This window comes from Pteropus medius, unplaced genomic scaffold (assembly GCF_902729225.1).
Source record: "Pteropus medius unplaced genomic scaffold, Ma_sr-lr_union100, whole genome shotgun sequence".
In the NCBI taxonomy this organism is placed as follows: domain Eukaryota; kingdom Metazoa; phylum Chordata; class Mammalia; order Chiroptera; family Pteropodidae; genus Pteropus; species Pteropus medius.
In genome coordinates this window covers 29,213,405-29,285,493 of record NW_024344378.1, presented here as the reverse complement: position 1 = coordinate 29,285,493, position 72,089 = coordinate 29,213,405, and the positions used below count along the sequence as shown (strand labels likewise).

The following is a 72,089-nucleotide window of genomic DNA, read 5'->3' as shown; positions in this document are numbered from 1 at the left end:
TCAGAGTACTGCTGTTTATGGCCCATCTGTCTCTCAGAATGACCCACTTTCCCCAGAGGAGCCTTGCAGAGATCCAAACTGGGCGCCACTAGACTAAAACAGTGTCTATCCACCTATTACTCCACTTATCCATTCAACAAATATTTATGAAGCACATTTCCATGCCCAGCCATGCTAAGCTCCAGGGACTGCTGCAGCCGTGAGAAAGGACGGCAGGGTCACTGCCTTCAAGAAACTTAATGTCTAGAAGTGGTAGACCTTAAATGGGATCACACAAATAATGAGTTAATAACAATATGCTATCTATGGAAAAAAGCAGAGGTCTCCATGAGATTAGGGAACCTAATCCAATTTGGAGATTCAGTAAATTTTCCTTAAGAAAATGACATTTCCTTTGGGACCAGAAGGGGTTAGGCAGGAAAGAGCTGGGACAGTGGCCTACTCTTGGCAGAGGAGATAGTGTGCTCAAGAAATTGGCAGAAGGTCAGGGTGGCTGGAGTGTGGCGAGCCAGGAACGATGGAGAGATGAGTAAGGGCCAGATCTGAAGGGCTTGGAAGGCCTCAGGAAGCAACTTAGTCTTTGCCCTAAGAACAACGGGAAGGTCACCAAGGGGTTTTAAGAACGACGTGATCAGATTCAGGTCCCCCTTTTGGGCTTTACAAGCTGGCAAGTCGCTGCAGATCTGCCTTGGGATTGTCACCTTAAATTCAGTCTCAGATGAAAATGGCTGTGGAAGCGAAATGACACCCTTGTTTAGTTGTCCTGTTCACTGGCAATGGGTCCCAGAATTCTCTGAGGAAGAAAGAGCCAATAAACACAGTAAAGAGAAAGGCAGTCTGAGTTCTGAAGGAATGAAATAACAAAACAAAATGAAACAAACAAACAAAAAAACCCCACAACAAACAAAATCCTGGGTATTCCAAGTCAAATTTAAATTGAATCTGCAAAGACTAAGAGTCATTATTATTCTATTATCAATACCGGTACTGATTATGATGACTACTGCTCTTTATTAAGGGCTCATTGTCAGTTGCATATAAATAAACAAACAAACAAATAACAAATAAAATATTATAAACATATATATGTACATATAATATATGTTAGTTCTAATCTACAAAAAACCTGCCTGCAAGATAGATATTATTATTCTCATTTCATCTGATATACAGGGAAAGGAAGTTTCGCAAAGTTTAAGCAGTTTGTCCAGAGTGAAGTTGCTAGTAAGGTAGAGGCAAGATTGGAACACATGTCTGTCTCACCTCAAAGCCCTAATGTGTCCACATCATCACACTGCCTCTGGTAACTAGTGGCCAGGAGAGTTCTGACTTGAGCATCTGAGAAACAATATGCAAGGGGCTTAGATAGAAATGACACTACTTACTTCTTTAACCAGCCAAATATTAGGAGTTAGTTTTTGGATATTGATACTTACTGAGAATTTGGATGGATTCACCCTCAAAATATTCTTTGCAGCATGTGTCTTTTCCAAATGCTGTGTGCATAGTTCTGTTTCTCTCTCTTCCCCTCGAAGTTTTTAACCTTTTCTTTTCCCTTCTTACTGCTCTACAGGTGAATCTGCTTTTGTTGACTTGAGCTGGGCTCCCTTTCTGTAGTATATGCAATAGCTCCGCCGTCTCTGTATGTGGGCACAGTCTCCTTCCTCCCCTAGGATGGTCTGTGTGGGCAGCGTCTCCTGACACAGGGTAGATGTTCTAGGCTCTAAGGCACAGCAGACAGAGCTGACAGAGCGCACAAAGGAATGGTGCCCAAGCACAGGGGTTACTATGTGTTTTTGTGCAACACCCCACTGCCAAGGATGCAGAAAGCTTGGACTTTTCAATCCATTAATCTTTTAACATTGTTCTCAAAGCTGCTGCTGGTGGCAGCGGTGGTGGCCGCGGTGGGGGGATGTGTCCACCATATCAACACAAAAGGAAACTAGCTAGCTTGATCCTACAGTTAAAGGTGTTTATCAAAAGGCTTGTTCAAACCTCATTTATTCCACAAAATATTATTGCACATCTAATACAGGCCAGGAATGGATCTAGGTGCTGGGTTACAGCAATAGATTAAACTAATTAAAAACAAACAAGCCGTAAGAGAGTAGATTTTGTGTTTTTACCATAATAAAGAAACGGTAATAATGTGACGTGATGAAGGTGTTAGGTAACACTGTGGTGGTAGTCATTTTACAATAAGTAAGTGTATCAAATCAACACGTATATCTTAAACTTACACAATGTTCTATGTTAATTATATCTCAGTTAAGCTAAGAAAAAAACCCCAACAGGCAAGCAAATAAACCACCACTACCACCACCACCACCAACAACAATAACAAAACTCTATCCAAATGGAGCTCTTATTCTCGTAGGGGGAGACAGATAGTAAACAAAATAAGATGTAAAATACATAATATGTTTGATGGTGGCAAAAAATAGATGAGATGAGAGAAAAGAAAGCGAGATGGGAGTGTTTAGGGCAGTCAGAGAAGGCTTTGTCAAGAGGATGGCTTCTGAGCAGAGACTTGAAGGAAGTAGGAGACAAATGATGGGGAAATCTGGAAAGAGAGCATTTCAGGCAGAGAAAATAGTGAGGCAGCCGTGTGTCTAGAGTGTTCAAGGAACAGCAAAAAGGCCAGTATAGCTGCAGCTTTGTGTAGTAGGAGATGGGATTGGAGAGATAACTAGAGGCTCACAGGGTCTTGCAGTCACTGAAGACTTTTGGCTTTTCCCCTGAATGACGTAAAAAATCACTGGAAGTTTCTTAGCAGAGGAAGGCCACTTTTTTCCAGGACCAGCAGTATGGAAAACAGACTGTGCAAGTGCAAGGACAAAAGTAGGAAGAACGGTTAAGAGGCCATTGGTGAGTGATGGTGAAGCTCAGACAGGTGAGCAAGGGAGGTGGTGAGAAGTGGTTGAATTCTACATATATTCCGAGGAAGAGTCAGATGGATTTGCTGATGGATATGTCCAATGATAAATAAAATAAATTATTTGAGGTCATTTTTTCTCGCTACTTAAAATGACTTTAGCTATTTTCAGGCCTCGATGGGAAGCTACGTAGGTAATTTATTACCCTTGGTTAGATATTTCTTATAATAATGTTTTAATTTTGCAAAATATACAAGTAAACCATTGTTCTATCTTTTTATAAAATATCATATAGTACAAATTGAACACTCCATTTACTCCTCCACAGTTCTCCTTTTCCAAGAGATAATCTCTATTATGCATTTACATGTAAAAAATTTACAGTTTTATTCTTTGATGAAAGTGAGATCGGATTGTTCACATTAATTTCTGCTTAAAATGCCTTGAAGTTCATTGCACATTAGTGCAGAGACGTCCACTTCATTCTTTTAAATAGCTTAGGAAGTCCTCTAGAAGTATATCTGACTCATTTCACTCCTTTCTCCTAATCACTTCCTAAATTAGAGGACCAAAGACCAGCATCCACACACATGCCCCAGGCAGAGTCTCTACTTCAACAGAACATCTGCGGGACGACATTTTAAGGTTGGGAGAGTGAGCCCAGCATGCACAGCCAATTTACTTGAAATGTCTTTCCTGCTCTTGGAGGTGATCAGAGTTGCCTTGAGTCATTTTAGTTTGAAAGTACTTTCGCTGCAGAAAACTCTTGGGGCATTTTGTGCCCCTGGTTTTCCAACACCTCACTTCCTGGCATGCACGGCTAGTGAAAGTTAAAGAGCCCAGGGCAGCAGGTTAGCCTGGCATTATATGGTAAGCAACTTTCCCACACTAAAATGAAAGTGCATGACAACAAGAATAAATGATGTTAATGGCTGAAAAGAATTCTCTGTATGTATATGCTTTCCCTCCAATTAGTACAATGCTGTATTTTGTTATTTATTGTAATTGCATAGGACATTGGAGGGAAAATTAGAAAAAATACAGAAAAAGATTAAATAATGACCAGAAAGCTCCCACCTCAAAACACTGTTTTGCTGTTTACAGGAGGATTGGAAATTGCATTGCCTGTAACATATCTGGCTTACATAGCCGCCATGGTACAAACCATGGCTTGGTCCTTCTGCCCATGTGCAGGAATATGTCATGAGGAGGTAGGAGGGAGCACAAACACATCCTGTTGGAAAAGCAGCCCCAGGAGTCTGCTTTTCTATACTGGAGTCTCTTCATACAGAAAGCAACTTTTAATGCTAGAGGTCGTTGAACTATTTGACCATGGTTTCCAGCAGTTGAGACAATGCTCAAAATTCAGCATATGCCTGTCACTCTGCTCTTCTGACTCTGTATAGAGGCAACTGGAACAAATCATGCCATCTTCTGGTGTTTGTTCATCAGTTTTAAATTAATGGCAGGAACCCAGTCCCTCAGCTCTCAATTGCCTACACCAATGGAGGGCAGTGGAGAATAGAAATGGGAAGAAAGGTCTGCTCAGTTGGATGGGTACCTACAGGACAGGAAACAGAGCCAGGTCAGTAGAAAGAGTTAGACCACAAGATATGTTGGGAATCAGTGCTTCCCAGCACAGCTGGGTTGGGTGTTTGTCTTGACACCATGTGCCACTCTATCGAGCTCTGACATAATGACTGGAAATACTGGCCTGGAATAAAGGGAGAAGCACTCATGCACGTCATGCCAACAGGGTGATGAATGTGTGATCTATTCTAACCGATGAAGAGAATTTGGTCCTTTAGTCTTTTACCATTAGTGCAAATAACTAGGCTTATTATTGCTTTTAATGTGCAAAAGCCTTTAGTTTCTATTATTATGATCAATAATATTTATTAAACATAGACATAGTACTATGAGATAGGGTTTTAAAGAGATACTGGGCGGAGCATTTGACCTCAAAAAACCCTCATAATCCAGTGGTAGAGACAGAATGTGAGAGAAAAATAGCAAGTGGTGAATACTGCATGAATAGAACAGAAGATAAATGTTAATGGTGGTTGAAGGAAGGAGACACCGCCATGGCTAAAGTGGACACGAGATAAAAGCATCATGAAAGAGGTAGATGGGTCTGGGACTTAAAAGAAAACCAGGGTTTAGAGAAACAGAAGTGAAAATTGGGAGGGATAGCTCAGGTAAAGGCTCTGGGGTGGAGGGGAGATGTGCTTGAAGTAATGTGGGTGAATATTGCAAAGGAAGAATCAAAAAGCACGCAGGTGGGGAGAAAAGGGGAGGAAAGGCAAGAGACATTTCAAGGTTGTGAAGGGAGAGAATTGGAGAAATAATGTCACTGATTGAAGCAAGGATTTCTGGAAGGGTGATTATAGTTTTGGGGGAAATGAAGACTTTAGGACTTGCTAGATTAAAGACCGAGAAGACATATGAAGGGGGTTATCTAGTTCAAGAGGGCAAGAAGAGCTGGAGAAATGGTTTTGGAAGCCACTTTCAAGGCTCATTAAAATGATGTGACTAAACGAGATCTCCAGAGATGGACCAGGTGAGAACCATTGTCTCAGTATTACTGATGTTCTCATGTTAGGAGGGGGGAAGCAGACATAGCAAAAGACATGGGGTACTGGCCCACATAATTATAGTGTCACTAGATGGCTCACAACAGAAAAGAGAGAAGAGAATGTCAAGAAAGTAGATCACTGTTCCCTTCTTGACTGTCACAGAGAAACCAAGAAAGATCCCTGGCTGTTAGAAGTCATGGGTGACTCTTGAAAAAGTAGTGTGAGCAAGTCGATTTGTCATGTGTTTGGAGTCAGTGGTGATGAAATATAAGGAAGATGACCAGTGGATTTTAAATCTGGCTAAACATTCTAATCACCTGGAAGGAACCTGAAAAATACAAATTCCTAGGCCCCACATCGGATCTTCTGATGTTGGACCTTCTGAGTCAAATTTTAGTGGTTGGTTGACCTAGGAAACTGAGTTTTCATGGGTGGCTCAGATGAAGCCAGTCCACAGATCACCATTCGTGAACCCCATGTAGGTGACGAATGGATGAATGGTATGTAGGGCTGAGAGAGTTTGCTAGGTGGCATTTTTTTTTTCTTTAATTTTACTTTAAGAATACAGGAGACTTGAGCTTTTTTTCCAGGCCATGGGGGAAATAATCTGATTGAAGATACAAGAGAAATGGGGACTAGGAGGTGGTCAAATGCACCCCCAGAGCAATCAACTATAGAAAATAGGAGAGGGAACTTCAAGGCGGGTGGGTGAAGAGCAGCTGGGAGGAGATGGCAAAATGGTAGAAGGTAGAGATTTAAGTGAAAATTCAAGGAAGTGAAAGGCAACGCCTGCATCCTTACACTTATCCCAAATCCAGGTAGGTCTATTCTTCTTCAACGATGGGTTTAGTTCATCTAAGAATCTTGTTGATTCCTTCGTAAGACTGTGTTGAGCAAATTACATGGCATTTTTCGTCATGCCAGTTGCACCCGGGAAATGCAGGTTATGAAAGTTTAGAATTATGAAATGACACAAGTTGCGTGGTTAAAGATGAGCTTATCTTTTGACAGTTTCTATTTCACAGCTTCCGAGGAGATGCACTCAGCATGACACTTAATACCTGAGTTTTCAGGACACTGTAGCTAAGAGGAGGAAGTCACCAAGGACTAGTTTTAGCCTCAGGCAGCAATGTCCAAGAGTCTAGCTCAGTGGGGGAGGAGGTCGAAGAGCACCCTGAGTGCAGTTCCCATGGAGCATGTTGAAAATGGGTTCTCAGCTTTGTGGCAGGAAGTATTGGGTCACAAATCACACCTCACACCTTTTTCTCGCTGGCTGGCTGGGCTCTGTGTGAAATCTGGGTCTGTAATCTCTATCTTTTTCTCTCCTCTACTCATTATCTGAATAGTCCAACTGTCATTTGCGGATTATCTTCGCATCCTGTAAGCACATATTTAGTGTGTTCTTATAATAGTAATGAACTTAGAGGTCCAGGTAGTGAGTGACAACCACTATACTCTTTTGAACTTATTATGTGCATTTTATCTAGCACATCTCTTAAAAATGTGCCCTGGTCTAATTTCTATTTTAATATTCTGTTACCATTAAATAAATGTTTCTTATTATAAAATACAATACAAATATTATTACTAATAATGGTGCTCACTGTAAACCAACACCGTTCTAAGTATTTTAGGCATTTTGATGCACTTAAATTTCACGATGACCCTATGATGTAGTTATTCTGAACCCCATTTTACAAATGAGAGAACTGAGGCTCAGAGAGGCAAGTTATGTTGCTCCAAGATCACATAGCTAATGAGTGGTGGGGCAGGGATACCAACCCACATCCATCTGGTACCAAAGCTAGAACTCTTAACCTGTCAATGATGAAACAGATTGAAATGTAGTTAACTAGAAGGGGAGGGCATCTTTGCGAGTTAAAACTACATGTTCTGGTTACTCCCTGATTTTTCAGCACAATCTTGGCCAAACATTCTTCAAATAATTTCAGCCTAAATATCTCCTTACGGGACTCAGGTGTTCTATATTCATCTTACATGTGCAGCTCAGATTTAGAAAAACCAGTTGGATAAGCCCCTGAAAGCCTGTAGTACCTTCTATGAGCTCATAGATCTTGAGAGTGAGACAGAGGCTCACTCTGATGCATATATCTCAGAGAGTTGATGGACATGGAGACCATTCATTCAAGAAACAGTGCACCTATTGCACATCTGTGCATGTCATGCCCTGTGTTTGTATTGCAGAAACAGAGGTGTGGGTGTATATAGCCTCAGGAGCAGACACTCACAAAGAGAGAAATAGAAACAGTGGGGGTGATCACCTGTGAAAGATGGCTGTATGGAGAAAGGCCCTAACCCAGACACTGTGAGGTGAGTGGGAGGTGTTAGTTCTTGTGAACTTACGTTTACCCCATAAGTGACATAGGGCAAAACCCACTGACGACAGACACTCAGGATTCGGTGTAGGAGGATGGTACATTCCCATGATACTAGGCCGCAAGTGTGCTGCTAGTGACTACAATTTCTGTCTCACATTGGAGAATAGTGTGAAGTGGTTAGTATCCCAAGCAGCTGCCTTGTGAGAGTCTGAGCATCTGGCGGCTCAGAAAGGGTTGGAGACTGATAGTTGGACTGACCTTGATTGAAGATCCTCCCCATAATTTGCTGGCTGAGTCACTTTAGGTAAAGTATTTATCACTCTGAAACTCTATTTCTTTATTTATAAAGCTGGAGATAATATTTACCTCATTGGGTTGTTGGGAATTTAAGGCGCCACTGAATGTCATGTTCAGCATTACTTCTAGCCAATGCTCAGTAAACAGCACTGTTCTATGTTGGTGGTTCGCAACTGGGGGTAATTTTCCCCTCCCTTTGGAGACATTTCTGATTGTCACTATTGGGAGAAGAGTCTACTGGCATCTTGTGGGTAGAGGCCAAGAATGCTGCTAAATGACCTACATGCACAGGATGTCCCACAACAAAGAATTATTTTTTGCACTGTCCATAGTGCCATAGCTGAAAAACTTAATTCTACATTTATATATTAATGCACATAATCCTCATAGGAACTTCGTGAGGTAGTATTATTATTATTCCCTTATTTTCGATCTGAGAATATTGGACAGATTAAGTGACTTGGATGTTAACTGAGTTACCCAAGTGCAAACAGCTAGTTAGAGCTGGGATTTGAACCCTGGTGTTCCAGCTCTCAGAGTTCTTACACTTAACCACTTAACCTAGGTTGCCTTCTGCAGGAGTGAATCGAAAGGCAGCATAAGTAGGGCATTGAGAAGCTTCCTTTCTCCTGTGCCAGTGATTCTGATTGGATAAAGAAGCTGTGGTACATATATACAATGGAATATTACTCAGCCATAAGAAGAGATGAAATATTACAATTTGTGACAACCTGGATGGACCTTGAGATAATCACGCTAAGCAAAATAAGCCAGACAGAAAAAGTTGAAAATCACGTGATATCACTTATATGTGGGATATAAACCTAAAAGCAACAAAGGTACAGGATAAACAAACAGAGACTCATGGACATGGACTATAGATTAGTGGTTACCATAGAGTAGAGGGTGGGGGAAGAGGGAGCAGGTAGACAGGGTAAAGGGGGTCAAATATAGGGGGATAGGGGGAGAATGAAGCAAGTAAAAGAGATCAAATATATGGTAGCTGAAGGAAACTGGACTTTGGGTGGTAAACACAATAGAATATATAGATGTCAAATTATAATGTACACATGAAAATTATATGATTGTATTAACCAATGTTATCCCAATAAACTTAATTTAAAAAAAAAGAAAGACATGCAGACCCCAGGGATGCACACCCAAGTCATCCCGATGCAGCTGCATTTGGGGCACAGGCTCTACACCAGGCCTGGGGAAAACATTCACATAGAATTGCAGCATGATACTGGACTTGATATTTTTCAGGTTGTTTTATGAATCTCAGTTTTCCAGGAAATACTGTGAGAAGAGCTTAACATAATTTTAGAATGTTGTCTAAGGAAAAAGGTGTTTAACAGAAAAAACTTTTGAACTTGGAGATGACAACGGCTCCTTAAGGAGGGCTCTGGCTCTGTTAATTCATTCCTAGACTCTTACTTCTAAACGAGGACAGGGCAATTACAATAGGCTGTTCTCTCATCACCTTAAATGCTCAAAACTGGACTTGTGCTTTTCCCTCCCTACTCTCACACTTGCTTCTTACGATATCGTTTTTACTGCTGTCCAACCAATTACCTAGGCTCCAAAACTCAAGTACTTTGGAATTCATCTTCCTTCCACTAATGCAGCCAATCACAAATTTTAAAATTCTTTTTCATCACATTTCTCTTCTTGATCACTAATTTTTCATGGCCATCACAGCGCTCTTCCTTTAGTTTTTTATCATCTCAGGCACAGACCTGCAGTAACTTCTTGCCTGATCTGTCAGCCTCAACTCTTTTTCCTCCACCGCATTCAGCCAGATAAATCTGAAAATGCTATTTTATTTTTTTTTATGAACCCACCGATTCACTCATAGCAATTTATTGAGCACTGCTCTGTGCCAGGTGCTGTCCTGTAGACATAAAGGTTATATGACCTAATCAGGTTCCCTTTTTACTTAGTGGTCTCCAGCTCCTTACATCACCACAACCTGTGCTCCTACCCGACCCCCATATTTCCCTATACGGCCTCTCAGCTATATTCATTGCCCATTGTTCCCACTTCGCTCGTTACTACCTCCGTAGTTTTGTCATGCTCTATTGTACTCAAGACATCTTCTCTCTCTAATCCACATGTCTAACTTCTATTCATCCTTCAAAACACAGATTAAATCTTGTTTCCTTAGAGAATGCTTTCCTAACCATCCTACTTCCGGACCATTCCAACTGTCCTATAGTCTCACAGTATCTAAAGTCGCTGTTATTTTTGGAACTGTTACTTAACGTACACATATGGAATCATTTTTATGCATGTCTGGTGGGGGAGAAAAGGTTGCAATCTGGAACAGTTTATTGTAAAGGATTTAGTCACTCTGGGCGGCATGGTAGATATAGACACAAAATAGGCATCAGTCTGCCAAACTGTAGTTTTAAATTCCTGTGGATGGATCTTAGAGCCCAGATCTGCGGGCTGTGTGCCTGGCTTACCCACTTGGACCAAGTGCTGCTGCTCAGAATGGCCAAAACCCACAGAGGCCCTAGTTAGTATCTGTGTCTGGCAATAATTCCAAGAATTTCTGGATTAGTTCTTCAGAGATTCTTCCCAGAGTTCGTTCAGCTAAAGAGAAAAAGGAATGCTTTAGCAATGGCTAATTTTTATTGAGTGCTTACTACGTGCAGAGCATTGTGTTAAGTGCTTTACATGCATTGTCTTGTTCAGTCCCCACAGTAACCACAGAAGATAAGGACTATCACCCCCATTTTACATGTAAAGAAACAGAGGCTAAAGGAGATTCAGTAACTTGCCCAAGTTCGCACAGCTGGTAGCAGCTGTGATCAGGGGAATTCAGGCCTGTTTTTTTTTCTTCTTAACTTTTAACCTTCCTATGCAGTCCAGGGTTGGGTATAAAAAATATTAAGGCCACGCCAAGGCTTTCCAATTTTTAAATGAACCCTGGGACTTATAGCCTTCATCATCTGAAAAGCTTTGTATTGAAATGAGGATTATTTTAGAAACAACATGATTCCAGCTGAAAAGATGTTTTGTCATAGTCAGTAAAAGAAGATTTAAAATAACTACTGCTTGGTCATAAGCCCATTGTATCCTGAAAGCCCAGTTCTGGACAACTGAGAAGATAGTGTGTAAAAGGACACAGGGGTTACAATATTTTCTAGGAAAACTGATGGGTGAAAGGCTTCCTGAGAAATTTCGCACTGGAAATGAATACTCCTGTTGGTTATATTTTAAGGCAGATAATGAAATCTCTTCTTTTGGAGATATGTTCACTGCCCTATGTTCACAATTTTCACTAGTTCAGGTGGCCTGAAATGCCTGATTGGAAATACTTCCCCATTGGTCATGAAGGATGAGGAATGCCTCCTAGTCTTATAAGGAGAAGAGTCATATAACTTAGAAAGATGGAATTTGTATCCATTACCAGAGATACAGGTCATTATGGTTTTTAAGTGTCCTTTTGAAGAGGCAAACTCGATAGAGATAGTAGATGCATAATTTTAAAATTTGCTTTTTTGTTTTATAATAATCTGGATTTTGAGAGGTATGTAGCTGAGATGAAGTGGGCTAACATTTTGTCCAGAAAGAAATGCAGAAAAGAAAGAAATTCTTGATGATTCTGAATATTGTCTTTACTTTGGAGTCAGTTGTAATTTTTGTGTCAGTTCTCATTAAAGTAATAGCAGACACATTCATATTGAAACTTTATTAAACGTAGACAAATCCCCGAGAGAATCACTAGCAGTAAGAATAATAATTAAAAAGCTTCACTGAAACTGCTTTTAAAATCTCCAATGTTTAAATTCTCCTAGTCTCTCAAAATGCAGCTTCTCCCAGAAGAATGCTTCACATTTTAAATTTTTCTTAATAATGTGAAATATCAAATCATTTTTATTCTTAATTTTTTTTGACTTTGCTTTCTCACATTTTCACAGTTAAGGTACTTATGATTGTGAGGGAAAATGTAATTTTAGTTATGTTTCTTTCAGAATTTGCTAATGTGAAAAAAGAATTAAAAAAAGATATTAGATGTAAAGAGAGGGCAAATTTTTCTCCTTTTCTTTAGAAGATCAAAGCAGAATGAAATAGAATACTATTCTTCCTCAATTTGAGCTAGGAGTCAAATAGTGCTCCTTTGCTACTATTAGTACAAGGACATTATTTTGGAGTATGTGACATAAGGTGTGCACTGACTAAGAACTACATTTGTTTGCTAGTAACAGAGATCTAGCTATAGAGCTTGTACACACAGGGGTTTAATTCTTGTAAATAAAAGCACAAAGTTAGGGCAGACTCTGCTTAGTACAGCGACTACACAGCGTCATCAGGAAACCAGGCTTGTTCTATCTTTCTGCCCACCAACCTTTGTTTTTGACTTTTATTGTCAAGGACTCCTCATGGTCTAAGAGGGTTGTTGAAGCTCCAGTCATTATATTTGAGTTCTCATCAGGAAATAGGAGGAAGGACATCTTGAAAAACTCATTAATAAATTCTACTGATATTGCATTGGCCACCCCTACCTGATATGTAATGTAATGTAACGTAATGTAATTTTTCAGCCAAGCATATTGCCAAAGATTCTGTTAGTGAGGAATAAAGAAAGAATGGATTACAATAAGCAGTCTCTGCCACAAGAGTTTTAGTTGGGCTATTATCTAGTTAGGCTAGATTATGCTGCAGCAACAAAGTAACCCCCAAATCAAGACATCTTCCTTGCTCACACAAAGGCTGATTTAAGTCCAGCAGCTCTGAATCGTAGCTCCCCTCCATGTGATGACTGCTTCCTTTAATGGCCCCTCCTTCTCAGCACATGGCTTCTGGGTTGCTGAGGTAAGGGAAGAAATAACCGGAGGGTCTCACAAGGGCTTTTCACTGCCCCAGCATGGAAGTTACACACATCACTTCTGCTTATAGTCCCTTGGCCAAAACTAGTCATGTAGTCTCTTCCAGTTGTAATGGGGCTAGGAAGTACCATCTTCCTTATGCCCAGGAAGAATCATAGGATGATGACTTCTCTGTCTATGCAATTCAGTTTTGTTCTCTAACTAAGCCAATTGGATTCAGTAGGTCCTAAAGCCATATTATAGCCTGTTTTTCAGCAACCATTTATCAGGTAGTTACTATGTACCAAAGCATGGTGTTAGATGCTTGGGGTATAGCCATAAAAAAAGACTCATATCCCTTTTTAAGGAACTTATTGACTAATAAAGAAGACTTAAGCACGCCTGGAGTATAATACTGGCAAAAACAAAAGTAAAAATCAGGTTCTCTGGGAATTAAAAGTTGGAAGGATTTCTTCTAGTTATTGCCTAAGGAAAGTTTTTTTGCAGAAGTGATATTTAAACAGGTCCTTGAAAGATTAGTAGAATTAACCTAGGTAATATGGTCCAATCAATAGTGCTTTTCTCAAGGATTTTTTTTCTGGATTAGTGGGAATGTTAGGCCATAATTTCAGTGCTGCTAGGGTCTAATTATTTGATGTTGGACAAGTTTTTCCCTTCTGTAAGATGAGAGAATTGGATGAAATGGTCTCTGTTGCCTCATTCGTCTCTAATAGTCTGGGATTCTCCAATTCCTAAACTAACATTCTAAAGCTTCATGATGTGGTTGTGGAACTTACAGACAAAAAAACCTTTCAAAAGAGAAGTACAGCCAATGCTCATTGAAATACACTTGGAAAATAGAGAAAAATAGAAAGAAGAGAAATCTAAATATCAGGCAATATTCAGTCACTCTCTCATTGTACTGCAGTTTCAGGATTTTTCATGTAGAGATTTCAAGATTTTGTTTTGATTTTTTCTTATAAATGTTATTATCAAATAGAGTATAGGCTGTAGTATAGCATTCTTTATTTTCTTAGTATACTACTACAGACATTTTTCCATGTTCTTTCAAATTCTTCAGAAACATGTGAAAATGTGATATTCGGGTCCATTTCTATGCCTCCTTCAGATGAATTATTTAAAGGCTATGTAAACTATATAAAGATTCCTTCATATACTAGTGAAGCTTAATAAAAGTAGAATAACATTGTAGTAACTTTAATCTTGAGATAGCAGGCATTGAGTTGCTTTTATTATAGTTGGTTCATTAAAAAAATATAGCTCAGATTTGTTGGACATTAACTACATGGCAGCAACTTTAACAAGTGATTTGGCTAGATTACTGACTCATTGCTCCCAGCAGCAGATATTATTGGCTCTCCAGTTTTGCAGATGAGAAAAGTGAAACTTAGATTATGTAACTAGCTTAAAGTTTCATACCTAGAAAGTAGCTGAATCGGGATCCACACTTCATTCTTGTGTGTTGAGATTCTGCATGACTACTGCATGGTACTATCTGTCTCCATTGCAAATGACAGAAACCGAACTTAAGCTGGTGTGAGCAAAAAAGTCTGATATAACTAATTCCCAGAGACAGTTCTTGCTTCAGGAAGGGTAGGATCCCACTGGGTCTCCCTCTTGCCTGTACTGTTCTTGCTGACCATCTCTTGGCTCAGCTCTGTGCTGCCTTCATTTACAGTTAGGCTTTCCATGTGGTAGCCTCTGGTGGCTTCTCACAGTTGGTAATGTAGGTGGCAAGAGAACTTTCTTTCCCAAAATGCTCAGTTAAAGTCTGGCAGTAGAGTCTCATTGACCTGTCTTTTCCAACGTGGGCATCCTTGTGGAGGATAGAATATTCTGACTGCTGAAATCTCAGTCACGTGACCACCTTGGAGTTGGTAGGGGAAGGGGGAGTTCATTTGAATTCTGCCCACATTTCATGGACTGAGAGGGAGTGCGTGTTCTCCACAGTAAAACTAGATTATTTTGATCAGAAGAAGGCAAAATGGGTGCTGAGCAGGCGAAACTAACCACTGCCCTCCACGTTGGCCTCTGCAACTTCTCCTCATGCAGTAGTTTCCCTCCCCATCCTGCCCCGCCTCCAAAAGAACTTACACTTTGCCATGTGGTATTACCTCCCAAGAACATTTCACTTATGTCTTAGAAAAATAAATACACAGCCAATTTGCAGATTATACGTTCCTTAGTTCTGCTATAAATTATATGACTTGTTCTTGGCAGAGCCTAAAGTCGAGGCTGGCATCCCCCCATCTCCCCCTCCCATCCACTCAAAGAATGAGTGGCATTCACTGAAGTCGTGTGTCCAAGGATGAATTAGCCCACCTGAAGGGGACAGCTAAATTTATGGGAAGAATTGCAGCTTTCCAAATATTTCCGAGCATCAATGCCAGAGTGAGGAGCCTATGCGCAAATAGGAAATATTTTTTTTCTATTGAATGTGGGCCAAACCGTCACTTATGGTATTTATAAAATTTGTGAATCTGGAGGAAACCCATTACAGTCACCTTAACACTGTTAAAATTTCAAAATTTTCTTAGCACGTCTTATGTCATTGGAGGACATGTATAGAATTTCAGCAGTGAGAAAACACAAAACCAGAAATCAAGAAGTCTGGGTTCTAGGCTCAATTTGGACCCTAACCAACAGGGTGGTCTCAGACTGGTCCCTCTGTGTCCCTGGTTCATGGTTTCCTCCTCTATAAATGAAGGATTCAGTTTACTTGAGTTACTAAGTGCTGGTAAACCCGAGCCATCCCAGCGTGGGTATCCATTAGAAATACAATTCACTGGGCTGTTGGAACTGTTCATGAGAGTTGAGCAAGTCTCAGTCGAGTCTTTTCAATATTGTTATTCCAAATTTTTTTGGAGTCTCTATTCCTGGTTATGATTAGCCTGCTTAGTGCTGTGCCCTTCTCGACTTAAATGTGCTGTAGAGTCTAGATATATTTTAACCATTTAAGGAAGTCCAGTTAATTTTAGTTTGAAAATTTTTAGATTTCAAGATTTCACTTGATGTAACTAAAGACATCGCAAAGTTTGGGAATTCTATTTCAAATGATTCATTGAGTAAAACTCTCATAGTTTCAGAGTATTCTTAACACACAAGAACCCCCTAATCAATAATGCTGGTGCTTATTTAGTTTTTAGCTGGGCCACTATGCTGGGATTTGTTGATTCTTTATGGTTTTTGGAACAAAGTCAAGTTTTCCTGCTGTGTCCTAAAATGTATTAAAAAAAAAATCCTCTCTATTAGGAAATCAAATGTGAGGCCCTCATATTTATTCATCTGTTCATCATTTATTGAGGGTATATTATCTACCAGGTGCTGTAAAAAATATGTTTCTTGACACAAATTTAAATAAATAACCCTGGCAGGTGAAGGCTCTTTTTAAAGTGGAAGAGGCATAATTAGAAACTAATTTATTAAGGCTGATTTAATAAGATATAATTCTACTTGTTACTCCTAATTTCCCTGTTTTTTACAGCATTTTATATTAAAATTTTTTTTACATTGAGTTGTAATTCACATAACATAAACATCACCATATTAAAGTGTGTACTTCAGTGATTTTTAGTATATTCACTATGTTTTACAATCTTTACCAATATCTAATTCTAGAACATCTCCAAGACCCCCAAAAGAAACCTTATATCAATTAGTTCTGATTCCCACCTCTTTACCCCCTGACAAGCACTAGTACTTTTTGTCTCTATGGATTTGCCTATTCTGAACTTTTTTCTTCTGATTTATTTTTAAATTATAGTTGATATATAATATTATATTTATTCTGGACATTTAATATAATGAAACCATACAATATGTGGCCCGTTTTGTCTGACTTCTTTCACTTAGCATGATGTTTTCAAGATTCATCCATGTGGCAGCATGTAACAGTACTTAATGCCTTTTCATTCCCAAATAATATTTCATTACAGGGATTTAATACATTTTGTTTATCCATTCACCAGCTGATGGAAATTTGGGTTGTTTCTACTTTTTGGCTATGCAGAATAATGCTACTATGAACATTTGTGTACAGTTCTTTGTGTGAAGGTATGTTCTCAATTCTCTTGGATAAATATCTAGGAGTGGAACTACTGGGTTATATGGTAATTCTATGTTTAACCTTTTAAGGAACTGTCAAACTGTTTTTCCAAAGTGACTGTACTATTTTACATTTCCATCAGCAATATATATATAATTTTTGTTTTTAATAGGAAATACTTGCAACTACCACAGAAGTTAGTTGGTGGTTTTCTTCCCAGGTTATGGCAACAAACTGAAAAATGCTTTTCCTGAACCCAGATTACAGGTTTATTCATTTATTCAGCATTCATTGAGCACTTACTGTGATCCCAGCATTGTTCTCTGTTCTGTGGATCCAGAGATGAAAAAAATAGGTTGTTGGTGAAGTACTGAATCTCAAGTCTGTGAAACTTCTTTTGGAATCTTTGAAAATGGTAGATGCCCATGTGACTTGGTTCAGGAAGAATCTGCCCAGACTCAAAGGATCGACTGAAATAAATGTCCTCCTTACTGGGAGATTTTTGGATGGTGCTTTTTAAATGTAGATTCAGCTTCCTAGTCTTCACGGCAAACCACCAATTCGTGTTTTATTTCTCTAATGTAGAAAATGTGTGAGTACCTGGCACATGCTGTTTCTCTGAAATGAACCGTTTTATAATAAAATTATCTAATCCTAGGAGTTTGGGGATAAATATATAACTAAAGTTGAGAAAGAATAACAATCCTGAACATTGGCGTAATTCTTCACCTTTTCCAGAGCCATTTTGTGTGTTACTGTGTTTGATTTGACCACAGTTTTGTAGGTTAGGCCAGGCAAGCATACATTATTTCCATTTCATGGATGATAACTGAACCTCTAGGAAGTGGAGCAATTTGAGGTCACATGAGGAGCCAGAAGGAGACTCTTCACTAAAACACTCATTCCTAAATACTATTCCTCGGACTAGAGCCATTATGGGATAGTTTCCACTGACGCATGAGGAAATGAGGAAAGTAAGGGAAAGGTAGTGAGGTTTTCACATCACTAAATTTATTTAAAAACTGTCTTTTATTCTCAAATGAGGTGCCGCTTATTTTTATGTTAGTAAATGTGTCTTTACTAAAATGTGGAGATAGTAAATAGTAAGTTTATTTTAATTTTTATTTGGCAAAACAAAATGTTGGCAACCTCAATTAAATTTTATTTTATTATTTATTTGTTAAAATAAATTTTTAAATCTGTTCCATGAAATCTGCCTCATCAGGGTCAGGCCTTGTCCAACCTTTCCTGATTAATTACTATGCTATTTTCTCCTGAGCACTTTGTCCTAAGTAGAAAATATGTCCTCTTACAGATATAGCCATTTTTTCTATGTGCTTTTGTCACATGCAGCTTTAGTATTCAGTTTCCTGGTTTTCAGCTGAACTCTCATAGGCTACCATATTCACAAATTCACAGACTGGTGGGAAAACATATGACCATGAAGGCAGAATGACTTAATCAGTTCTTTTGGTTTCTAATTCTGAGTAAATATGTCTTACTGTTCAGTTTGTTAATTATTCTTGTGATTTTTTTTTTTTTTTTTGTGAGAGGGTTGGGCACGACATTTCTAGCAAAGTGTAATTGGCTATATTTGAAAAGATGTAGCAATTATTCATTTTATGCATGGTTCTCCATCTGGTAGAAAGCAAGACTCAACCCAGACAGGTTAATTAACTTGCCCACATTACATACCAATGAGAGGAACTAGAAGTGGAAAGCCTTCTACTTCTAAATATTACTCATCAACTTTAAAATGTGGGAACGACATGCAAATTACCAATGGAAAAATCCCCTCAACTCTAGAAACATTGAGCAAAACGATGCAGCAGAATCAGAGCATTCTTGAGTTCCCACTGGTTGTTCCTGAGTTTGTGTGAGGGAAGAAGGTGCCGAGTGCCAGATACTCCATCCCCTAAAGCAGCCGTCACCCAAATGTGAACACTTGCTCCAGTCTTAGATGGGATAGGGGCACTGTACTCAGATAAGTTTAGAGAAAGCGTAGGTAAATACTAAGTTCTGTAAAGCAGGATTTTGGATTTAATTTATTAGAAGGTATTGTAAATATCTAAGAGTGGCAGAGCTGCAATGCACCTCAACTTCTTTGATTAAAATCAACCTTATTTCTCTTGCTGCTCCTCCCCTCTTTTTCTTGTATCTCTCAAAACTAGTTTTCTGTAGAAGGTAGTGTTTTATGTATGTTCTATCTATTTTCTCTTTAGATCCTCATAACAACTCTGTAGGTACAGAGTGGTTAAGAAACTTACTCAAGATCACACAATGGCAGAGCCTATATTCAATTCTGATTGGGCATCAGAAGTGGCCTGTGAACACCTACGCTGTGCTATCTCCTATTGCTAAATGGTTGTCTTCCTTGTCATCTTCCTTTATCCTGAGTATAGTGTGTTTCCTCATGTAAATAAAGTTAGTAATCTATACTAGAAACTATACTGAATGTTTCCAGTGCACTTGGCTTGCTGGTGAATCCATTCCAAGTGCAATGAAAAGAGCATGGACTTTGGGTGAAATATCTAAGTCCATATGTTTTTGGCACCATTTCCTAATCGTGTGATCTTGACTAGTCAACTGTAAGAGCCTTAACTTACTGATTTGTACATTAGAGATAATAGTGCTGTTAGGCATCCTGCGAAGGACTCAACCTAAGTATGTAAGTTAAGGCTCAGAAAGATGATGGTATATGGCATATTTCATGCACTCAATAGTATATGCCCATTTTCCTTTCCCCCTCCTTCCCACTTCTCTCTTTCTCCTACTCAAATGCTCACATATACTTGGTATTTCCTTCAATGAAATGGATTTTGCCCTAGTTTACACTCACCTGACACTTTATACAGACTAGGGCCAGGGTAAACCCATGAGAAGCTGTATGGCATAGAACAATGAGTTCAGAAAGGAGACAAGTGTCAAATATTCTTTTAGGAGAATGGAAACACCACCAAACCAAGAGAGTGGATCTAAAGAATCCGAATTGTCCCCGTTTATATGAAAGGGAAGTGAAAATTTGAGAGTAAAGGGCAGACACTGAAAACTCGTCCCATTTCATGCAAACTATTGATTGAAGAAGCAGGAGAACTGTGAGCTGGTGGGGCCACTTCTGTGGTGTGCTCTCACCTCCTAGGTAGTACAAACCTCCAGATTCCGCCCACTCACCTTAGGGCCCTCTTCAGCTGACCTTAGGAATTTACCTAATTCAAGGAGATGCCCTTATTTCTCCAGTTTTGTTTTTAAGAATGTGAATATGAATTATAATTCTTCCTATTACTAAAATATTTATTGTAGAGAGACATGGCTTCATATACTCAATTGCTATCTATTCTTATGTCTGCTGGGCAAAAATGAATGTGTTTAGTAGTAACCAAATAGCAAAGGTGATGATTTGGAGAACCCAGCATTTATATAATTCTTTAATGCTTTAATTCAAAGGATAAGGCAACAATACTAAGAACAACTTTGAAAATAGAATTAAAAATCAACTATCATTCTGCCAGCTTATATTTCTATTATTTTTGTATATTAGGTTTTAGTCTTTTCCTTCTTATACAGATTTTTGTGTGATTTGGATCATCGTGTATATGCCATTAGGTATATCATGGGCCTGGGAATTTGCGTCTATGTTGTTTACAATTGTCATTTTCATGGCTTATGTGAGAGAGAATAGTATAGCTCCATTTTAGAAATGGAGAGAGAGTTAGCCTTAGGCATAATTATAATGATGTGACACCATTTGTTAAACCATGTCCCTATTGGTAATTGTTATCAGTTTTGTGCAATTATAGATAATGCTGTTTAGCAGCTCAGAATAGCTTATAACTACTAGAAATGGAGACTCGACTAGAGTGTCTTAAACACATAAAAGGAAAAAAAGAGACAAAAGTAAGCTGTTCAGAGCTGGTCTTGTGTTACAAGAAGACATCTATCAGTGGGCTAGGCTACTTTTGTTTTTCTGCTTTGCCATCCATTTTGTATGGCTTCCAAATTCAAAGTGACAGTATGAACTATAGCCCTAATATCTGAATTTCAGACAAGAAGTGGGAAGAAGAATGAAAGGTGAAAGTATCCTTTCCCCACCTCATTGTTTATTCCCTTTTAAGGAGCCTCCCCAGAATTTTCATGTCAAAGTGGCTCATTAGCTGTGCGATCTTGGGTAAATAACAAAACTCTCTAAGGCTCAGTTTCTTCATTTATAAACTGACAGCAATAATTCCTACCTTATAAGGTATATGTGAAAGAATATTATAAATCCAAATATGTTATGCAAATGCAAGTGTCAAATTAAAATAGCAATGGCAGTCCAGCGTAGGTTGCAATAGTTGAAATACTTCATATGTCTGTGTTCTTCCTGCAAAAGAACACATTACAATCATTTACAACCACTCTCTTTCTCCATCCTTAAGTACATTTGAGAAGAAGAGAAAGCAGAACCAGACCACGTTAGGTCTATGTCAAAGGGATGTTTGAGAGTAATGAGATTCCAGATGGTGGTAGAAGTGATCAAACACCGAAGCTGCCTTCATTCTCCTCCATGCTTTTATTGTCTAAAGGAGAATATCAGGTTATAGAAATGGGCCACCCCTATTCTCAGAGGCTGAAAAACCTTGACACAGGCAATTCCTCAAGAACTCACAGGCCTCCAGGCCAGTGGACAGACTCTGATGTGGGAGGAGTAGCCCTGATCTCAGTAATCAAAATTGTAAGTGCCCTGAGTCAGGGGCGCTATTTCTATTTACCACTGCATTTTAATGCCTGGCACCTAGAAGTTCCTCAGTAAAAATCTTTATTAATTCTAGCTCCACTCTAGACTGAATCTGACTTATTTAAGCTGTTGTGCTGCTTGGCTCATTATTGTTGACTGCAGCTAGGAAGGACTACCTTGGGTTGAGGCATATTTCTGAATAAAAAAATTATAATTATAGGTAACCTCTTGAGTGTTTACTCTGTGTAGGCACTTAGTACTTTACATGATTTAACTCATTTAATTCCTTCTACTTTAGTAGGTATTATATTATGCTCATTTTACAGAAGAAGAAACAGAAACTCAGAGAGGGCAAATAATTTTCCCAAGATCACAAAACTAGAGAAAGAAGAAAATGAATAAAATTTACTGAATCTGAATATAGATTTTCCTGGAAAATCACTGTTAAGTTTCTCGATAGATTGTGTCATTCAGGGACCTTGATTTCATCAAATTCATTTATTCATAAATGTCCCAATTTAGGCAAATGACTTAGTTAATACTCAGTTTCTTCATCCACAGAATGGGAAAATAATGCTGCCCATCTCATAGGGTTTCTTGAGGATTAAATGAGATAATGCATACACAGTGTTTGGCACATAGTAAATGTTCAGTATATTTTAACCATCATTACTACTGCTAGTTTTGTTAATTTGATGAGTAATTTTAAATTTCTGAAACACATCGTAATTGTCAGTGGATGATTCCTTTTCAAAATCTTGACGTCTAGGTCCCAAGTGGGGTGTTTTGAAAAAGTTCCCCAAGTGACTCTGATTCATATTCCCTTGAGAATCACTGCTGAATGTGGCCAATATCCATTAAGAAACTACTTTGTTCAAGACAGTGCAATCTGCTAAGAGGGATATAGATGATTAATAATAGAAAATGTCATATAAAAATAACTACATTACTGCATGAGATTAGAGATGGAGGTGATTCCTCCTCCAGTGGGGGCCATTAAGAAAGCCTCGTGGAGGTGATCCAATTGGGCTGGGCTTGAAAACTCAGCAAGGTTAGCTTCCTAAGGATGGGGGCAGGGCAATGAGTGAAGGCAAGAAGCAGAGAATGTTAGTGGTGACAGTTTTGGCGGGAAGATGGGGTCTACATTGGGTAGAGTAGGGAGGTGAGGCCAGACGGTTAGTCGGAGTCAGAGAATGGAGAGTCTTGAATTCCTGACTAATTGGGTTTATACCAAATTTAGAGGATCATGACAAGCTACTAATTTTTTTCAAGCCAGAAAGTGAAATGTTCAGAACTGTGCTCTCAGCAGATAAATTTGGTGCCCTAATGAATTAGAAAGTGAAGAACCCAAAAGCAAGAGACAAGCAAGGCCAGAGACATGTATTGCATTAGCCAGGTGCCAGGATAAGAGCTTGAATCAGGCGTGTGTACTGATAGATGGTCAGGATAAAGAAATGGTTATATAAACCTGGAGACTGATTGCATGGTGGGAGAGGGAAGTAAAGATGACTTTGAGTTTTGAGCCTGCGTGATGGGAAGAACAGTGCTGTGGTCAGAAAAAGAGAAGCTGGTGTACGATCTTGGTTGGGGAAGTTAAGATAATGAATTGAGTGTGCTAAATTTGAAATGCCCAGGGACTAGGTGCACATATCTAGGAGTTAGGTGAAAATGTGCAGTTCAAAGGAGCGAGTAAGGCTACACACATGCAAACAAACGAAAACAAGGTAAGTCATCTGCATTGTGGGATGTTGCCCAGAGTCTTAGCAGTGGATGAACTCTGAGGGAAGGAGAGTGGAGCAGGACTTCCTAGCTTAGGGTCTGTGGATGCATTTCTTGGGTGGGGAGATGTCTGTGACCTCAACATTTTAAGAAGAATATTATGTGTGTATGAAAGATTCCACAATTTTATTGGATTATTTACCTTAAAAAAGATTAAGAACCATTGGTATATATACAAAGTAGGTATTGTATAAAATAAACCAGCCAATCTCTGCATTCCTGACTGCCATACCTCAGACTGTGGTGGTCTTTACCATGCAGACTCTTCAATCAAGAATGTCTTAAAAATGTTTCTTTTTGCCGAGACAGTTCAATGGGGGAAGAATAATCTTTTAAACAAATAGTACAGAGATAACTGGATATTTACATGTAAAAGAATTAATCTGGATCCTCTACCTCACACCATATACAAAAGTTAACTTAAAATTGATCAAAGATCTATATTTTTTAAGAGCCAAAACTATAAAAGTCTTAAAAAAAGACAGCTTCTAAGATGTAATTCTTTGTGATCATGGATTAGGTATTGATTTCTTAGATATGGCACCAAAAGCACAAAAACCAAAGAATAAATTGGACCTTATCAAAATTTGACTTTTGTTCTTCAAGGACAATGTTGAAAAGTGAAAAGATAACCCATAGAATAGTAGAAAATATTTGCAGATCATATTGCAAAGATCTGATAAGGGTCTAGTATCCAGAACGTATAAAGAATTCTAACAACTCAATAATAAAAGACAAATAGCCCAACTAAAAATGGGAAAGGATTTCAATAAACATTCCTTTAAATAAAATAAACAAATAGCCAATAAGTACATGAAAAACTGCTTAACATTATTAGTTATCAGGGAAATACAAATCAAAAGCACAGTGAGATTCCACTTCATGTCCACTGGTATGGCAATTATCATCATCATCATCATCACCAACAACAAGAACAACACCAACACCACCATCACCAACAGATAATAACATGTGTTGGCAAAGGATATAGAGAAATTGGAATACTCATACATTGCAAGTGGGAATGTAAAATGGTAAGCCACTTTAGAAAATTTTTTACACAGTCAAATATAGAGTTACCATATAACCTAGAAATTTTACTCCTAAGTATACACCTAAGATAATTGAAAATATATGTTCACACAAAAACTTGTATACAAATATTCACAGCAGCATTATTTATAATAGCTCCAAAGTGGAAACAACCCATATGTCCATCAACTGATGAATGAATAAATAAAATGTGATAGTCATACAATGGAATACTATTTAGCCATAAAAAGAATGAAGTACTGATACATTTTCCAATATTCATGAACCTTGAAAATATTATGCTAGATGAAAGAAGGCAGACACAAAAGGCCACATATTGTATGATTTCATTTAAATGAAATATCTAAACTAGGCAAATATACTGAGACAAAAAGCAGATTAATGATTGACAGGAACTTGGGGAGGTGGGGAATGGAAAGTGATGAGCAATGGGTACAGGGTTTTTTTTTTTTTAGGTGATAGAAATGTTCTGAAATTGGTGGTGATGATTGCAGAACTTTGTGAATATACTAAAAATCACCACTGAATTTTATTGTATGTGAACTTATATCTCAGTAAAAAGTATTCTTCTGTCTTCTCTGTTTCTGGTTGTCCTTGAGTGGGATGGAAAGAATATCCATTATCCAAGCAGAAGGAATCACTTGAACAAAGTCAGAGATTGAAAAGTCAAGACAAATGTCAGCGAATGATGGATTTGGATGAAACATAGGTTTTGTATGAAGGAATCAGGAGATGAAGCTGAAAAGTTAAGTTAGGTCGAGAACATCAAGTCAGTCAGTTGCCATATGAGTCATAAATATTTAAGACTTACGTAGTGCCAGACACTACTTTGAGTGCTTGAACAAAAAGACCTGGTCTCTATACACATAGATCTCAGCAGTCTACTCTGGTGACATTAAACTAATATTTAATTCAAATTCAATTAAACGATTATCAGGATGCGAAAGGCTGGAAGTTTAGAGTGCTACAAAAATGAGATGGTGGATGTTACCGGGTGTGAGGGAATCCAAGAAGATTTCCAGAGAAAGTTTTAACTTCCAGGTCAGCGGATTTTGAGTGAATGTGTAGTCAATTGAGAACCATTTAAATGGATTGTGCCTAGGGAGATATGTGATCAAAGCAATGCCATAGGGAGATTTAGCTAGGGTGGTTCTTAAACTCACCATACAAGTCTCTTTGGAGGTAAGAATCTTGCCTAAATACCCTGTACTACCAGCAAAGAACTGCCAGGGGCAGGAAGAACATTTCTTCAACAGGACAGTTTGTGGACCATACTCAGAGAAGCTCCCTGTCATACTTCACCCTTCCAGATGTTGTCGGAGAAAGGACATATGTGACCTTTCATGAAAACATGATGAACTAACACAGCAGGCCTCTCTTCCTCCTCATTGCTGAAAACAATTAAACAAGGACACTTCCTGGCTCTTTTTTTTCTTTCTTTCTTTTTTGGTCAGGCAGATAGAAAAATCATCATAGAGCTTCATTTTCTAGGATTACTTCTTTACCTTGAATTTGCCCCAATGGGAGTTGTGAAAATGGGCTAGTGGATCATGACATGTATATCATTCAAGTGTGTGTATGTGTGTGTGTGTGTGTGTGTGTGTGTGTGTGTGTGTGTGTGTGTGTGTACTTGTGTCAGGGAGAGGTGGAGAACGGAGTTGAGAACAGTATTATTAAACAAATTCTCTCTTCCTCCCTTCCTCCTCCCACTTCCGTCTTTCTCATCTGTCTGTCTGTCTGTCACTCTGTCTCCCTCTCTCTGTCTCCATCTCTGTCTCTGTCTCTCTCTCTCTCTTTTGGAGGTTCTGGGAAAACAGATGTTGATGACATGTGGGTCTGGAATCAGCAGCCTCATCTAGTGAGGGACACAAGTTTGACACAACTATAATATGTACCAAGGACTGTGGGAGCTCAAGGGAGGGAGAGGTTAATTTCAACAGATAGAAAGGAAAAGAATTCCAATGGGCAAGAATTCTTATGCCAACTTCAGATCGTAAGCTCCTTAAAGACAGGGGTTATTTTTCCTATTTTATCCTCAGACATCCTGAGAGATCCCTGGGCCTTGTGGCTCCTTGATGAATTCAGCTGACTCACTGACAAGTCCTGCAGATCTTTGCTTTCTTGTGTCACCTGCACGCTGGTCACGGAAGCCCTTTCTTTCACACGAGACAACTGTTTCTAGGCCCAGTGCTTGTTAAGAGATCTGGAGCAATTCTTGCCTTTATTTAGGGAAAACAAAAAAACAAAAAAAACAAAAAAACAAAACATACTATTGCAAGAAAATCTTGGTGCAAATAGCAAACACTCTGCCTGCCTTTTTTATTCTGCTCCTCTCACTCCTCCAGCCCTACATTCTCACACACACCATCACCCAGAGTTTTTAAGTGCCTGAACCCCATTACTTCTTGAGCAAGTTGGCTTGTTGGAGAGTTGAAATTTGGCCTGTGGCCTGAGCTTCTGGCATTTCTTTTTTTCCTAGGATTGTCTATCTGGAAAGGAGGATGACCAAGCCAATTGGGTTGAGCACAGTGCTTTGAAAGAATGGGTGCTTGGGAATGGAGCATTGAGGAGCCCCCTGGCTAATAGGAGTTGCCTCTTTTAGCCATCAGGAAGCAAAGATGTTAAATCACCCGAGTGCCCTATTGTACTGGTTGCTACTGGTTTCTTTTGTTTTTTAAAAAAGCGAAGTGGCTGTTTGCTAAAGAAGCTTTTGTTCAGTGGGAAAAAAGTGCTTCTACCTTAGAACAGGAAAGACATCAGCAACGGTAAGAGAAAGTGCTGGGTGGTCTTGTCACAGAGCCATCTGGTGGCTCTTTGCTGTAACGCACCGCTCCTGGAGCTTCCTCCCTGTGGCTGGGCTTGCTCCATGTTTCTCTTCTAAGAGAAATGGCTTCCCCACAGCTCAGGAAAGAGACTCTCTCTACGACGGTGTACCAGATGGCTGCTCGCTTTTATTTTTCTCGGCGTAGCTTTCAAGGGCTCGCACAACTTGCTCCCGGGCTTCCTGTCCACCTATCTCCCTCCATCTCCAGATGTGCTTCACCAGCTCCAGTCCCACAGGCCCCCTGCCCTTCCCAGGGCCTTTGTATTTCTTTCTTTCTGCTCAGGATCTTTCTCCAGCATCTTATCAAGGCTGGCTCCTTCTTGTTAATATTTCACTTCAAATGAGGTTTCCTCAGAAAGACCTTTCTTGACTCCATTCTCTATAGCTGTTTCTACTCCAAGTTGTTCTCTTTCACAGTTCTTTGCTTTATTTTCCTCACAGACTATTTAATAGTATCTAAAATGATCTCATTCCTTTGTGTACTTTTTCCTTACTTATTGTCTGTGCTAAATCTGTGAGAGCAGGCCCTTCTTTGTTTCATCTCTACATCCCTACTATCAAGAAAAGGGCCTGGCTTGTGTTTGCTGCTCAGTAAACATATGTGGAAAAATGAATAGAATTGAAAGCATAAAATATGGAAAGGTGGAAGCTCTAGAGCCCAGGTGGGTCCGCCTGAGGTTGTGCGGGACTCCTCTCTTCCTTTGTTTCTTTCCAGATAACAATCTATCGACAGGTCTGTTTCCATGGCTAGCATCCATTTTTCTGTGGTTTCCAGGAACTTGGTTCTCTCTCACCATCCAACCCTGCTCTCTCCCTTCCTTGCTTTAGTTTTCCTAATGTATATTTATACACTCTTTAATAGCTTTACCAGGGGCTGTATATATGAGGAAAAGCCATCTTCCATCTTCAAGATGCCATGTTTTTTAGACATTTCCAAATATTCAATGGAAAAGCATTGAATCATCATGAGAAACTCATACCTCATTGGTCAATGTCCCTCACTCTAGAGGGCACTTGGATGGCACATCCACACCCTTTTGCAGCTTGTAGCTGCATCTTCTTCTGATGATGACTTTTCATTTCCTTGTCAACAGCCAGGACTTTACCTGCTCAGCCTCTTCAAGAAAGAGCCCTCAGATTCCGGGGGCATCATCTCATCATTAGCCAGGCTTCCCCTGTATTTGGGCCAAGACCTGGCCAAAGGTTCTCCCTCAGCCCCTTCAGTTTTTTTTTTCCCAGTTGTGTGTGTGTGTGTGTGTGTGTGTGCGCACACACGGATGGTGTCTTCCTTCTCATTGATGTCTAGAAAAGATGAGCTTGAACCACCCATTAAATACACTGTGAATGTCTAGAGATTTCTTCATATTCTTTAGGGGTTATTTTCTTGTAATCACCCCTGGCTTCTAACTCCTGTTTACTTATTTTTCTCTGTTTTTTTTTTCTGTTATTTTAGTCCACATTTGACTCCTACCTGAAATTAAGCCTCATCTCTGAGCTCCACCATCACAGACAGACAAACAAACAAACAATGCCATCAACACATGAAATTTTGTAGAGAAGATTTTATAGCAGATTTGGAAGGAAGATGGAGGAGCTTCTGTTGCAATAAGACAGAACTACATATTGAAAATAGACATCTAAGTTCTGGACTCCTATCCTGGAATTTCGCTGGCCACTCTGCCCCACAGAGAGCCCTAGGCTTACCCATTTGCTGGTCCCCTCTCTTTATCCACCTCTCTTTTTCTCATCCCCTCCTTTGTGAGTTCTCCCAACCAATTCCAATTCTTCTTATTAATTATGTAGAGCAATTCAAGTCAGTCTGCCCCAACTTCTCTTCACATACTTTGCTCTGGGCCCATTTTGCATATCCAAACCCAACAAGGGACTCAGCGGATCCAAAAAGTTTTCTGTTTATTAACAGCCACTCTCCTTAGAAGGCAATTGTGGTTTAAACGGCGTTCTCCCTTCCTTTGCAAGTGAGTTCTCCGAGGAAAGGCCAATGGGAACCTGATGCTCCGTTCTCATCCAAGGAAGACTCCACAGACCACTAAAGCTACACTGGCTTTTCATGATCTACTTACTACTTTATTCTGAGATGGTAAATGGCCTGAGGATTCATATGAGCTGCTGAGATTAAACCACTAACGTTTTTGGAGTAGTTTATTTCATAGGACAGTTGAGAGTTTAAGGCCCCTGAGGCCTGTTTTCCCTTCCACTGGAGGTGTCTTCTCTCAGTTCACCTTGGATGAGCTAGCAGTTTTCATGAGCCTTTCTCAGCCTGGAATTTAATAAAAAGAAGAAAGAAAGCATATTTTCACCTTTTATACTGGCAATGAAAGAGCTGGGCTGGTGGCAGAGGATTTATTGGGGCTGGCATTGTGTTTCGAGCAGGTTGTGCTGTGAAGAGAGCTCAGGAATGAGAAAGAAACCAGAGTCATAGAACATGTGATCTGAGGGTCCTTAGGGGAACCTGCAGAGAAGCAGCCCTTCTCTTTACAGCTGTGAGATCCTAAGCCCAGAGCAGTAAAGTGACTTATTTGTTCAAGGTCACACATTAAGGCAGTGTCATAGTTGGGCCACTGTTCAATTTAGTTAGGGAGGTAAGAATCCCCTTGGTCTGCCCTGGCATTGGGATCAGGCCCACATAAGTGGTGTCAGGGCTGCTCTAGAAAACCCGCAGCTCTTTGAATCAAGGAAAAATGAGTCAATTGCTCATTCTTTTTAGCTCTTGAACTTTAAAAATCTGACTTGTGGTTTAGTATTTGAGGTGGTATGTGCGTTGTGTGAGGGGGTGGTAGGTGACAGGGAGGATTCAGAAGATGGTGATTAGGTTCTTTGAGACATCTGGGGGAGGAAGAAAAGCATAGAAAGGAGGTGGGTTCTCCTGAGCTGGTGGAATAAAAAATTGTAAATGGGTCAATTTGATGTCAGCTCTCTCCTTCTTGGACTTTAGTGCAAATTGTGTCCAGTTGAGTTTTACTCTGGCAGCATGACTGTTATGTAAACTGGAATCAGGAAAACAAGTTGCTACATAGGATTGTTTGTGACAGAGAATCTGTTGTGACCAATTCAATTCAGCTCAATAAGTACTTCTCAAGTACCTAGTATATGCCCAACAAAAAGCCAGATGTGTTGTGGAAACAGGAACAAAGGTTTTCCAGTATCATACCCAAGACCAGACAATCTTTCTAAGAAAGCAAGACCCATCTATGTGGAGCAGACAGAAAACGAGATTGAAAAGCTTCAGTGACAGAAGTCATAGTACAAGAAATATATGTTCTGGAAAGTCATGATGAAAGGGGTCAGGAGGAGGGGTTGCAAGGAGGTGGAATTTGAGCTGGAGTGAAGCTGCTTGTTTTAGGTGCTGCATCTTCCTCCTATATGTAGTTCCTATGTGTTGCCCATAGCAAGTGCTCAGTAAAAATCTCCTTAGTGATGGAGAGAGAGGAGGGCAGATAAAAACAGAGGAGCAGATGTAGAAGTAATTAGAGGTCTGCAAGGACCAGATCAACTTAGCAGAGCTGAGAGTGTACACGATGGAATTGCAGGGAGGGCGAGAAGGCTGGTATGTCTTCAGATGCAGAGTTTGTACTCGCTCTGAGGTTCAGTGGAACCACCGGAGAGGCATGGGGTGGCGCTTCAGCATGCTGGCCTGTAGATTAGAAAGATGCGGTGCTAGACTGGCCTCTGCCCTTTCATTCTCCTTGCCTTAGCTTCCTAACAATCCAAGTGCAAGGTTGTCTGTGAGCTCCCTTTCAGGTCAACATTCCAGAGATTGCATCTTGGGGTGGTATGCAGGACAGACACTTGGAGGCTGAGAAACCTTTTGGTTCCAGGAATTCAGGGGCTGAAGACATGAATCAGGGTGGAGGCAGAGGGAGCAGCAAGGAAGGGGTGGATTGAGGAAATTTGGAGGTAACTCTTAGGGTGCTTTTAGTAACTCAGTGGAGTTGGAATTAGCACAGTTGGTTTTAGGGGAAGAGAAATTTTTAGGGGGTGATGTTGGGGTATGAAGTGATTGTGAGATGTCTTAGAGGCAACCAGAAATAGGATTAGAGGTTGGGAGATGAGGCAGAGAAGGTAAAAGTGAGGGTCTTGGAACTAGACAAGGGGTGGCTTTGAATTCCATCTCTGACGTGTACCAGTTGTGTAATCTTGGGCATGTGATTATGTTAGGGTGACCAACTCACCCAGTTTGCAGGGGACTTTCCCTGCTTTAGCCCTGAAAGTCCCATGACCTGGGAACTCCCCAGTTCCTGGCAAACTGGGACAGCTTGCCTGGGACTGCCCTGGTAAAACAAAAACAAAAACAAAAAACAAAAAAATTGCAAGTCCTATATGGTAGATGAAAGAAACTAGACTTTTGGTGGTAAACGCACCATAGAATCTACAGATGTTAAATTATAATGTATACCTGAAAATTATATAATTGTATTAACCAATGTTACCCCAATAAACTTAATTAAAAAAAACCCCTGCAAGTCTCATGTCCTGGAACTCCCTCTGAAGTGGGAAAATTGGGATGGCTAGTGAATGTATTTGACTAATTTAGTCTCAGTTTCCTTATCTGAAAAGTAGGGATAATAACACTACCTTCTTCAGAGCACCATATGGATTAAACGAGATAAGAGTAAAGTAGTCAGCATAAAGAGTGATGCATAAAAGGTATAAAGTAAATATTTGTTGAAAAGATGAGTTAGATGAATCCAGCAGGTGAACCAGTTGGATGCAGAGGGGATGGGTGAAGTGATACAGTGTCACCACAGGACAACAGAAGTCAGTGGCTTTGTGTATAGAACTTGTGGATTGGGATTCTACTTGTATGTGTAAAAGAGGGTTTTCCAAGAAAATTAGCAATGTAAACAAGGGAAATGTTAGCCCACTGATGAGTACAAATCGGTAGCAGCAGCATTTACATATTAACAATGCTTAAATGCTAATTATAAATGAATATGTACCTTCACTAGAGGATTCCTGAGATTCTCTGAAAATCCACATCTCTGCTTTGTCTGGCTCAGTATGTGCTCAATGAAATAAAACCACATTTTGTTTCAGTATTCATGCATTCATTCACTTATTCAACAAATTGTGTGTATGTATGTGTATGTATGTGCATGTGTGCGTGTGTGTATGTGGAGTGTGTGTGTGGTGTGTGTGGTGTGTGTGGTAGGCACAATGAATGATAGGCTCTATGGAGACTATAAAGATTTATGAGAACTAGTCTGTTCTTAGAAAAGTTACAGTAAAATTGTTTTATTTTTACAGTTATTTCCTCCCTTATTCTTTTTCCACTAGCATTAAGGTCTTTTGACAGCTACATGTAAGATTCTATACTACTTTTAAAGTTCTAGAAGCCAGAAACAGAAATCGGAAAGTCCACATCAGGGCATCTTGAAGGGATGGGCTGGAAACAAAAAGTTAGACTAGGAGAGAAGGACAGAAGACACGGAGATCCAAGAGACGAAGGGTAGCAGAGAAGGAGGAGTTTTGAGTACAGAGGTCTGAGAGGGACGGGAGTAGAGAGGACAAGGGCAGGAGAAAGGAAGAAACCAGCATACGGGGAGCAAGTGGAGGAGGAAGGAGGACCATGGAAGAGAGAAGGAGGAGGTTCGGGAATGGGCTTGCTAAGCTATAGTCACCCCCCAATTGAATAAAATGTTGAAATTACACACGTGAGGAGTTTTTTGTTTTAATCATGGTTTTGTTTTTTTCTTTAACCACAGCTACAAGGAAACCAGAGTAAAGACCAGAATACAGCAATGAGACAATGGGGTCCACAACCTCCGTGTCTGCGTTGCCTCGTCTCCACGTGGCCTGGAGTTGTGTCTCCTGCTCCAGACATCACAGTCTACAGCCCCCCTTTCAATATCAAAGGAGCAGGACCCTACTCTTCCACGGCCAGCTGAGATTGCGTCTCCCTGACGGAGGCCACCCCCTCCAGGAGCTGACTGCTCCCCTGAGCTTTGCAAGCAGCTGCTTCCCCAAACTACTTCCTCCTCAGAACTGCTCTGGTGCAACCTTGACGCCACCCTTCCTCTTCCTTCACCTGAAGAGGCAAAGCAGGGTCAGACGAGAACATTTGCTTCCTCCTCCATTTTTTCATTTTTCTTCAAAGTTCATTCCCCCGTTCCATTTTCTGTGTTATATATCTCTGAAACTCTCGTAAAGTAAAAGATTCAGGATAAAAATGCATAACACACCCCAGGTCTCAGAGTCCAAAAAAGAAGAGTTGTGTGTAAATAATCAGTTCACTTTGCCTTGGAGAATGACCAGGCTGGAGAGGCCTGCAGAGAGCACAGCCATTAGCCAAGAGCTGTGGACCAGAAGGTTGAAATATTCCATGATCTGAGCCAAGTGGTCAGATCGCTGGCTGCCTCCATCAGCCAAACCCTAAGGCAAGGTGCAGCCACCCCAAGAATAGCTGCCATTATTGTGCATCTCAGCACCCCCACACTGGTTTACCTTTTGGATTACAGTTTCAAGAGACAGAAATGTTATAGACTTTAGGCCTGAAGGGAAGCTGTGCTACTGCATATTGATTTGGGACATTTTTAAAAAATATAAGCAATCACTTTGAAAGATGCGAAGCTATTAACTACGATCAGCCAGGCAATTTCTTTCTGAACACAGCTCTGTAGTACATCCCAGGCCCTTTTGAATTCAGGCTTCCACATTTCTGTGCTTCATTTTTGCTTTGCATCATTAGACTCTCAGGATGCTTTTAGGTATTACTCAGCTGCCTGGACAGTCCATATTTTGAACAAACTCACAGAGATGGCATCTGCCCAGCGTTTTCAGAGGCCTAGGGCTAGCTTGGAGATGATTACATTAAATTATGCTTGCATATCACGTAATAGTTTGCAAGCACTTTCCCCATGCAGTAGTTCACTGAAGCCTGAAACAAGTCTACCAGATGGCTATGATTATCCCCAATTTGTTGATGAGGGAATGAAGGTCCAGAGAGGTGAACTGACTAACCCAAAGTCTTAGACCTTGTAGTAGATCCAGATTTCCTGACCGAAATTGCATACTTTTCCACCAAACCTGCTGCCTGTCAATGACATAAAAAATAATAATAATAATAATAATAATAATAATTAATATGGATGGAGCTTTTGCTGTTCACCAGGCACCATGCTAAGCACTTTAACATGTATTATTTCATTTAGTTTTTCCAACAGACACGTGAGGGAGCTGTTGTTATTATCCCTATTTTACAGATGAAAAAACTGAGGCTTAGAAGGATTAAGTAAATTACTCACTGTGGCATGAAGAGGGAATAGCAGAGTAGGAAGCTAAATCCAGCTAGTTTGACCCTAGAACTGGTGTCCTTAACCCCTGATCACTCGCTGTCAGGCCAGAGGAAGGACATCCAATCAAACTTGGACCCTTGTAATTAATTGTCTAACCAGTTTCTTTCTCTCCTGCTTAAAAATATCAATGCTCTTGGATTTCAAAAGTCCTCTTAACCAAGTCCTCTGCAGACAAATACAATTAAATTGGTTGCCAGGTCTCCTGGGTTGGGGTGACAGATGAGAGCGGGAGGTTTTGGGAGTCAGAGGGGAGCATGCGGCTGGAATTGAGAAGGCAGAGGAGATTTCCCATTCCAATATGACCACAGTAACAAGGGCTGAAGGGCAGGGGTGTCACACATGTGCAGGGACATGGTGCCATCACTTCTTTCCAGCCATATGTGCTGTCGTAGTCTTTTTTTAGTGTCACATATGGTACTTTCTTAATTGAATTTTTCATAATAATTGATCTGACCTGTATCATTCTGTTAGTTGTAGCAAAACAAACTCTGACAGGTTTTGATATTAGGACTAAAAATATGTTTCCAACTAGCTGAGGAGCCATAAAGCAGGCTGAAATCATAGTAATGATAATGTACAATCTGCTTGCTACCATAAAGTTATTATTATTTACATGTAGCGAACCATCCACACATAATGTGAGCCTTGAGTCTCCTTCCAATTTTTATTCATCTTCGCTAATTTAACAAATGGGGGCAGGAGAGGGCTGAAAGAAGGCTCCCTAGGTCACCTTGGTGAGCTCTCTTGACACCTCAGTGTAATGGGAAGTCCTCCCGGTGCTGCTGCTGCTCATGCATCTCTGGGGTCCTACCCCCAGTGGGGCTAGAGGGCTATTTCAGTTGAAAAGTTTTGGGAGGGGAAATGCATGCTCATTTTCTCAGGTGTTTCTTTTCAGGCATCTTCTCTGAAACAATCCTGGTGGCGTCCAGAGGGGCCAAGCAAGCAGGTTGCCCCTTGTTTGGGGTCCACTTTGGGAGAGCCTGCTGTGGCCCTCCTCCCACTGCATTTCTCCCTGTGGGGCAACCATACTGCAGCACTGAGCGACTACATCCACTCGGAGCCCATGCCCCTCCATACTTCAGGTAACTGGTACCCCAAATTCCTGCCCAAACAGCCTTGAACCCACTTCCACAAACAGACCTTTTCTTTGGGTCTGAGTTCCTGGGAGTCCACCATGCTGTTGGTAACAGACTTTGAGTTCTGAGTTCTGAGAGAATGCCAAGAGGTAGCTGTTGCAGGGGCTGTGGATGAAGCCAGAGGGGTCTATATACAAGTAAACAAGATCCCTCACGGTGTGGGACAGGGCCACGGATAGGAAGGGATAGGGTGTGGCTTCAGGCTAGGGGCCTCCTTTTCCACATGTGTCATGTTCACTGAGGAACCCTGAGAGATTCAAAATTTGAACCTGGACTTCAAGGTCATTATGAAGAAAGATTTATTTGTCAAGGCAGGAGAATAAAACACATTTCCTTCAGCGGTTTGTCAGCTTAACAGGACTTGTACCTGTTATGTACCTGGACATATGTTATGTAGATCTCCATTTGTCCTCTTGCTCTGGTCATGACAATGTAATGATGGACCTGAGAAGGTGGAGACTGAACTTGATGGACTAAATAGGTGAAATGTGGGGTGGGCAGCGCATGAGACTTCTTTCCACACTCTCAAGGTGATAGGATTATGGAAAGAATCTTACTAAAATAATGGGCTAGCAGGGGAACTTGGGTGCTCCATTTGGATTTGTGATCAGGTAACTGAATGTCCTGGACCAGTTCTTTTGAGGGTTCCAGGTTCTCCGTCTGCAGAAGACAGAGCGGGTAGATCAGCAGTTCCTGTGTTCCTGGACCACTTGACCTGTCAGATGACCTTTGGAAAAAATGGTCCCATTGTCAATTACATTTGGGAAACAAATTCTTTCTTTTTTGAGTGGTTTAATGCATATTTGCATAATAAAACATTCTAGAAGTTCCAGAATTTAAAAAAAAAACAACTGATGAATTTTAGTTAGCTTAGTTTCCTACACCAAGCATTTATTTACAGCTTACTGTGTGCTAGGGGCTATGCTTTATATGCACATTTTATTTAATTATCACACCAGCCCTGTGATTTAAGTATTATTAGTATTCTATTTTACGGATGTGGGAACCAGGACTCAGAGAGCCTGAGTGACTTGCCTGGAGTCAGGACTGAAGCTTTGCTACTTGATTCTGGGGCTGAAAGTCCTCACTCATTCCCAAAGTCAGGCTTCTGATCTCATTTTTTTTCCTATGGGTCATTAAGGTATCATTTTTGTACTTCTCCTTTGGTGATTATTACCACAGGTTCAATATGATCACCTACATAAACTTCATATTCATTAATAAAAGACTATTTCTCTTCCTCGTTCTAAGCATTTTTCTAAATCGGAAAAAAATTAAAGAGAATACAAAATATACATATAACCAATAAACACATAAAAAGATATTCAACGTTTCACCATTGTGCTACCTAAACAGGCTATGCTCACTGATACTCTCTTTACTAGCACAAGATAAGCAGAAGCACCTTTTTGTTTTTCTCTTTTCCTTTTTTGGTTAAGGGACTTTCTTTCTGTGCATACTATTTGTCTGAATTTACCAGCTAAGCTGTCTAAAGACTGAACTATTCATTGTATCTCAGCATGACGTATCAAAAGTAAGAAAACCACACAGAATTTGAGATTATTAGTCAGGAATGGAGACTTTGGAGAAGGATGGTGCTAGGACCATAAATTAAAGTAAAACCAAGCTTAAATCACTAGTGTATGCAATCATTGATGTAATTTTGCCAAGCAAGTCCACTTAACACGTTTTCCCTATGAGATCCATAGTTGCTTTTAAAAAAGATGATGATAATGATGATGATGATGATTAGTACACTACTGTTACTATTATTAGCTATTTTGGAGCCTTTTGTCCATCAAGAGAACTCAATGGGGAAAAGTACTGGTCTTGATATAATAAAAGTCTATCTAAATAGAATTTGGCATTAATGTGCTCCTCTGTCAAAATAAAGATGACGTTTAAACATATAAAAAGAAAATTATCTCTTATTCTGTGGAGTCCTACAAGTAATATATTTTTATAATAGCAGTAGCAATTACTTTAGCTGGATTCTTGTTTTTCTTGAGCAGGAGTAGTTTGTTCCAGGAAGGTTCCAGCTGAAGGATGCTATCTTGCTTAATTTTACATACATAGGATAGGATATTATATAGCAGGTTGGCTTCATAATAATTGGTTCGAGACTTGAATGTTGGTTTGTCCTGTTCATTTGATGCTTTTAGGTTTATATCCCACATATGTGATATCATGTGATTTTCAACCCTTTCTGTCTGGCTTATTTCGCTTAGAATGATACAAGTCTTGAACGTCGGACTTCATCATTTCCTCTTTGAGATCTCTCTGCAGGAACAATGGAATAAGGGAGACCATAGAGGAGTAGTAAGGATGATACTCAGGGAGTCTGGAGAACTGGAATCCAGTCTCTACTCTGGCCCTAATTACTTCATTCAATATCTGTAAGAAACTTTTAGAGTCTCCTGGTTAAGTCCACATAGATTTACTGGTAGGGGAATAATAAGAAATGATTTAACACTTACATGGAAAATGATGTTAAACTCTTTCTCTAGATTGTAGTATTGGCTAAACCATATCAGCAGTACCGAGAGCCACCCATGCCAGCCAGCTTGTTCAGGAGGCTGAGGGATTCAGTAATGGGAATGCTTGATGAGTGAAGCAGTAGAAAGAATGTAGTGTGGGCGTCAGGAGACTTAAGTCCTGGCATGGTTTGTCTTTTCCGTTATTGGGACTTAAGCATTTCAAATATCTTCCTCAATATTTAGGGAAGTATTCTCAACCATAGTGTTACCTGGTTTTGTTGTGTCTGGGAATTCCTTCAAGCTTGAGCATTGGTTCTATGATTTTTTTTTTTCTGAAGAAGTTCTGGCCCCTACATTTATTTCCACATAAAACTTTCATGGCCTTCAATGGACTAATTCCTAGAATTTCATCCTGAACAGCTGTCTATTGAGAAAGCTTCCTTGTGATGTTTAGATCTACTCCTTAAGTGCAGTTGTGATGGCATATTTAAAGATTAGTTGAAACTGAGGAAAAAGTTCTGGTGGTCTTGATAAAAGATCTATGCCCTCTACTTTGTTGAAAATGGAGTTTGGCTGATTCTTAGCTCCTACTGACAGGTTATAGAAGATTTAGTGTCCTGTGAACATCTATTGCTTTTCAGACATCATGTTCAGTCTTTGACTCCTGTACTTTGTCTTGGTGAGCATGAATGCCTTATAAATATTGTCAAACAAGCCCCTCCTGATGCATGAGCTGGTCATAGATGCTCGGTACTTGTTGGTCATATGATTGAATCAGCATAATAAAAACTGTCCTTTCATTTCATTATGTTCTTCATTGCTATATGACTTTTTTTTAATATGATTAAATTTTATTCAAATCTCAAGGTTGTTTTGGAAAGGAAGTACCTGGGGCTCCTAAATCAGTTTTGTTTTGAGAGGATGACAGTGGAAGTGAGGAAGAGTCTTTTTGTCCCAGCTAAATTCTTCTCTCAGAAGAGGATTTAGACGTAGAATTAATGGAGCCTTTAGAACAGAACCAGCACTTTTTTTTCTTTCCTTGTGTTTTATCTTTTGTTTCTATGAAACCAAATCACTAGTATTAAACACAAGCTCTAAGATTTAAAGCCTAATGTTGAATTTGTAAAAATTCCATCTTGAAGATACCCTAGGTTGAAAAAGCTCAGTTCAACAAAGAACACATCTTTTAAACAGCTTTTCTGGGTTCTCACGACAGATATTTGCCTGGCTGTGCAATGTGGGAGGTGTTCGTGTTCATACATCGAGCCTCCTTCACAGGCTCAAGTGGCAGGTCACATTATTTCTTGGCCAAGGCAGAAGGTTCTTCCCATCATTAGTACAGCTAAACCATAATAGTAGGAGGCTTAGATAATGTAGTTCACGTACCTGTGGTTTGTCTTTCTGAAGGTGGTTAGCATCGGGGAATCCCTGGGATTCACCAAATAGTCTCTCTATGCAGAAGTCAGTTGCTGACTCAGGGGAATGAGGATTACTTACTGTGATGGTTAGTTTTATATGTCAACTCATCCGGGCTAAGGGATGCCCAGATGGTAAACATTTCTGTGTGTGTCTGTGAGGGTGTTTTTGGAAGAGATTTGCATTTGAATCAGTAGACTGAGTATAGAAGATCTCCCACCAATGCAACTGGAGTGTCATCCAATCAGTCGAGGGCCTGAATAGAACAAAAAGGTATAGGAGGGGGAAATTTCTCTCTCTGTTGGATCTGGGATGTCCATCCTCTCCCACGTGCAGACATTATTGCTTCTGGTACTCACATCTTCAGACTCAATCTGGGACTTACAGCATTTGGTCTTCTGGTTCTTAGGCCTTTGAATTTGGACCGGAACTACACCAACAGCTTTCCTGGGCCTCCAGAATGCAGATGACAGATTTTGGGACTTCTCAGTCTATAATTATGTGAGCCAATTCTTCATAATAAATCTCTTTCTATTTATTCGTATATGTCTTATTGGTTCTATTTCTCTGGAGAACCCTGACTAATGAACATACTAAAGCCTCTTTATATTATTACTTTATTATTAATTTCATTAATGCACAAACGTTTGTGTTCTGAGCACCTAAAATGGATCAGGATACCTATAACTCAAAGATACGACCCCTTACCTCAAGGCACTCTTTCTCTGGCGGGGGAGATTAATGAGCAAATCCCATAGTACAATAGTGTAATGGGAGCAGAGAAGGGCTACCTTTTCTCAAAGGGATCAGGGCAGAACCTCCCCTCCCTGGACACCTCCCAGGAAGGCAGATTTGAGCAGCCTCTTGAGGAACCTGTAGGTATTAGCAAGGAAAAGACCTGGAAAAGACATCCCAAGCTCAGAGGCAACATATGTGAAAACACAGCCATAAAGAGAACCAACCTTTCTAGGAACCACATATAGTATGGAATGGCTAAAGTACAGGTTAAATGTACATATTTTGGGGTAAAGTGGAATGGACGAGTGGTGAGAGATAAAGCTGGATGAAGAAGTCATGAAGGAGTCTAATGTACTATTTGAAGGAGTTTGATCTTTATCCTTTACTGATAACATGGGGAAGCATCCAAAGATTGTAAGCAAGAGAATGCCATTCACTCAGTAATTCAACAAAGATTATCGGGTACCTACCATGTGCCAGTGTGGTTTTAGGTACTGAGGTTACAGGAGTAGATAAGACTGCTGGGTTCATGTCAGATATGGGTGTGCATTTTAGAAAGAGCTACGTGGCAACAATGTGGGGAATAGGTTGGGTTTAGGACCAAGTGAGAAGTGAGAACTTTCAAAAAAAATTTGTTTCAAAAATAATTACTTAAGTACTGCAAATAAGAACTGTTTGGGATATGTTGATCATTATTTTCATCAGTCCCCAGAGCAGAACAGTGCTTATTTGCAGTACTTAAATAATTATTTTTGAAACATTGTGACCTGAATAAATACCAATGAGAAGCCTGATGAATCAGCAAGGCAGGACATTTATAGACATAAAAATCAGTTTTTATATATTAGGTTACTCAAAGATAGAAACACATGAAACATAAAGAAAGTTGTACAAAGACTTTGGGAAGTGATTCTAGGAAAAACCCGTGAGGTAGCAGAAAAGTGAAGGTAGGGAAGGGGTGTGTTATACAGCCACCTACCACTGTGGGTGATGGAGTCTGATCTCACAGAGGAATTCTGAGAAACAGCATAGAATAAACCTCAGAACGATGTCAAATAAGGGGCTAGGAAGCTGGGGTGTTTATCTACCAACTTCTCATCTGTCATGGGTTAAGGTCTGCTTTCAAGGACAAGTTCCAATTTACCCTGTTCACAGACTCACCATACTCCTAAGTCCAGAGAGTCCCAGGTGTTCATGGGAAGCGGCCAACAGTGTGTTGAGGTGGATACTGAAGGGATGTGGGTGGGGCAGTGATGGCATCTGCAACAGGAATTAATAATTCTTGGGTGCTTTATTCATTCATAGGTACCGACTCTCTTTATTTGCAATAATATGTATAAAACAACAATCCTAAGGATTAGGTTAGGTCAGTGGTTCTCAACTTGGGGCAACTTAGCCCCCTAGGGAACATTAGCCAGTATCTGGAACTGATTTTGGTTGTCACAGTTTTGATGGTGCGATGGGGAGAGTGCTACTGGCATCTAGTGGGTAAGCTAGAGATGCTGTTAAACATTCTGTAATGCATAGGACAGACCTCTGACCCAATGCCATAAAAAAATATCCAGTCCAAGGTGTCAATAATGCTGAGATTGAGAAACTGTTAAGTTAGATTAACGTTATTTCAGAAATAAACTCTAAGGTCCAGAGAAGTTTTATAACTTCTTTTGGGTTTATAAACCCAGTCCATGGCCCAGCCAGGATTTGAATTGAGGTTTATCTGCTTCCAAAGCCCATGCTTTTTGATTTATGTTAATCTGCCTTCCAGAGAGAGAAAGAGAGAAAAATCCCGAATCCCGGAGGCTCACTGAAAAAACCTCAGCATCAGTACTGGCCATGCCTTCTGGACCGGGACTTCAAAGGAGCCTGGAGTTGGCTGTAACTGGAAGGAGGTGAGGAGTGAACACCTTTCCTGTCTTTCCCTGGCCTCTCTCTCTGCTGGGCAAGTCAGGGCAGGCTCAGTGCGCACAGATCCCGGATCCGCATACCAGGGCTGGCGAGATGCCCTTAGCTGGAAGCCCTGACTCCTTTCCAATGCACAAGGAACCCTTCTCTGCCAAAGCTGGCTGGTGATTCTTTCTGGAATGGCAACTCTTCCCATCCCCCTCCAGGCTTGGGACGATCTTCTGGCAAGCATATGTATTGAAGAGTTACAGGTGGTGCAGACACAGTTTGGAAGACATCCCAGCTGGGCCTCCTCCCAGGAGCCTTCTGATCACTCACCAGATAACTCTAGCTGCTTGCAGAATCCTCGGACTCTTAGCTGCTCCAGGAAACCAGCTTCAAGGGCAACAAGAGCTTCTGAGAGGCTAGAATAATCTTGGAAACTGAAACTACTTTGTCCTTTTGCCTCCTTAGGTTAGAAATATTTTTTGCAATACCACTGAGTTCTCCATTTCTTTTTTCTTATAATGGGGAGTGAATACAATAATTAAAAGAGAAGTGGGAAATATGAGGGAAAGGACAGGCTCAAATCTGGTGACTTGATCCAGATGCTTCGGGTTTCTGAACTTGAGTTGTTCCTTTTTTGGAGACAAAATATATGTCTTTTTTCTTTTGGGCTAAGATATTGGCTCTTTGAGAGAACTTTCATCTCTGTAGTGTCAAGTCTTCTGGTTTCCATACCAACATCCTGCCCTGGGGGAATTCACATCTATCACACATGCTGTTCTTGGTCTGTTTAATCAAATTTTCATTTGATGTTGGTTGTAATTTCACATGTGGACCAAATATAGAAAAATTAAGTGATTCCAGCAACTTAAGTCGCAGAGAAGCATTCATCTTTGGTATTAAATAAATTAAAACATAGTACATCTGAGAATATATTTTTGGAGACACTGAGGAGCAGCTAGTTTACTTGTTTATTCATTACTTCATTTTTTTCATTCATGTAACAAGCAGTTATTGACTACTTAACCATGATTAAGGCTTTTAGTAGGTGTTGTAGGAATATTTAGGTAAATATTATGTTCTTACTCGTGAGAGGCTTAAAATCTAATGGGAAAGAGAGATAACTAGCTATCTCACATTACAGGATATAAATATTACAAGAGAAGTCTGAAAAAATGCAGCGATTCTTTTCTGTCCTAAGGTAAAAAATAATTTTGGCATGGTGATGAGGCAGCAAATGTGGGCTACATTTTTAAGAAACTAGGTCCTGAGAAGAAGAGAAAAATAGTCCTTTAGTCTGAGAGCTTAGTAAGTTTTGGAGAAAATATATCAATTGATTAGGCTTGGTTCCCAAATAATTTCTTTCCTTAAAGACTTCTTTTCCTATTCTCTCATTAATTGTCTTCATTAAAACACCTAACTTATTATTTTACATATCAACACTACTCAACATGTGGCCTGCGGACCATTGCTGGTCTGCAAACTGTTACTATTTCATGATGAGCCAAGTACAGAAACTGATAGTAAGTGTTTAGAAACACAGTAATTTGACAGTAATTTTATGTCAATTTACTCTAATAATCATAGGGACTATAGTTTAGATATCTTTTTAAAATTTCATTTTTCTAGTAGTTTATTTTTATTATACTTTCCAAAAATATCATTCTGTTATATATTGGAAATAAAATAATAAAAAAGCTATTCCTTACCATTGATGGCTTGAGAAGCACTGGATAATTGAGAGTTTACATCTTTCTTCCCACTTGACTATAAGCTTCTTCAAGACAGTAGCTATATTCATCATACTTGTATTTTAGTCCTCAGCCTATGAGTAGGTGCTCCATAATTATTTGTTGAACTAAATGGAAATGTAAGTGAAATTTGGGTCGATCATCAATGAACTATTTCAACTATTTCAACCTTTAGAAAGCCTATTTGTATTTTCAGCTTGAATTAGCTCTTGGAGTCATACATTCATTCCTGATAAAAGTAGTACTTGATTTTGTTGTCTTAGTAATACTTTTAAACCTTAAGGTTGAAGCCTGAGTTTTAATGGTCTGTTATTTTGTAAATGTGTACTCGTTCACTTTATCCATGTCCTCTAAGAGCCTAAAGATTGAAGACTTACCACCCCTATTCTTTCTCCCTTACCCTCAAAATTTAGAATATTAGACCTTTCCAGTTTTATATTTTTCTTAAAATGCTGAAACAGGGGTCTTATATGTATTGCCCTTCTTATAATGCCCGTTGTTTTACTGATCTTTTTTTTCTCTCCCTCTCTCTTTCCTCCCTCCCTCCCTTCCTCCCTTCTTTCCTTTATTGTTTTCTTTCTTTCAGCCAAAAACTTCGCTAAACACTTATTAAGTACCTATTATGTGCTTGACATTGTGATAGGCACTGGGGATACAAAGAATAATAAACAATCTTCCCACGATCAAGGATTTATAATCTAGTAGGGGAGATAGGCATATAAATACAAAAGCATACTGAGTTATTACGAGTACTAGAAGGAATAGCTAGCTAAATGAGAAACAAAAGGGGCAAAAAATTGAAAGTGATCAGTTTTGTGTTGGAAGCTAAGCTTAGAGAGGCTTCATAGAAGAGGTGTTTCTTGAGTTGAGATGGAAAAGTGAGTAGGTGTTTGCCAAGAAGACGGCATTGTTGGCAGAGAGCACTCAGGAAAACTATAGTTTTGTGGATGACAGCACAGATTCTGGAGGCTGGCTCAAATCCTGACTGTGCCCCTTCTAGCCGTGTGACTTGGGCAAGTTAGTTATCTGACCTGAGCTCCAGGTTCCTCATAAGTATAATGGGAATAATAATAGCCACAACTTCATAGAGTTCTTGTGAGTTTTAATGGAGAACTTTTCTATATAGAATGTTTATAACAACATGTGCTTAGAGAATTCTACACATTTTGAAATGAAGGTTTAAAGGGAAAACCCAAATAAACCAGGAAAGTTTCACCAGGGGTCCTATTATGTGGAGCTTTCTATATAAGCTAAAGAGTTTCCACTTTATCTTGTAGATTATATGGAATTATTGAACACTCTTAGCAGGAAGTACATGATCAGATTTGTGTTTTAGAGGGTTACTCTGACTCAGAATAGAGAATGGAGGGTTTGATATTAGAATCAACAAAATTACTCTGGAGAATATAGCAATCTTCCCCACAAGAGATGACCAAGTTGTGGACAAAGAGAGGAGACAGACATAGTCGGCATCGCTGAGATCAAACTTAAAGGTCTGAGTGATGAATGTATAGTGTGAGAGGCAAGGCATTGTCTAGGATGACTCCAATGTCCTGGGATGGTGGGTGTTTAGAGATAGAGGGTGGTAGCTTTCACTGAGAAAAGATACAAAATAAGGTACCAGCTTCGATGGAACAGTGACAATTATAATTTGTACCTCTTGAGTTCTAGGTGTTTATGTGACATCCATAGTCAATTGGATCTATGGATATGGAGTTTGGGTGATAGATCTGAATCAGATCTGTAGACTTGACAGCCATCATCTTATAGAAGGCAGTGGAAACCATGCATGTGAACAAAATGACTTCAGGAAAGTAATTTTATTGAAAGAGGAGAATTGAACTGATGTCTTCAGAAAATAATTGATAATACCCACTTGAGTCTGGGGAAGGAGTTTAGGTGAATCCTCTCAGCTGGGTAGAATCATTTGCAGGGCATCATCGGGATCAATAAGGCCAAGTCAAGGCCTCAAAGAAGGAAAGCATTGTAGAGCGGGAAGGAGTTGCCAGACAGAGATAGGAAAAATAAAAATCAGGATCTGGGTGAAAACAGAGAAAACTGGAAGTAAGATCTGGAATTCAGGCTTTCAGAGAGAGGCTATTAAATAATTCCAGAAACTCCAGAAATCTAGAACACGAGGGGTGGAGGAAGCTCCTTGGTTTAAGCAAAAAAATTGCAGTGTATCGGGCCTGTAGGAATATTCTCTTTGTCTTATAGAGATTTCACATAAAATTTTGAATTCTCAAATTTTCTTAAAAATTGGAAAATTTTGCAATATTAAGTCTGCAATTACCTCTTGGCATTGGTTGGCTAGAGCTGAGTAGCAGCTACTCTTTTTGGAAGAGAAGAAGTTTGTGTTCTCCAGTTTGCCCCCGTCCCTAGCATGCCCTGTTATGTCACTCTGTCCACTCATTTACATTTCTTGCCTGGCCCTGGCAGCATTTAAATTTGCAGTACTTAGAGGGACGAGGCATACATTACCTAGAGGAAAATGCTGCGTTCTGGACTGTATCTGGTCCTGAAAGTTTTTCTTTGTGTGTGTGTCCAACTGCTTTTTCCACTTATCTCAAGACCAAAATTCTTTTATGAATCAGAACTAATATTTGATACCACATTACCCTATGGCTAGGACTTGTGTGTTTCTACCTATATTTTATGTCTTACATGATGAAGCCCATCTAGATATGGTTCTGGAACCACCATCATCTCCACCAACATCATCATTATAACTCCTCCTTTGCAACCATCACTAACACCATTATTATAACCACCACCACTACCACCACCATCATCATCATTACATCTACCTCACACCACTATCGCAAATACTATCTTTTGCTGACATTTATTGGTCACTTACTATGTTTTGGCACAGTTATGAGTCTTCATTTGCATTATTTAATGCAAGCTTTATGACCTATGAAGTAAGCACTCTTCGTGTTCCAGTTTCACAAGCAAAAAAATGAAGCGATTAAGTAATTTGCCCCACTTCATGCATTTAAAGAGTGTCAAAATTCAAACTCAAAAACAATCCTTTTAAGCAGGTCTCTCATAACTCTTAAACGGTCTGCCTGATGTTTAGCTCTATCATTTTGATAAATATTTTGCTGCCAAAATATCTGTTATTGGCAGGCATTTTAAAGTTTGCTTTTTGGGTTATTTACTAAAAATGTTAAAAAAGATTATTCAGAAAACAAATTTCTGGAAAACCCCAAAGAGAGCAATTTTTTACACAGTGAAGTATATGATTATTCCAGTCTGTTATTTTTTACTTTAAAATCCATTTCAAAACCTTGAGATAGTCAGTATCTGAAAGTATGTATGTGACCCAATGTGATTTACAGATATGAGATTTTACTAAGAATTTTTGAAAGTCCCAAAACATTGTATACTACCAGTTATGCCTTATTCATACATGTATATCAAATATTAAAGTTAATCAATGATAGATACGAGAATTATGTCCTCAGTGCTTAATAGATATCAAAAACTGGGCCAAGTACTTTGTATGCATTATCTTATTTTCTCAACCAATATCCCCATTTTTCAGATGAAAATGCTAAGACTCAGATTGGTGAAGTCTTACAGCCAGTAAATAGAAGAACAGAGATTTGATCACTGCTCTGGGCGTCTACTGAGCCTACACTTTTATGCCAATATACTTAGAAATCGGAGTAAAAAATAGGAGAGTGGGAATGTAGGAAAAATGTCAACTTCCTAAATGGCTCTATCTTCTTGAAATGCTTATTGTATTTGAGCATAATTTTCAAAAACTTGTAAAGACAAGGCAGAGAAACCACCCAGAAACATTTCCAGTGCCCGAGAGTCTCTTCGCCACTTGGGGTGGTGCCGGCTATCGTCCCTGTGGTTTTATGACGCACTTTCTCTCTCCCAGCTCACATTCAGACACTGCTCAAAACAAACAACATGTCTGTGCTCCCACTAATGGGTAAACTTGTCAACTTGCTCCATCTTGACAATTATTGTTTTGAAAGGAACTTCTAAAAGATTAATCATTGGGAATGCTTAGTCATTGAATATAATTTTTCAGGGGCTTTAAATAACAATCCTGTCTTATCTACCCTATTAGGTGTGGTGGGAGGCCAAATGAGATGACGTGTTAATTTTTGAAAATGGTATGCTTTTATTCAAATAAACGTAGGATATGTTATTAGATCTTGATTTTTTTGTCTTATAAGCAAGGACACCTTGGCGTAGTCGTTCTGAAAGAAGATAAAGAAATAAAGTCTGGGCAGAGATGCTGCTGAGGACAGACGTGTAGTGGGTGTGCTGTTAATCACACACAGCAGCTTTCTAGTTCTGTGACCTTGGGCTAATTTTCTAAAAGCTCTAATGTTCACTTTCCTTGTTCAAAAGATGGAGATACTAATAGAAGCTCCTCTGAGCATTACGGAGACTATTAAATAAGCTAATATGTGTAAAGTGCTTAGCATAGGAACTGCCACAGAGTCACAGCAGCAGAAATGATAGCTATTCTAATATTTTTCCTAATCATTGTCTTGATCCATCTGATAATCTCATCTACCCAGATCAGCTGGGCGAGCCCCAGATTGACAATTGGTCTTAAGCACAACAGTTCTGGTGGAAAGCAAGAAGGCCACCAGGTTGCTGACCATGGGTTTTCTTTTGCCCATCAAAATCCTATCATTTTCTCTGTGCAAACTGAAAACACACTGGCAGAAAATAAGGCCGCACCCACTAGGTTACCATGACTCTGGTTCCCCGTAGCGGTGGCTCATGAGGCAAAGGTGTGGTTTCACCTTACTTAGGGAGAAAAGATTCTGCTGATTTTATAAGCTGGGAATTCTATGAATTGTTCAAAGAATGCTGTCTCTTTCATCACCCATGTTCTCAGGTCCTTCTGAGAAAAACAAGGAAAACTAAAAATGAAAAGGAAAAAACTCAAATTCTCTCTTTTCCCAAATTGCTTCTTTAATTGATGGATTTTAATGTGTCCTGCTTTCCTGGTGGCTGAATTAGGGTTAAGGACTTGGTCAGTTGTTTGCACTAGCACTTATTCGACTTATTCAATACCTTTTGCTGTAGGTCAAAGTGACTAGACATTCTGGTTTTGCAGGGACTGTCTCAGTGAATGTCTCAAAGTGTTTCTTTTTAGCCACTGTATGATGTAATGTGGCCCTTTCTTATTCCCCTAGCCCCACACAGACTGGAGACTTAAAGTGATTGCTCTTGCAAAATGTTAATTATAAGGATTAAATATCATCCCCCTTTCCCCTTTCTTTCTTTAAATGGAAGCTGGAATTAAAATTGAGAAGGTCCAGGGTAGCTGGTAATTGCAATCTGAAAAAGCTGGAGATTCTGAAAAATCCAACCATGATGTAATTTCTATAGAAAGAGGAGGCACAGATTTGGTCAAACCAGTTTGGAGAGGCAGGAAAATGGCTTATTAGAACAAGCTGAAAATTAAGACTCAAACCACCCCAGGAAATGAGTCCAAGCCAGTGTTAAAAAATCAGAGGAAAGCACTCAAATCAAGGCAAAGAAAATGGCTGTGAAATGTGCAGCTCCAGCCTTGACACTCACTACAAAGTTTTGAGTAAATACCCCAACCGGATCTTTGTTGATTATTTTGAATGTGACTTCCTACATTTTAAATGTGTTATGAGCCAATGGAATGAAGATTTCTGGGCACTCAAATGTTTCTGGGCACCCTAACATTCTAGGGTGAGAAGGGATGTTGGCGGTCATCTATTCTGATTCCTTGATGAGAATATTTTGAAAGCATAGGTATAGGCCAGAGCACTTTTTTATCATTAGAATAAGATAAACTGTGGTGGGGAAAGGTGCTTGAAGGTTATCATTGGATTGCCTATCTGCCTTTGAGATGTGGCAATTTAATAGTTCAGTTGTTGGCAAAGTGAGCACCTGCCATTTCAGAAAATGATACATTATGGTGTGTGTATGTGTGGGGGGCATCTAGCTTAGCCTAGATAGCCATGGTCATCAGAAGCTCATGAAACGTTGAATTAACTGGGAACCATTGTGTAACTTCTGATATAATTTCTTGGGCTGGCCTTTTGGATCTCATAGCAAAAGAGGGAAAAATCACAGACTAATAATAACAATAATAAAAATTATTACTATGGCAGATAATTTTCCTGAGTGCTTACCAAGTATCAGTGATTACACACACACACACACACACACACACACACACACACACACACACACATTTTGCACATATGAATGTAATTACTCTTTTAATCTTTTACAACATTTAATATTTACAACGTCCTTTGAGGTAGAAATGATTATTAACTTCAATTTAAAAAATTGAATAAGGAATTGAGGCACAGAAATTTTAAGTAACTTGGCCAAGGCTGTTCAAGCCCAAGTTAGGTGGGACCATATTAAAAGAATATATTTTAAGCCTCCATTCACAAGTAAGAAAATTTGGACCACAAGTGATTTTCTCAATGGCAGAGCTGAGGCTAGATCACATGTCTACTTGTCAATTTCTCTTTCACTTTATCACACCCTCCACCCACTGTTGGCTGGGAGTTAAACTGGGTGATTCCCTTAGTCCCTAAGTTGATATAATTCTATGAGTCAAGGAAATGTGAAATTTAGATGTTGCCTTGAAAAATCTCTTTCTAATTAAACTCTTTTCTTTCAGGGAATAGAAATGTCTTTCCAGAAATAAACTTTAACAGTGCCAAGCTAACTATCATTTGATAGAAGTGATATGAAAAAAATTACTGAGATGACCTTTTTATCTCATTCACCATGTATTTATCAAAAAGTTAGCATGGATATACATAAGTCATTACATGCTGTCTTGGGAATCCACCTCCCTCATAAGATTAATTTTTAATAACAACTAAGGTTAGAAATGGCAAGGGCAGAAAGGTTAGAGAAGGTAGGGTTAAAACAGAATGGAATAAACCCTGGAGACAAGCTGGGACACTACAGAATTCTCCAACCAGCTCCCATTCACTGCTAGGAGCTTGGTAATTATATTAAAGGCAAAATTATTTGAGTGCCCAGAAATCTTCATTGAGACTTCCCTTTTTATCTTTCTTAGTCTAGCTTGCTGGTTCTTGCACTTTAATATACATAAGAATTATTGTGTGTGTGTATATATACATTAATACACATGCAGAATATAATGTATGCTGTAATATGTGGATAAAATAAGGTTTTTATTAAGGATACTTTGACTATGTGAAAATTTCCCCTTTAAGTGCAGGCTTTAAAACCTAACAATTGGAAAAGATGTACCTCCACTTTAAATCTACATGTCAAATTCATTGTAAATTCAGTAAAACAATAACAATAGGAATACCAACCATTTCCATTGAGAATTTTTCAGTAGATTGTTTTTGGTGTTGCATAGATATCGTCACAGAGAAGTTTGTCCATAGGAGTTTTGATAGCATCTGCCAGAGAATAGAAAGGCATTAGATTTAGAGTTTTAAAAGTTTATGAATATATATATATATAGATATATGTATGTGTATATATACATATATATATACACATACATATATCTATATATATATATAATGGAATATTATTCAACCATAAAAAAGAAGGAAAAGGAAAGGTCCATATTGAATGAATCTTCAGGGTATTATGCTAAGTGAAATAAGTCAGACAAAGAAAGACAAATGCTGTATGATCTCACTTATATGAGGAATTAAAAAAAAAGCATAGATTCAGAGAACAGATTGGTGGTTGTCAGATGTAGGGGGTGGGGGATAGGAGAAATGGGTGAAAGCGGTCAAAAGGTACAAACTTCTAGACATAAGATAAATGAGTCCTGGGTAAGTAATTACAGCATGGTAACTGTAGTTAGCAATACTCTATCATATATTTGAAAGGTGCTAAGAGACTAGATTTTAAATGTTCTCAGCATAAGAAAAAAATGTAACTGTGAGTTGATGGATGTCAACTAAACTTATTGTGGTAATCATTTCACATTATATACTTATATAAAATCATCATACTGTACACCTCAAACAAATGCAGTGTTATACGTCAATTATATCTTAATAAAACTGGGGAAAAAAGTTTATGACTCTTCATCTAATTGACTGACCTGCATACCATCCTCAGACATTCTTGAATCACCTAACACATATTACCTCTTTGGTGAAAAATTCTTTGACTTAAATACTTCTCCAGTGCTGCTCCTGCACTTAACGCAAAATTTTGTAAAAGTGATTATTCTGTTTGCGAATGGCTTGTGTGTGACTATCATCTCAAGTATTTTCCAAGGCAAAGCCTGTGCCTTTACAGTGTTGTTACCTCAATTCTTAGTAGAGTTGCCTAACTCATATTATTTGCTCAATAATTGAACTGATTAATCCAAGTCATCAGGCCTGATTAATCCAAGTCATCAGGCCATTCTGCTTTCTGAGGAATTGGAGGACTGCAGTCAGGGACTAAGCTTTCGGCATATACCTAACTTGCATTGTGCTAAACGTTCTGTTAAAGAAGAACATATGTACCTGCCCCAAGAGGAGCTGAAGATTTTAGGCATCCTGCTCTGAATGGCTGGCTTATTCCCAAAAGGTCTTTCTGCAGAGGTTTGGTAAGAGATTCTCTGTTACTGAGAAGGGGTCACAATTTTTTTTTCTTTTTCAAACAAAGGATATTCAAGTGACATTAGGGCCTGGTATTTGGCCTCTGAATCTCTCAGAAAGAACTTATACATACCTTATCCCTAAAGACTAAAAGGCCCAGCTCTTTCTCCCTACAGAACTAAGGGGACACTTTGGGATGAAGGTGATTCTCAAGAACTTTCAGCTTTTCTTGAGGATCTTAAAACTATAGTCTTGTCTTTCTGGGTGAAATGGTTAGGCAGGTGTCTTTACCTGTTGATTCTGGAAGCCAGAACATCTGACAGGTGGCATAAAGTCCCTCCTTCTCCCATACCTTCTCTTATTAACCTGCTAACAACTTTCTGATTTGGAATCCAAACGTAAAGCAAAATGAAACAAAACAAACAACAACAACAAGAAGTAAAAACGAGGATTCAGCAATGGAAGAGATCTTGGCAATCACTGGTTCCGGTAATTTTCTTTTCTTTCTTTAATCTTTTAAAAAATTGTGAAATATAACACACAAACAGAAAAGTGTGTAAAACAGATGTACAATAAAGTGAGTAATTATAAAGCGAATACCCATGTTTCACCACCCAGGTCAAGAAATAGAATACTGCCAGCATTTCAGAAGTGTCTTGTGTTTCCTTCAGGGTCACAGCTCTCCGCCCTGCTCCTGGAGGGGACATCCTCAGTTTTATCTAATCACTTTCTAATCTTCTGTGTAAGTTGACTATCAAGTGGGCATCTCTAGCATTATTTATATAAAAAATTACATATTACATATGTTATTTTATGTTCATATATTTGTAAGATTCATTCATGTTCTTGTGTATAGTTGTTCATTTCCATTTTTTTCTTTAGTTTTCTCACATTATAATATACTATAATTTATGTATGCATTATACTGCCAGTGCCTGCTTGGACTGCCCCTTTTTGGTTATTACAATCATGCCGTTTAAACATCCTTTATGCCCGTCCTGGTGTAATTATGTACAAGTTTCTCTAGTATAGGGGATATACCCAGCAGTGGGATTACTGGGTCATGGGGGTATGTATATAATGTCAAACTATTATCCAAAATGGGATTTTTCTCCCACTTTTCTTTTCATTCCCATCATATTCTGGCCAACATTTGGGCTTGGGAGACCTTTTAATCTTTTGCCAGTCTGATGGATGTGTATGGTAGTGGTAGTCTACTGTGGTTTTGATTGTTCATTTCTCTGTTTAGTAATGACCTTGAACACTTTTCCACATGTATATTGACCATTTGAAGTCACTTTTTGTGAAGTGTCTGTTTATGAATATTGTTTGCCCATTTTGTATATTAGTTTCCTGTCTTTTTACACTTGATTTGTAGGTATTCTTATCTATCTTGAGTACATGTCTTTTAAATCATTTCTATCTTATAGCTTCATCGTTTCACCTGCAACATGATATCATATGATAAGCTGAAATTCTTAATTTTAATGCAGTCAAATTTATCAATTATTTCAAATATGGGTATTGCTTTTTATATCTTATTCAAGAAATCATTTCTACCCCAAGGTCACGAAAATCTCTTCTGTATTCTTTAAAAGCTTTATAGTTTTGGCTTTGACGTTTTTCTCTTTAATCCTCCTGGAGTTGATTTTTACATATAAATTAAGAGTCCACTGGCATTTTTTCTCTATGAATATTCAATTGTCCCATTACGATTTATTGAAAAATGATCTTTTCCCCATTAGTCTGCAGTGCCACCTCTCATACATTAAATCCATATACGTATCTATATGTTTCTGAGTTCTACTGTTTTATTTATCTATTCTTGGGCCAATCTATACTGTTTTAGTTACTATAGCTTTAAAATAAGCCTTGGTATCTGGCAGAGATAATTCTCTCACTCTGTCTTTTTTCAAGCATTTCGCTCTTCTTTTCCCTTTGCATTTCCATGTACATTTTAGAATCAGCTGGTCAAATGCCACAAAAAATAACTTGTCAAGATTTTGATTAGAATTACAATGACTTTTAGAACACTGTGGGAAGTGACATTTTTGTAATACTAAGTTTTCTCATTCATGAACATGACTACGAGATTAAGGCTGAGGGGTAAGCCAGTGTATCTCCAATCATCTCATATATATGGAGCAGCATTTCTCAATCCAATTTTTTTTTTTTTGTGCTAGTGACCCACCAGCAAAGAAGTTGTCAAGCTTTACTTTCAAAGTTTGTATATAAAAGAAATACATTTCATTTTCTAAATATAACACCATATTATAATATTGAATGTGATTTTTCAGAATACTGTTCCTTGTCCTCCACCCCAATATTGTCGCCTTCTACCCCTCACCCTCTGCTTGAGGCTCACTGAACAGCACGATTCAACTGACTTATTCATGATATTATGAATTTACAGTCAATTCTGGCAAAGGTTCTCAGGGTATTCTCCGTAGGAAGTCCAACAGGAATCTTCGCAATGTTAAGTAAAGTAGGTGAAGGTTTGATATTTCTTTAAAAATATAATGCACATGCATTGGCTCAAATTTCTTGATGAAGCACTTTTTAAACTTGTCACTGACATAATTTATGTTGTTTGGGATCTATGAGATTCAAATGGGCTATTAATATCATTATGATTTTTGACTGAACAAGATTTTTCATTTAGCTCTCCCCAAGCCTTAAAAAGAAACTTCCAAGTTTTATATTATATCTGGTGGCTAGAGAAACAGATCTTTGGCAAATGTGGGAACAGGATACAAAGAGGCAAATTTTTCTCAAGTTGAGCAATAAGCCAAAACCAAGAATTCATCTTCACAATTCCTTAGTGCCTAATATAGTGCTGGGTGTGTAGGTGATAATTAGTAAATACGTTTAGACCAACAATTGAAGTTGCCTGTGCATACATACTTGAGGGCTTGTTTTCTTGCTTTGGGGGAAGATGTTGGATGAGGTAGCAGAGATACAGAGGAAAAAGGAATAAGATAGATCTTGGTTTTAAATGTCCTCTCTGCTTCTTATTATGTGACCTTGGAAGAACTACTTTCTGAGCCTCAATTGTGTCATATGTAAGATAGGGATTATAGTATCTCACAGCATTATTTGTAAGAATTAGAAATAGTAAACACAAAGCGCTCAGCACATACCTGTCTCTCATTAAGTGGTGGCTGCTATTATTATTGGTAATTAAAAACAAACAATATTAACTTCAGAATTCTTTTATTTAGAGAAAAGCTTTCCTGCCCTAACTTCCTCCTAAATCCCTATAGCAGAGGCTGGCTTAACACCAAGTTTCTGAAACATGTTGCCTTGGTGTGAACTCTACACCCAGTCCCTTTTCTGCAATCCCCGTAGACCCCAAGTTCAGCTGACCCCAAAGTGCCTTAGTCAGAGGGGAATTAATGGGACATTTGACCAAAAACTTTGAATAGAGATCTTCCAAGGACAGAACATTCCGAAACCTATCTTCTCACAGTGGCTAGGGTCAAAGCAAAGCTGGAGTGAAAGTTGTTTAAGGAAACCTAGACCCCACAAATGCTAGGAGCTTTGCTTTTTTTAATCTGCGTGTTATAAATAGTACATATTGGCATCATATTTATATTCCTTTTGGAAAACCAGCTGGTCTTATTAGTAGTAAAGTTCATTTGACAATGCAACAACTTTTAGCAGTTGAAAAGTAATTCTTTTAAAAAACTCATTTTAGTGATTTTAATATTACTTTTTAATGTTATTAATTTCATATACTATGGCTCAAGTGAAAGGAATTGTCCAGTTTCAAATTTGATCATCATATTTACAAATACAATTTTTAAAAACATTGAGAGTCAGAAAATTGGTAAAAGTATTTTCTATTAAATTCCCTGGGGGAAGAGATGTTTTCTTAAATTACCTTGATTAAAGGTCAAGTACTTTCTTTTATTCATCTTTGGATCAGTAGATCCTATTTAGTATAGTGACTGACATATAAAAAGTAGTAAATAAATGTTTGTTGAATAAATGGAAGCACAAACTAATGAAAATACACACAGTGTGAAGTGGCAGAAAGAACACTCCACAGAAAATCAGAAGACCTCCATTTTAGCTTTGGCTCTATCACTAATTTGCCGTGTGACCTAAACAAGTGATTTAACCTTTCTGAAGCAGACTCTTCTGACCGTGAGGCAAAGCAGTGACCTAATACTTATGGAGCTGTTCTGCTTGCCTCACAAAACTGGCCTGGGGTGCAAATGAGATAATGTATATGCTTTGTAAACCAGAATGCATGGTACAAATGATGATCGAAAAGAATACAGAACTCTTAATCAAGAGTTCTTCACTTCTTAATCAAGATGCCCACTAGTTTCGGAGAGGCCAACTGAGTTGGAGATAGCTAACATCCTCACTTAGACCATACTGTATAACAATATAAATACTTGTAATAATATTAATAATGACTATCATTTATTGAGCAATTATTATAAGCTAGATCCTATGGTGGTACATTCTTTTTAATCATCATAACAACTCAATCCAAGGTGGATTATGTTTCCAGGAAATAAAACGGGGCCAGATCAGTAGTCATGAAGTTCAGTCAGGATGAAGTCTTGGTCATCCCAAAAGACTTCTGTCCCAAGTAGGCTCTGAGCAGGGTGTCAGATCGGTCCTCTCCACTGTCCTGTGGCACCAAGTAAGGGGGCCTCGTGGCCTGTGTTTCTCAGAGTGCTTCTGATGTTGTGGTGTGCCAGATCCTGTTTGTTGTGGCTCTTGAGAGGAATTTTCAAGAATTTTATGAACCCATTGACATCACAAATAGATATCAACTATGGTTGGAGTATTTATATCACAGAAATGAGCAAAGGCTATAAATCGAGGACACCCTCTCCCCCACCTCCCAGTAGGTTAAACATTTACTATCCCATCATTGTCCTGATACTTTGTAATTTTGTACTTTTTACTGCAAGACACTGTGAAACGTTCTGCTTGGCCTCATCCAATGTCGATAGCTTTCTAAGACTTTTACTAGGAACAGATCTCGAATCAGAAAACATGCTTTGTAAGAAGTTTGCCAATGTTGTTTCCTAAACCAAGAAACCTCTTCTATTGTTCTTCTGTCTGGCAAACTTCAGGATCCAGAACAAATGTCACCTTCTTTGGGTCTTAACTGGCTGCCCAGACAGAATCAATTACTCTGTCTTCTGAGCAACCACCCCGCCGCCCTCAGCACTTGGTACGTGAATACTCTCACCTCATTATTATTCTTTTAAAAATATTTACACAGTGTTTACACATGTTAGGCTCTATTCTAGTGCCTTAGATATATTAGTTCACTAAATCCTCATACTGCAAATTAGCTAAGTACAATTATTAGGTTTATTTTATATGTGAGAAAACACAGGCACAGAGAGTTGAAATAACTTGTCTGTGGTCACAAGTCTTAGAACCTACATAGTGTGGCTTAGAGTCTGTGCTCTAAACACTCTTGTTTATGTATCTCCCTCCCATGTAGATTGTGAAGGTTTATTGTTTGTCTTTTTGCTATTGTGGTTTTTGAAGGCAAGGTCTTACCCATTTTTGGTCCTGCAGTTCCAAGTGCTGTGCATATCTACCAAGCACTGTGCACTCATCTCATATGCATTAAAAGGAGAGGGGCGGGGGAAGTACTGGTACTTTCTTGGCTACCTCCTCCTTTTGAAAATTCTTACATGGATGTCCGATTTACAAGAGAAATAGGAAGGAGGCTATCCTGGCAGAAAGATGGCCCGCTTGGACTTTACCATGCTCTTTGAGGAGCCCCTCAGGCACCTCCATAAATCCTCAAGCTCTGACAACACCATTTTGCTGAGTTGGACCATAGCTCCCAAGTTTTCATGTAGAAAATAAGGTCGCAGTTTCAGCTGATGTTAGTGCTGAAGTTTTAGTGCTGTTAGTGCTAGTGTTAAGGTAGAGAGGGGCCAGCAAAAAACAGAAAGGGAAAGCCATTTAATAGCAAAGAGATCCTAACTTCTAGGATAACTAGGTACTCTCTACTGTGGGAGATACCTTCAGGAACATCAGGGTGGGAGGAGGGGAGGCTGAGATTGGACTTAAAAGGAAGGAACCCCACTCACTAGGAATATTGTGTTTGCTGGGCCTCATGAGCAGCAGAGCACCTCTCACCCACCCCCAAAGGAATGAGACCTCTCAGGTTAGGCCTTGGAACATGTTCCTGGCTGGAGCATCCTACTCATCCTCCATGATCCCACTCAAATGACATCGTCTCTGAAAAGTTTTCTTTTTTTTTTCCTAAGCCACACCTACCAAGAAGATTATCAAAGCATCTAGGACTATTGTTAATACAGCACACACTGAGTAATTGCTTGCTGAATATATTAGTTAAAGGGCAAGAAGAAAAGACTGAGGAGACGCTTCCTGTGATGACCTTAAAGGAACCATTCTGTTCTTTGGTCATGGCCATGGAGACATGGCCACATGTCTTGCTTTGAAAGCTTATTTCTAACTCCCATCACATCTTTTTTTTTTTTTCTGGTAGATGATTCCTGGGATTGCGGAAGACAAAGTCATGCTAGTATTAGGGTGGAGTGGGGCAGTGGTGGGCATGTGGGAGAGTGTGACGTGTGTTGGGGCAATTGCTGAACTGTCCTTCTCACCGATGTCCCACCTCAGCAGGCACCTCTCTGCAGATATGATAGTTTCTTTTTCTATAATAAAGGGTCAAGGCAATGCTTGCCATTTAGGAAGCTGTGGAAAAGAGCCTATACTCCAGAGTGCACTCAGCCCAAGTGAAGCATGCCACAGGACAACTTGTGATAAACACAGGAGCAAAGTTCTGGTCAATTTGGTCTGTAATTAGGCAAAGTTCTTTCCTGCTTGCACCTCTGGGGTGTCTCTAGGAAACAGTGGTTGCCTCCCACGGCTATGTTGGGGCAGTCTCTGTTCTTCCCGCACAGCCCTATGGTGCGGACTGTGAAGGAGACCAGGGTGGAAACAGCCTGTACAAGGCTGGGCTTATTGTTTGGGCTCAGTAATAGCAACCACATGGCATGGCAGAGGCCTTGCCATGCCTCGAGGGCTTGGGTCCCATTCTTATCCGACAAGATCTCTGACTAAAGCCAAGCTGAAAGTGACATGGCCTGCTTAGTAACCCTCAATATCCTCTTACGGGATTCTCTGACTCAGACCTCACAGACAGGATGTGATCTCAGCTTCTTGCCTAGCTTCATGCTCACAGGCACGATCGCTTGTTTCCTCCAGTTTCAATTGGGGTGGGAAGAAATACTAAACATGGATGTCCGCATGAGATCAAAAGAAATTTCTTGAGAAGAATCTTGAAGAGATTATTTGGGGAACTCCAGAGGATTGCCTTTTCTTCTTGACCTTTGGCCTTATTGTCCAGCTCTCAGCATTTTACCCAGCAGTGACTACTCAGTAGGCACCTGGCTGGTCTCCCTTCCTTCAGTCTCTCAACTCCTCATCATCAGCACAGAGATACCAGAGCCACAACGCTCAAACACTGCTTTATCATGTCCAGTTCTTTCTGTCAAACTATTTTTTTCCTTCTCCATCCATTCTGGTCAACAAAGTTGTCCATGAATTTACCTGCATTTCTATCTTCCCTATTTCTTCTACCTTCCTTCTGCTCCTCTGCTGCCAGCTGGTCAGTTCCTTAGTAGTTTGTCCCACATATCCTATTAGTTCTTCCAACTGAGAGCTGAAGTTTATCCTTATTGGAAAGACCTGTGTGCTCCAGAAAGACTTTCCTGAAGATACAACAAACACCATCATCAGCACCATTATCATCATCTGTTTAGCACATCCTTTGCATCAGGCACTGTGCTAAAGGCTTTACATGAATTATTCCATTTAATCCTCATGATGATTCTGAGATAGGTATTATTATTATCCCCACTTTACAAATGAGAAAACCAAGGATCAAAGATATTGAGTGTTTTGTCAAAGGCCTTAAGGGTATTTAGCTAATACTACCTCAGGGATTTGAACCTAGATTTGTTTGCTATCAAAGCCAGGGCTCTTAATCACGGTAACAAACAGTCTCTCTAATCAATCCCATGCTGCCTATTTTCTACCTTGAATTCCATCAGAGTTTGTGTATGTAATTTGGGATCCATCCTTGTGCTTTTAGGTATTGGAGACAAAGAGAATTTTTTCTTTTTGAGATCAGATGATCGAACACCTTTTTAGAAGTTGAATCATAGAGGGCAGAACAGTTTTTCTAAAAGTCTGAAGTAGGTTAATGGAAGAACCAGAACTTGGTCCCAGATCTCCTCTCATGCATATCCAGTGCTTGTTCTAGTATAGCACATATCATCCCCGTGTGGTCTTGAAAATTTATTCTCTAGCTACTTCAAAATTCCATATCTTGCCCGCTCAATTATAGTATTAATATTTTAAGGGTAGAAGTCATATTTGTACTTTAAAAATATGTTTCCAGTCTTATGTAAGATGTAAAAACTAAGTGTTAAAGGAAAATAAGCAAGCAAGCTGGCTGACATAGAAGGGAGGCAAATATTTACATGGTGGTCACTGAATGGAGAATGCAAAAGATAATAAGCACTCAGTAAGTACTTTTCAAGTGAATGAGTAGATGAATGAAATGGTGTTAGGAAGACTAGAGTTGAATCTAAGCTTGGGGTACGTTATTTCCAGGAACATGGATGAAGTTTTGCAACAAAGGAAAAATACCCAGTTTTGAATACTGTTGACAAGCTGGTCTTTAAAGAAATTACAACACATGTGTATAAAGACATGAGTCATTGGAGAAGAGTTATTGAACATGACAGGCATAGTGAAGAGAATAGCAGTGGTCTCTGGCTGCTCAACAAATATGTTGAACGTCTGCTCAGCATCAAGACCATCTCTGCCTACTGACCAGTGGGCTTTGCCTCTGTGTCAAACGGTGGCCTCTTGTGTTTGGCATTGTTCACCTAAGGGCTCTGAAAAATGTAATTACTGCAGTGGGTAAAGTGCGAGGTGTTTCAGGAATGCTCGTGTACAATATTATCTAGCTCAGTACTTTTCAAACTTTAATGAGCATATGAATCATTTGAGCAACTTTTAAAAGGCTGAGTCTAATTTAATAGGTCTTGGGTAGAGCCTAAGATTCTGTATTTCTAACAAACTACCATATGCTACTGATGCTACTGTTGTTCTGAGCAACCATACTTTGAATAACAGAGTTCTAGACGCTTCATGGAAAAGCACTAGAGAACGCAACAACTGAAGGTAGCTCTCTGTTCACTTCTCAACATTCTCCTCTGATCAAGGATCCATACTCCATGGACCAGTTTTCTAGCAATGGTCTGGTCTCTCAGTTGATTGGTTAGAATGTTTCCCTGGGAACTAATTCTACCTAAAATCCACATGAGGATGACCTGAGTTACTCAGAGATTTATGTTTATTTCTAGGGACCACCACTTATTGGATCATTTAAAAATGCCAAATGAATGAACAGAGGATAAGGGTGGAGGTTTTAATCAGAGAGTCTATAGTCATACTACAGTTCACTAGAATTAACATCACTTTAGATTAAGCACTAAGTCAAACCCTTCAAAGATAACCATTAGGAAATTTTGAAGAAAAAAGAGTTTATTACTTACAGGGTCTGTAGCGTACAAGGCATGCCAAGGGTCAAGGATGGGGGCCTAGGTTTTGCATGCTCACTCTTTATCAGCAAATTTAAAGCATAAGAGCAAGAATTTAAAGTATGGAAAGAGAAGAAAACAAGTAGCCCAAATGGTCAGTTACTGAAATTGACCAAGATCCCTAAAACAAGGGAACCTCAGTGAGGGGAGGAGGCCTGGCTCTTTATCTAGTCCTCTGGCAGGCAGTGTATCTATTTGAGATAATAAATCCTTGAAATAGATGCTTTCACAATCAAAGCTTAAGCCAGGCACTTGCATTACAAAAAGAAAAGCCAACTGTCGGGCCTTATACTACAATTACTCACATGTTTATGGGGATGCTGGTGCAAACGAACCTACCAAGCCGCCAACCCTATAAAAGTAGAGCACATACAATTACAGTAGTCAGCTATATCATCTAGGTTTGTATGAGTACACTCTATGATGTTAACACAAAAAAGAAACGGTCTGATTCATTTCTCAGAATATACCCATCGTGAAGCGGCTCACGACTGTATTTAAGTTAACAATTTAATCCATGTTATTACAAATTTAGCACTTGCGTATTAAAGGAAGAGCCTACTGTATTTGTTTACTTATATAAGATGTGACTTAATCTAAATAAATCAAAAAATGTACATTTTAATATAAAAAAAGAACTAAGTCAAAAAAGTAAAATAAAAATAGATGTTTCAAAGACAATACCTTAACTCTTAAGCATATTACTTATAGAATAATTCTAAGTGCTCACTAAGAGCCTATTTGTGCTTCTCTAATTTAAATAAAAGTAAAACAGTTTAGCACACGAATAAACAGTGACATAATATTTCACCTCTTGTAAGATTTTATAGTCTGCAATGCACTTAAAAATAGCTTTATTGAGATTTAATTCATGTATTATAAAATTAACTTTTAAAGGTATTATTTGTACATATTTTACAACCTATTTTATAGAACTTGGCTGTCTATAGTAGATGAGAAAAACCAAGTTAAAGGGGCTTAGAGAGACCAAGAGACAGATATAGGTAGGCAAGGGCTAGTGCTCATGGTTAGATGACAAAAATAATATTAAAAGAAGCACAGAGAAGTATTAAGAAATACCAGTAATCTGGAACTATTTAGTTCAGTGGAAACCCCTTTCTAACACACTTCAAAATATCCCAAGAGGATGACTGCGTACAGCCAGTGTAGTCATGGATGTTCATGAAGATGTCCTCGAGTTGTCAAGTAAAGGCTGTTATACTCAATGTACTTACTCTGCTTAAAAAGCCAGGGATATCTGTGATCCATTAACACATTTTCATAACAATGGTAATAGTAATTTTTTTTTAAAGGTTTGGGAGCCCGAAGGAGTAAGTCTTCAGCTCACTCCACAGTGAGTCAGTCTATGGGGATTCCAGAGAGTTGATGTTTTACGGTCTGAGATGAGACATGTGACCAAAGGGCAGACACACGCACTTGGCCTTGCTGGATCGTGGGAGGAAGTCCTCACCAAACACCGTGTGCATGAGCAAGTACATCCAGGCTACTGGAGCACATCTTTCTCCCATAAGCAGCACCTTTCCCTCCTCCTTTTGGACCCTACTGTCTCCTGGGATCCTCTTGACTATAAAACTTAAGTCTTTCTGAGTGAGTATCAGAATGATCCTACTTCTGAGATGCATAGTGAACACTGGAAGATTTTCTGTCAAAATTTCCTTTGGTTCAAAAATCTGAAACTCATTTGCTCCTCCGACCCTTCTCTAGCCATAATGAGATGCAAATACAACACCAGGATGCTACTGTTCACAACATTCTCATTTCTGACTGTGCAATACATTTTCTAGTCTCTTTCTCTGAGGGCCTACACCTTTACACTATTAGGCAAGTCACTTTCTGAATGTTAGTTTCTTCGCCTGTAACTCGGCAATGCTAATACCTGCCATGGGCACCTCTCAGAGTTAGCGTAAGGTTTATAAATAATTTAAAAAGTGGATAAAATGTATTGAATGCTTTCTATTTTTTTCAGGCACCATGGAAGAGATTTGTATATACAATCTCATTTAATCCTTACATTAATGCTTGGAAGTCAGTAGTTGTATTATCTATATTTTACAGTTGATGACACTTCAGCTCATAGAGATGACTGGCCCAAGATTACCATGGCTAAGAATTGTTGGAGCCTGAAGTTGATCAGGCCCCATGATTCCAGAAATTAAATGGGATAATGTATATGAAAGTGTGTGGGGAGCTATTAAAGAAATCATGGATGGTATCAGGCCCCCATGCTGGACGGATCTTGTGCATATTAATGAGATTAATACTATGTGTAGGATTATTTTGTAGGACCATATTAGAGTCTACCTCTTACCTTTATCTTCCTAACTTGCTTTTCCTGGCTAGTCCCCTTTCCAGGTCACAATGGACTTTAGGATCTTCAGAGCTTCTTATGCTTCTTTTCCTGACAGCTCTGTACCATGGGCATTTTTGACCACAGGGTGTCAGAGATCATGCTGGGATTTGAGTCTTTGACATCACTGGTGTTTGTCTTATCGCCAGTATTGGTCTGACTCCTCACTGAGGAGAAATGCTTCCCCCAAATCTTTGCTAAGGAAGCTTCTAAACTGTTTTCTCCTTTATTTCATATCAATGGGAAATGCAGCCGCTTTGCTTCTGGAATCAAAATGACTTGGATGACACCTCACACAGATCCCCAGTGGCTGCTGTTTTTCTCTTCCCTCCCTATGTACCATCTCAGATGGAAAACTGCTGCCTGGCATGGTGCGTGCTGCCATGTGTCTAATCTCTGACATTTTGAAGTAGGAAGTACCATTACTGATGGGAACTTCTGAGGGCTGTTCAAATAGTTTCAGGATTAGTGAGTATTTCATTTTATTTCTGGACTGCCCCTTTAATGCAAAATGTCTGTTTCCTGGAGTGAGCTTACTCTACACAAGAAAAAAAACTCCTTAGTCTTAGGGTTCTTTCTGGATACTTCCTGCTTCTTTCCAAAGGTCAATTCTAGTCATCTTTGTCCTGGTGTGTGATTCGGTCTAAGAATGTCTCAGATAAACTTGATTTAAGTTTATCCAGTTTGTAATATAAGTGAATTTTTCCTACTATGTTTCACATAGGCACAGTATTTACAGTCAAATGTTGTGCTTTAGATTTTTCTTTTAGCCCTTTTAACTTCTACTAACCCAAACCTCTGATGATATCACTCATTTACCAGCTATCACCATGTAAGCCTCTGACGTGAGAGAATCTTTCTGACTGCCACGGCCAATTCTTCTTGCAATACTATCTTGATAGGGTGCTATCAGCTCTACACCTTTACCATTGCCCTTTCGATTGCACCACTTGAATTTCTATTCCTTTCTGCTTTTGACTTGATACATTTGCTTTTCAGAAGAAGGTTAGGAAGAGCTGGTGTTGAGCACACAGCTGGAACCAAGGAAGAAAACAAGGTACCCAGATGATAGCATTACTTTTTCTCTAATCAATAATTCATTTTGAACCAGAATGTTTGAGGAAATTGAGACTCAGCCTGACATAGCTCTTCACAAACAAAAGAAAATGAACAGAAGTCTAAAACAAAATACAATTTGGGACATGGACCAAACGAAATGAAAACATCCTGCAGAGTGATAAAGACTGTACACTTTTTTATGTTTCAATAGGATTGCTTTTGCAAAATGCAAGGGCATTACTTATATGTTGTTTTGAAATATATCTGCGCTGTATAAACACCGTAATTGTGGCTTTTGAGTTGTCCTTGTATGAATGAAAGTATCCTAAAATCTTACATAATTTTAATGCTGCAGTTTAATGGAAGACCAAGGCTTAAGGCACCGTATCACGGTAATAAAATGCCCAGCGAGGGAGGTTATTAACCATACAGATGAAGACAAGTCTCATCTTCCTCTGGAGAAGGCCACCAGGATCAAGAATTTCAAGAATGATTAACTAGCTTCAAACGTCCAGGGAGCCCCAAAATCAGAACACTTGGGCCCCTTCTGTCCAAATGTACCTTTTGTCCTCTACTAGGCCTGTATTCTGCTTTTTTTCCTTCCTCTCGCCTGCTCTCCGTCCCTCTTCTCTCTCTCTCTCTCTCTCTCTCTCTTTCTCTCATGCTCATAGGAGCTCATATTTACTTGCTAAACCTTCATGTTCCTCCCATGACAGATGAACATCTAAGCAGTCCCCATGGGTCACTCCCAGGTGAGTTTGTCCACCAGTTTTCCCACAGAATAGCCCACTACCTGTTCCCATTTTACCGGCTTCACTCTTGTGCCCTGTGTCGTCATGGCCAAAGCCTGATCTGCTCTCTGAAGTCTGAGCTCTGAGGTCTGAGGACTTGCTCGAAGTTCCTCCTGCTCAGCTGATCTCAGGTGGATCCCCAAACCACCCCTGCCCCTCTTTGCTGCAGAAGTTCATTACCCCCATTTTTCTTTTTTAATTTAGAAAGCTTTGGCTGAGCTATTGGCAGGTTTTCTCACTCTGCTTCTTCTCTCTTTGTTCTTCTGATTGTGTGTGTGTGTGTGTGTGTGTGTGTCTGACTCTCAAAGTCCCACACGTGAATGTACCTAATCTTATATGAAATATCTGCTATAAAGTAGTGTTGCCATTTTATAGTAAGTTAAAAAAATATCTGTGACTATGGGAAGGGATCATGGCTTGAAATTCAGCAAACATCTAGAATCTGAGAATGTAGCCCAAATGCGGAAGAGGGTGTAGAAGAACAAGGAGACATGGATTGAATTCGATCCTCTTTCTTATCTCCTCCCTCCCTTCTTTTCTTCTTCCCAGTGCTCTCTTCCATTATAGCTATTATTCCAACCTATAGTTTTTAAGTAGCCACCACCTCCAACCCTCTATGCAGTGCAGACTCTGCTCTAGTCCTGGGCGAAATCAAAACCCTTTCTAAAAAGCAAACACAGACTAACTTTCACAGCAGGAAAGAAGAATTTAAGAAATTAATCCATTATGCTTCTATCAACATTTCTACTTTCAAGGATAAATATTTCTTTAATTATGGCCTCTTGAGAAAGTATTTGTTAAGACAGGTTCCTGTTTATGAAACAGAAGTTTTTTAGACCATGAAGACCAATATTTTTCTACTAATGACCATAAGAATCTCCTACTGGTGACCAGTAGTTGGCAATTTAGTTTTGGGGTGGGGATCATGGCATTTTCTTCCAGGGAGAAATAGATTTTACATGAAAGATTGTATGTTCTAAGTTTTAAATTGTCTTCACTAGGAATGACACACTCTGACAGTTTGGATGACTTTAAAGAACTTTGGCAAGGCTGCTACGTATTTTTAGTCACATTCGTCATGAATATTCTCATACCTTGAAAAAGATTTGAAACAAAGAAAAATTTTTGCTATTAAGTGGCCTCAGTGACACTCACTTTTTATTCTTGACCAAGTTTTTCTAACTTGTACTTATGTCTTATTTCTTGGCCTTCACTTTTCTTTGTATCTGGATTTATCTGTTGACTCTGCAGATGCTAATGATAATTGGCCAGTTTCTAGTTTATTTAGGAACTGCTAAGAAAACAGCCCATTCATAGCAAGATCTGCCCACAAGATTGTATATCTACATATAGCATTTAATATGCCACTACTTCTCTCTATATAGAGTGATGTTTAAAGGCTCCATAGTTCATCCCAATGATACGTGTCTTTTTAAACTCCAATTTAACAAAGAAACCTATTTTTTTTGTAAATATAAAAGCAACCAAAAACATAAAATCAATAGCACAGTATTAATTTTGCAGTCCTCTCATTTTAGAAGTGATTGAACAGATATTACTCAAATTGAGATTGTTTGATTTGTTTCCTGCCTAGGATCTCTGTCAGACATTACTGATTTTGGAGGGACCTTTTTTGGCATAGTTCTATAAACTATGAAAAGAGAAACATATGACCAAAATAATGCTGGAATTTTAGAAAGATATTTTATTGTATCTCTTACAGTGCCCCCCAAAATTATTTTTGAACTACAGATAATGGAACAAGAAAATTAGAAAAATGAAAATAAATAGACATGTGGTTCCCAAATAGAAGATGACTGTATGGGAATGTTCCTGAATAGAATTTTTAAGTATCGTAGGAAGGATTCAGGGCTGTGTAAAAGGTTACAGCCCTGGACAACCTAGTCATGGTTACTATGAATAAATAATAGATTTTGCCTAAGGTAGTGACCCCTATCCTGACATTATCAAATTACATCTGTGCAACATTAGTCTTGCAAGATGAATAAAGTTTCTATGGTTGAAAGTGTTTGAAATGCAAATTCACAAATATGTTAGCACTCAAATCATTTAAAACATTGGTTAACCCAGTATGTCTCAAAACGATGCGCTATCCTTGTTTTCCCATATCATACCATTGCTATCCCATGGACTCAGAGCCCCACTGATCACATTTTGGGAAACGACGGTAACTTTTTACTCCTTGCCTCTCTTCTGGGTGAGAGTACGTCCTGCATTGCTACCTGGTTGTATTTATGAAGAGGGGTGTTCTTAAGGCCAGACAACTTTCTTACAATTCAGTTCTTACAGTTTCAATTATTTCACTCTTGGCACAGGGCACTTATAATTTCTAACTGAAAAAAAAAATGAATAAAAGTCGAAGATGCCATGATGTTACCAAAGAATTGTGGAATCTGCATCAAATCGCTGAGCTCTCCATTTTCTCTTTCTTCAACAGTGAATTTAGAAGGCTGAACACCAGATTCTCAGCTTTCCCCAATGATTTTTCCAGCTCTGATCTGCTGTGATTCTGAGATGTTGTTTCAGGTTCCTCCCCTCAGCCCACCAGCAGCACCACCAGGCTTTCATACTCTAGAATCACATCCATATGGATTTACAGTCTGGCCAACCTTTTCTTCTCTTTGGAATCTCCAGTAACTGGCTACAAGGGGTCAATGGACCCTTGTCATGCCTTTGATGAGCCTCAAATGAACATATTTTTGCGGGCTTTCTAGTTCTTAGCCTGCAAATTTCTGAGCCTCTTTCTTCCCTGAGCCTGAGGCCTAAAGTCCATTTCTGTAATATAACTGGGCCACGAATCCAGTGTGGTGCCTTCAGATGTCAAGATGTTTGAGTGTCTCAGCCAAGAGCTAAGATGACCGTGATTTTTTTTCTTTTTCTTTCCTTTGTTTGTTTTATTTGAAATATAACCCTGAATAATCACTTTTCTTTTCCAATTTGATTTCAGATATGTTACATACTTAGAGAAAAATATGGAAAATTACACCACACACACACACTTCCATGTATTTATGGCAGAAAATAGAAATTACCCATAATTTCACCACCCAGGGTCTTTATCCTTCATGTAGCTCTGTCTCTATCTCTGTTATTCGGAGGAAATTTATTTTCTATTTCTGGTGTTTCTTTCCATATTAAGGAACACACTCTAATCACAACACTTCCAGACTCTTATCCTAACCCTGGCTCGATTCCTGGGGAGATGGAACATTCCTGAATTGACAAGTTTGGGAGAAGGACTAGTTATGAATAGCCCAGGTTCTCCATCTTGTTGCTTATTGGAGTGTTCCTGACAAGGGCTTGTGGTTCCAGTTGCTCTCATTCATACAGTAAGCTCAGTGGTAGGTTTATGATAGGTCTCTGGAGAGGCTGGGAGGTTAAATCTGGCTATTAGGAGTTGAAGATTAGGAAATTTGTTTACTTGCAGATGTAAGCCATAATATACGAGAATTAGTTATTAATCAGCCTTGCAGAAATGAAGGTGATAGTTGAGTCTTCATCTGCCTTCCTTTTCTGGATTGTCTCTAACCTGGTTCAGAATTCAGCAAGAAAGAGAATTGTTGTTTATGGTCCCACTGGAACTCTAACGTCTCTAACTCTAACTCTTCTATCTCACCTTAAGGCATGTTTGACTGGCTGAGTTGAGGACCAGATGCAGTTAGTGTTAAAATATGCTCTCACTTTTCCTTTCCCTTGGAATCTGTTTGCATATTATAATGCAAGGAGAGTTTTATTTTTGGTGAAGAGGAGAGTTTGGATTAATAGGGAGAGCAGAAAAGCTGGTGGGAATAGTATAGTGTCTTACCTTTACCCAAGCCTTTTATTGGATTTGAACTTTTATAGTCAGAGGCATGAAGGCCTCAAGTCACTGTTCAAGAAGATTGCCAGCCTCTGGGCCAAGCATAGCTGTTTTGGGTTCTAGTGACAAAGTGTGTTTCAGAATTGGAGAGGGAAACATTTTTCTAAGCTCTGAATCAAACCCAGCATTTTGACACTCGAAAGATTAGAAGAGAACCCTTGGTACAGATATCAAGATTTTGACTGTAGGCAATAGTAATAGTGACATTTCATGGTCAGAGGACGTGGACAAATTGACCATGGAGAAAGAACAAGGAGGATGTTGAAGCTGACTCCTTTGGAGACTTCCCAAAATTACCGAGGAATATTTTGAGAAGGCCTAATGTCTAGGAATTATCTTGATAACAGTCTGGGTTGCAATAGCCATCTATTGATCTGATAAATATTTATTAAATACATACTATGAACCAGATAGTCTTCTGGGTAATAAGATTGTGAAGGTGAACAAGGTAGTGAAGATTCTTTTTCCTAAGGAACTTAGACTCTAATAGGGGAGATAATAAAATAAATTTGGTGATGCTAATTACTTTTATTTGTCTGGTAAGGTCTGGGACATCTCTGTCTATATGTGATTATATATATATATATATATATATATATATAAGATATATATATATATACACACACACACACACACACACGCATATACACACACACATAGCTTATATACACATAAGGATTACACACTTTTTAATAAACTTAATATATCATAATCATTTTCTATAATTAAATATTGTACTAAAGGATCATTTTTAATGCCTACATACTATTTCCTGAGATGGCCATGTCCTCCCTTCTATAAACCATCTCTTATGTTGGACATTTGGTATAGTGTATTATAAATTATGATGTTTAATTCTAATTACCTGACATCAGCCCCATCTCTCAAGGTCCCCAGGATTATCTCTGCAACCCTGGAAACTGATTCACCTATGTCCATCTCTCAGTTTTTTTTGATGCTCAGCTGCCTTGGTCATTTATGGCTGAGCAGGACTGCAGCATCTCATCTATGGCCATGCCACCCTGAACGTGCCCTTGTCTGATTTTGGAAGCTAAGTAGGGCTGGGCCTGGTTAGTACTTGGATGCGAGACCACCTAGGAATACCAGGGGTGCTGTAGGCATTAAAAACAAAAACTGCAGCATCTCCTACTGCTCCAGGAACAGTATTTCTTGGCCAGTTGCTGTTTGGGGCCCCCTTGGTGCAAAAACTGGGCAGAATCTTGTGGCAGAGTGGGATGAACAGCTCTCTCATTCACGTGCCTTGCCTTTTTCCAAAAGTTTCCCAAGGCAATGTCCCTTGGGCCCCAGAGTGTCTTACAGTTTAATAAAATCACTCTTTTAGTTTTCCCCTTCTAGTCTTCCCTCTTATTAGGCCTCAGACATGCCTTTAGGGCATGGGTAGGGGAGATGCTAGAAAATAACCTTCATTCTGCCTCGGCATCTCTACACCCCTCCAAGGTCCAAGCCTTTACTACTGGGATAAACTTGATGTGCCTGGTTTCCTCCCTGTGGCTGAACTACTTCTCAGAATGCTTTTCAGCCACTCACTCACCTCTCTTGCCATCTGCAACCTGGATGTGGACTTCTGAACCACCCTACCAGTGCCCTAGTCAAGCCCTGCTCTTTCTAAACCTCAATGAACACTGCTCAAGTTGTCTTGCAGTCAGTCTTACCAGAGCTGCAAATGATCTCAGACCTTCCTGAGCACCCAGTAATAAATACAGCATGGC

The 72,089-nt window shown here is 39.2% G+C and overlaps 1 long non-coding RNA gene across 1 annotated transcript; it reads left to right on the top strand.

Annotated features, from left to right (window-relative positions):
- The first annotated feature begins 35,142 nt into the window (after window positions 1-35,142).
- LOC120609355 (uncharacterized) lies at window positions 35,143-42,712 on the top strand. Its single transcript, XR_005654748.1, has 3 exons — window positions 35,143-35,736; window positions 42,187-42,310; window positions 42,530-42,712. It is a non-coding gene; the product is annotated as an uncharacterized LOC120609355 (long non-coding RNA).
- Window positions 42,713-72,089: the final 29,377 nt, after the last annotated feature.